Here is a 72,089-nt window from a genome sequence, read left to right on the forward strand (position 1 = left end):
TGCAGGCTGAAGGGTCTGTTTCTGTGTTCTATAACTACTATTGATAGTTTGAATTGTCGTGGGCTACAGGATGATATTGATTAGTTGGAAAGATGTGTGTGTAGTGCAATGAATACTGGAATTTGATCCCAATGAGTGTGAGGTGACACCTGTTGGGAGGATTAATAAACGTAGGACGTGCACAGCGATTGCTAGGGTCTTGGGGAATCAAAGGGATATCAAAGTCCATGAATCCCTGAAAATGGTAGCTCAGGTAGAAAGATGGTAAGAAGGAAAATACAAGACGCACCTTCAGTGAAATATAACAACAGGGAGATTCTGGTACAAAGTCCGATTAGGCCACAGCTGAAGAAGGGTTACCACACTATAGGAAGGGCATGATTATACTGGAGAAGATGCAGAGCAGATTCATTTATTTGTTTCCTGGGATGGAATGCCTCAGTTATGAGGAAAGACTAGAGAGGCTGGGTTTGTTTTCCTTGGAGCAGAAGCTGTTGAGGAAGATTGAAGGTCACAATTAGGTAGAAAGCAGGATAGCAACACGCACAAAAATGCTGGAGGAACTCAGCAGATCTGGCAGCATCTATGGAAATGATTAACAGTCGATATTTTGGGCCGAGACCAGAACGGCCTGACAGTTTGTTTCCGTGCAAAATTTCTCATGGTCTTGCATTTGGATCCCGAATATATTAGTTGATCTGCGAAATGGCAGCTCCAAGGAACAATTTAAAAATTGAGATTGGAGTAGAAGGGTTTGGCCCTGCATCCATTTTAACTTCCATGTTCAACTCATCTCTTGCTAATCAGAAGCTACTAGTAAGACTCTCTGCTGTGCACTTATTGACAATCAATAGCAGAGAAGTACATATTAATTCACTTTAAAGAGTGGATGAGGTTTCCTTTGGTCCCATGCTTGAGACTCTGAACAAAGCTAACCCCTTCTACTATATCTAAGCTGATTGCGAAGCCAGCCAGTGGTATAGCAGCATCCCCACTGGACTTCGAGCTGAATGATCCTGGGTTTGAATCCAGCCGCCTCCTTTCACGCTTTCCATCCATGCCACATTGACTGTCAAGCTAGCAACTTGGCCTCGTTAAAAAAAAAGACAAAAACACTGAAGAAACAGCAAAGTTGCCACCTGATATGCCACAAGGCACGGAAAGGAATAACAAATAAGCTTATTGCAAATGGCTTTTACTTTACCAGCTCAAACCAGGCTCTGCTATACCGTGGAATTACATCAAGGCAATACACATAAAATGCTGGAGGAACTCAGCAGGCCAGGAAGTATCTATGGAAAATAGTACAGTCAACGTTCAAGCTGAGACTCCTTGGCAGGACTGGAGAAAAAAAGTTGAGTAGCTTTAAAAGGTGGGGGAGGGGAGAGAGAAACACAAGGCGATAGGCGAAACCTGGAGGGAGAGGGATGAAGTAAAGAGCTGGGAAGTTGATTGGTGAAAGAGACACAGGGATAGAGAAGGGGGAGTCTGTTAGAAGAGGACAGAAAGCCATGGAAGAAATAAAAGGAGCACCAGAGGGAGGTGATTGGCGGGCAAGGAGATAAGGTGAGAAAGGGAAAAGGGTATGGGGAATGGTGAAGGGGGTGGGGGCATAAGTTCGAGAAATCGATGTCCATGCCATCAGGTTGGAGGCTACTCAGATGGAATACTGTATAAGGTGTTGTTCCTCCAACCTGAGTGTGGTCTCATCATGACAGTAGAGGAGGCCATGAATAGACATTGGAATGGGAATGGGAAGTGGAATTAAAATGGGTGGCCACTGGGAGATAACGCTTTTTCTGGCGGAGGTGCTCGACCAAGCGGTCTCCCAATCCATGTCGGGTCTCACTGATATACAGGAGGCCACACCACGAGTACTGGATGCAATATATGACACCAACAGACTCACAGGTGAAGTGTCACCTCACTTGGAAGGACTGTTTGAGGGCCTGAGTGGTAGTGAGGAAGAAGGGACAGGTGTAGCCCTTGTTCCACCTGCAAGGATAAGTGCCAGGAGGGAGATCAGTGGGGAGTGGGAAAGAGGGAAAGATGTGCTTGGTGGTGGGCTCTTATTGGAGATGGTGGAAGTATTATCTATTCCCGATTATCTATTTCACTAATCAACTTCCCAGCTCTTTATTTCATTCCCGTGCCACACACTTCCAGGTTTCACCTATCACCTTGTGTTTGTTTCTCTCTCTGCTCCCCCCACCTTTTAAACCTACGCCTCAGCTTTTTATCTCCAGTCCTGCTGAAGTGTCTCAGCCCAAAACGTCAACTCTACTCTTTTTCAATAGATGCTGCCTGGCCTGCTGAGTCCCTCCAGCAGTTTGTGTGTGTTGCTTGGATTTCCAGCATCTGAAGATTTTCTCTTGTTTGCAATGGAATTATATGACAGGTTGAAGGAAAAATATAAGGTTTGTTTGTTTATTTATTTATTGAATATAGCACAATATTTGTTTATTTACATTGAGATACAGCGCAAAATAGGCCCTTCTGGCCCTTTCAGTCATGCTGCCAAGCAACCACCGATTTGACCCTTGCCTAATCATGGGACAATTTACAATGACCAATTAACCTACCAACTGGTATGTCTTTGGACTGTGGGAGGAAACCGGAGCACTCGGAGGAAACCCACTCATTCCAAGAGAAGAATGTACAGATTCCTGACAGGTGACCCAGATTTGAACTCAAATGCCCTAACTGCTATGTTATTGTGGTGCGTAGATAGTAATTTCTTTAGTTACTAAGGTAGTTATTCCCATTTCCTATAAACATCTATGGTTCTGAGTAAATTCAGGTCAGCTTTCAGCCCATGGGTTTATCTGGAAAATTATAAGGATGTTGCATTTTCTAATGTTCTAAATGGAATTAAAACTTTCCTATCTGTTTCAGTAAAAAAAAATATTGAAGCAAAAATAGGGAGTTGTGGGCCATGGGGTGGCAAAGACACATAAACATAAGGAAGATTGTGAAAGAGAGGGGAGACATGACTCAAAGGGTAGCAAGTAGGTGTAAAGTTGGAAACTCTTTGCAAAGCTTTACATTAAAAATGGTAGTAAAATAGAAATTGATAGCCAATTTTTAATTTGATGATTAAGACTGGATATCCAAGTAATAGGTAAGATGCCACTGTCTCTGAAGCCTTGGCTGGTTTGATAGTTCTACAGGGAATAATTTTGTGTTTTGAGATTGTATTTGGTCTGCCTGTCAATTCTTACCCTGTATTTGTCCAATTGGGCAGGTGGGGCTCGTCAGCCTGCTTAGGAAAAGGAAAACTGATTTTAAACCTCTGCTGCCTTGCGGCCATACCCACCCATGGGAAAGGCTTCAGGAACAAACCCCCGAGGAAGAAATCCGGAGCCGGGGTCCCTAAGGCAGTTTGATGTTGTTTACAACTTCACTCTGACAACCTCTGCAACGACACTGGTGCCAACCTGTATCAGCGCTTGCCCTTCCCTTGGACTACACCAGTGACGTGAAGAGAGGGATCCCGCTGCATGGGCAACAGCCGGTTCTCCAAGTCCTCCCGCCCAGGCTTGCGCCCTGGAGAGGACACAGTCCACCAGAGTGCAAACCCATGATCCCCTGGGATCGATGGCTGCCTGCTACTATTGCCCAATTATTAATGCAACTGATCAGATCTTCAGTTCCTCTGCAATGTGGAATTTGACCTCAATCTTCAAGCTGTGATATTGCAGGTACTGCCCTGCCTCCTACTGGGGCAAAGGTGAAAGGCTGTACTGTACTTTACTGATTAACCTGTAAATGACCCCTGATTCCTTCCCAGCCAACACACAGAAACACTACCACTCACCAATATCTGAGTTAAGGCTGATTTATACTTGTGCGTATTAGCTTACGCCATAGCCTAAGCAAGTGGGCTACGCCGTTGTGAGCACTTATACTTGTGTGTTGGTGTGTCTGCGTTGCTCTGCAATTCACCGCCAAAACGCTAATTGGCAGTGGGGTTTCTATGCAACTGTGTTGAGTTTCTCCGTGTTGAAACTCATTCTAATGGCTTAACTTTCCCAACACCTGCAAATGCAGTCCATCTCTCAATGTACATATTAAACACAGATTGTCTAACTTTAAATATATGTCCTTCCCTCAGTCCCTTTTGCTCCCATCTTAGCTCTACTTTGCTCATCTTATTTCCCCCAGCTTTCCCTCTTATCCCATTTCCTCCCTATTACACACCCCGGCCTTCTCTTCTCCTAATTTCCTGCTTGTACCCCTCCTCCCACATACTAATCCCCATCAGCTCTCAATTCTCCCCGCAAAGGTTTGGATGCAGGGTTTCGACCACAAAACTCCAGCAATTTCTTTTCACCCCACAGATCTGCGTAACCAGCTGAGTTCTTCCACCAGATTTTTCACTCCAGGTTCCAGCAGCTGTAGTCTCTCGTGCCTCTCATTTCTCCCCTTTTATACCACCCCTAATCCCATTATTTCCTTTCCCTCTATCCAACCCTCCACCTTCTACAGTTGACAAATGCCTATAGATGTACAACGGAAAGCACTGACTGGCACAGGAAGGCAAGAGGCCACAGCGAGTAGTAGACTCATTCCATCACAGGTACATTCCAAAAAAAGATGTGCTGGCCCTGGAGAGAGTCCGAGGTGCTTAACAAGGATGATCCTGGACTGAAAGACTTAATGTATGAGGAATATTTGATGATCAGGGTCTGTACTTGGTATTCAGAAGGATAAGAGGTACCTCATTTAAACCTACCCAACACTGAAAAGCCTGGGTAGGAGAAGAGAGTTCAGAGTACACTGGCACAACCATCTGAGGGACATCCCTTTAGAACTGATATGAGGGGAAATTTCTTCAGCCAGACAGCGGTGAATCCATGGAATTTGTTACTTAGGGCAAGTTTCAGAGTGTATTTAAGGCAGATGTGATGGGTTCTTAATTGATAAGAGGGTTAGAAGGTGGGAAATTGGGGTGGTAAAAAAAAATCAGCCACAATTGAATGGCTGACTGGACTCAGTGGTCTAAATCTGCTCCATATATTAGGATTTTATGAGAACAGATCATCCCAGCATTAGCGACATTTAGAAGAAGTGATGTCTCAAGAGGTCATTGTCAGAGACGTTGGGGCTCTTGTCAAAGCTGTCATCAGGCAGCAGCTACCTCAAGGTTTAGAACAATTTCTTTCCCACATGAACCAACCTGAGATACCTAACACTACCTCAGACTATATTTCATTTTCACATCCTCAATCTTGCACTAGTGTTATTTATTTTTCACACGTAAAGTATAATTTGTTGATTTAAATTTACATTTAACTGGCATTTGTAATGCACTGTGCTACACAGCAGAAAGCTAATTTTCATGGCTTTATATTGTGTATGTATGTTTATAGACAATAAACTAACCTCCACAAATTACCTCTCCATTTGCCACTTTTTTCCCTCCCCCTCTAGCCTCTACTGCTAATCATTCCATTAACCTGTTTAATGTTTATCCCTACAACCCCCTCTGTCCCATCCAATTCAAAATCCTCTGTCCTCACCCTCATCGACATCCTTCACCAAATTACACCTCTACCTTCTATTCCCGCCCCTTTACTCGACGCGGCGTCATGATTGGACGATGGGAAACAGAAGCTGACATATGATCAGCCAATCAGCGTCGAGATCTGAGTTGTGGTGGAATATTCCAGAAACGGCGGGGCTGCGCCAGAGCAACGGCACAAAGGTTTAAACCGGAGCTGGGAGCGGCCGAACATCGTCTCCAGCAGCTTCAATCCGGCGGCCTTTCACAGGACACCAAGCCAATTTGAAGCCGAGGGCAGCAACCGACGGTCGGAGCAGGAGCTCCATCCCACGCGGTGTCGAACTGTGACTAGCGGAGATGGAGGCGAACACCTATCAAGTGGTGTCGCCGGCGGTGGTGAATCTGCGGATTGGCAGCTCCCTAACTTCGTTTATCTCGGAGAAAAGGTTCAACCGTGGTATTACCGTGTCCGAATTCAAGGTGAGAAAGTGGTCTGGCCGCGCTCTTACATTAAAGGCCTGGCCCGGCCCGGCCCGGCGCGGCCCGGCGAGTGGGCGTGGTTTGGGGAAGCGGTGAAACCGGTGGCGGGAGGTGCCGTGATTGTCTGTGGGCGGTGCCCAGAGTCACGTGATTGTCTGTGGGCGGGGTCAAATGTTCACGTGAGACTGACCGAGAGGTCAATCATATCAGGCGGAATTGGAGCAATACACATTAAAGTTGCTGGTGAACGCAGCAGGCCAGGTCGCATCTCTAGGAAGAGGTACAGTCGACGTTTCGGGCCGAGACCCTTCGTCGGGACTAACTGAAAGAAGAGATAGAGATTTGAGAGGTGGAGGGGAGATCCAAAATGATAGGAGGAGGGGGGGAGATGGAGCCGAGAGCTGGACAGGTGATTGGCAAAAGGGATATGAGAGGATCATGGGACAGGAGGCCCGGGGAGAAAGAAAATGGGGGGGGGGGACGAAGAGGATAGGCAAGGGGTAGAGTCAGAGGGACAAAGGGAGAAAAAGAGAAAGAATGTGTGTATTTAAATAAGTAACGGATGGGGTACGAGGGGGAGGTGGGGCATTAGCGGAAGTTTGAGAAGTCAGTGTTCATGCCATGAGGTTAGAAATACTTAGTGTTGCGTCGAGTTTTAGAAACATAGAAAATAGGTGCAGGAGTAGGCCATTCGGCCCTTTGAGCCTGCACTGCCATTCAGTATGATCATGGCTGATCATCCAACTCAGAACCCTGTATCTGCCTTCTCTCCATACCCTCTGATCCCTTTAGCTACAAGGGCCATATCTAACTCCCTCTTAAATATAGCCAATGAACTGGCCTCAACTGTTTCCTGTGGCAGAGAATTCCACAGATTCAGCACTCTCTGTGTGAAGAAGTTTTTCCTCATCTCATTCCTAAAAGGCTTCCCCTTTATCCTCAAACTGTGACCCCTCCTTCTGGACTTCCCCAGCATCGGAAACAATCTTCCTGCATCTAGCCTGTCCAATCCCTTTAGGATTTTATACGTTTCAATAAGATCCTCCCTCAATTTTCTAAATTCCAATGAGTATAAGCCTAGCCGATCCAGTCTTTCATCATATGAAAGTCCTGCCATCCCAGGAATCAATCTGGTGAACCTTCTTTGTACTCCCTCTATGGCAAGAATGTCTTTCTTCAGATTAGGGGACCAAAACTGCACACAATACGCCAGGTGTGGTCTCACCAAGGCCTTGTACAACTGTAATAGTACCTCCCTGCTCCTGTACTCAAATCCTCTTGCTATGAATGCCAGGTTGGAGGCTACCCAGATGGAATACAAGGTGTTGTTCCTCCAACCTGAGTGTGGCTTCATCTTTACAGTAGAGGAGGCTGCGGATAGACATATCAGAATGGGAATGGGACGTGGAATTAAAATGTGTGGCCGCTGGCTTTCTCTGGCAGACAGAGCGTAGGTGTTCAGCGAAACGATCTCCCAGTCTGCCTCGGGTCTTGCCAATATATAGGAGGCCACAACAGGAGCACCGGATGCAGTTTATCACCCCAGCCGACTCACAGGTGAAGTGTCACCTCACCTGGAAGGACTGTCTGGGGCCCTGAATGGTGGTAAGGGAGGAAGTGTAAGGGCATGTGTAGCACTTGTTCCGCTTACAAAGATAAGTGCCAGGAGGGAGATCGGTAGGGAGGGATGGGGGGGCAAAACAAATGGACAAGGGAGTCGTGTAGGGATGGCATGAACATTGACTTCTCAAACTTCCGCTAATGCCCCACCTCCCCCCCCGTACCCCATCCGTTACTTATTTGTATACACACATTCTTTTTCTTTTTCTCCCTTTGTCCCTCTCACTATACCCCTTGCCCATCTGCTTGTTCCCCCCCCCACCTTTTCTTTCTCCCTAGGCCTCCTGTCCCATGATCCTCTCATATCCCTTTTGCCAATCAACTGTCCAGCTCTTGGCTCCATCCCTTCTCTTCCTGTCTTCTTCTATCATTTCGGATCTCCCCCTCCACCTCCCACTTTCAAACCTCTTACTAGCTCTTTCAGTTAGTCCTGACAAAGGGTCTTGGCCCGAAACGTCGACTGTACCTCTTCCTAGAGATGCTGCGTTCACCAGCAATTTTGATGTGTGTTGCTTGAATTTCCAGCATCTGCAGATTTCCTCGTGTAGGCGGAATTGGAATTATCTTATTATTGTCACATGTACCAGGGTACAATGAAAAGTTTCTTTAATGTTCATAAGATCCATTTGATATTGAGGTAATATGAAGTAAAATAATAGCAGAATGCAGAATCAAGTGGAACAACTACAGATGCAAACACGAGGAAATATGCTTGAACAGCTACAGATAAAGTGCAGTGCAGCTATAAAATAAGGTGCAAGATCATAATGTGAGGTCAAGAGTCCATTTTATACTAGGAACCATTCAGTACTCTTGTAAAGGCAGAGAAGAAAGTACCTCTGAGCCTAGAGGACATCAACCTATCATATCAACCTTTCCTTTAAATATAACAATTAACTTGTCTCCACAGCTGTCTGTGGCAATGAATTCCACAGATTCACCACCTTCTGGCTAAATTTCATCTCTATTCCAAAGGGATGTCCATCTATTCTGAAGCTGTGCCCTCTGATTCTAGACTCCTCTGTTTGTCAGCCTTTCAATATTTTTTAGGTTTTAATTAAATTTCCCCTCCCCCGTACTGCTAAACTCCAGCGAGTTCAGGCCCAGAGCCATCAAATGCTCCTCATGTAAACCCTTTCATTCCTGAGATAATTCTCGTGAATCTCCTCGGGGCCCTCTCCAATGCCAGCACATCCTCTCTTACAGCGGGAGTCCAAAACTGCTCGCAGTACTCCAAGTGAGGTGTCAACAGTGCTTTCTAAAGCCTCAACATTAAGTCCTTGTTTTTATATTCTAGTCCTCTCAAAGTGAGTGCTAACATTGCATTTGCCTTCCTCACCATCGACAGAACCAGCAAGTTAACATTTAGAGAATTCTGCCTGAGGACTCTCCAATCCGTTGGCACCTTCAATTTCTGAATTTGCTCTCCATTAAGAAAATAGTCTAAACCACAAATCCCTCGGTTAATGGTAGGAGTCCATGACATAGAAAGATTGGGAACCCCTGGTGGAGACCCTTATTCCTTCTACCAAAGTGCATGATCTTGCACTTCCCGACACTATTGCTTCTGCCACTTCTTTGCCTATTCTCTTAATCTGTCCTTCTGCAGACTTGCTTCTTCCTCAGCACTATGTGTCCCTCCAGCTACCTTTGTATCATCTGCAAACTTGGCCACAAAGCCATCAATTCCATCATCAAAATCATTGATATATAATGTGAAAAGAAACCGTCTCAACATAGAAAGCTGTGGAACACCACTAGTCACCAGAAACCAACCAGAAAGGGCTCCCTTTTTCACACCCTTTGCCTCCTGCCAATCTGAATTGACTGGTCTACAACTGAAGAAATCCAGGGTCAAATGGCACATGGAAGTATTGAGGCCAAGGTCTTGGAGTTTATTGATGATGGCATTGAATGCTGAACTGTAGTCAATAAAGAACATCCTGATATATTCATCTTTGCTGTCCAGATGTTTCTGGGTTGAGTGAAGAGCCAGTGAGATGGCATCTGCTCTGGACCTGTTGCTCCTGTAGGAAAGATGGAGCCTGCTTGAAGCAGGTGGTTACAACACACTGCTGAAGCAAGAGGTTAAAGATCTCAGTGAACACACCAGCCAGTTGATCTGCACAGGTATTTAGTACGTGGTCTGATACCCCCTCCGAGCCAGATGCTTTTCATGGGTTCACCTCCTGAAGCACATCAGCTTCAGGGACTGAAATCATAGGATCATCAGGATCTGTGGGAGTTCTTGATGTTCCTCCATGTTTTGATGGTCAAAGCGAGCATAGAAAGCATTGAGCTTACCTGTCTTCTGCTGTCTGCTATGTCATTTGATTTAACTTTTTAAGAGGTAATAGTATTCAAGCCCTGGCACAACTGTCGAGCATCCTTCATTGATTCAAGTTTGGTCCAGAATTTTCACTTTGCATGTGAGAAGGCTTTCAGGAGGTTGTCCCTGGACCTCTTGTAATTTTCTTTGTTACCAGATTTGAACGCTTCTGATCTGAGTCTTGCTAGATTTCGGATCTCATGGTTCATCCAGGGCCTCTGATTGGTTAAGACTATTATTTAGTGGGGACACATTTGTCTACAGCAGTTTTAATAAAGTCTGTTACAACCATGGTGTATTAACCATATAACAATTACAGCACGGAAACAGACCATCTCGGCCCTTCTAGTCCGTGCCGAATTCTTACTCCCACCTAGTCCCACCGACCTGCACTCAGCCCATAACCCTCCATTCCTTTCCTGTCCATATAGCTGTCCAATTTAACTTTAAACAACAACATCGAACCTGCCTCAACCATTTCTGCTGGAAGCTCGTTCCACACAGCTACCACTCTCTGAGTAAAGAAGTTCCCCTTCAAGTTACCCCTAAACTTTTGCCCTTTAACTCTCAACTCATGTCCTCTTGTTTGAATCTCCCCCACTGTCAATGGAAAAAGCCTATCCACGTCAACTCTATTTATCCCCCTCATAATTTTAAATATCTCTGTTAAGTCCCAAAGTAACACTCACAACACGCTGGAGGAACTCAGCAGGTCAGGCAGCATCCGTGGAAAAGATCAGTCGACGTTTCAGGCCGGAACCCTTCGTCAGGACTGTAGAGGAAAGGGGCAGAGGCCCTATAAAGAAGATGGGGGCAGGGTGGGAAGGAGAAGGCTGGTAGGTTCCAGGTGAAAAACCAGTAAGGGGAAAGATAAAGGGGTGGGGGAGGGGAAACAGGGAGGTGATAGGCAGGAAAGGTGAAGAAGGAATAGGGGAAAACACAATGGGAAGTAGAAGGAGGCAGAACCTTGAGGGAGGTGATAGGCAGCTGGGCGAGGGGGCAGAGTGACTTAGGGATAGAGGAAGGCAGGGGGAGGGAATTACCGGAAGTTGGAGAATTCTATGTTCATACCAAGGGGCTGGAGACTACCTAGACAGTACATGAGGTGTTGCTCCTCCAACCTGAGTTTAGCCTCATCATGGCAGTAAAGGAGGCCATGTATGGACATATCTGAATGGGAGTGGGAAGCAGAGTTGAAGTGGGTGGCTACTGGGAGATCCTATCTGTTGTGGCGGACAGAGTGGAGGTGCTCGACGAAGGGTCCCCCAATCTGCATCGGTTTCACCCTTGAAGATCTTTGGCTTGTATGGGAGAGTAAGGAGATCATCAATCAAAGTTACAGGGAAGTAGTCACCCCTAAGTTGCAGGAGGCAAGTAGCTGGGTGACTGTCAGGAGAAATGGAAATGTGGTTACGCAGTTAGCGCCATTAGTTCCCCTCAGTAATAAGTATACCGTTTTGGATACTGTTGAGGGGAATGACATGGAGACCGGGTTACTGGCGCTGAGCGTGGGTCCATGGTGCAGAAGAGAATGAAAGAGATAAGGCGAGCGGTTGTGATAGGGGACTCAATAGTCAGGGAACAAACAGGAAATACTGTGGATGTGAATGGGACACCCGAATGGTATGTTGCCTCCTAGGTGCCAGGGTCAGGGACATCTCAGATTATGTTCACAGCATTTTGGAGGGGAAGGGAGAGCAGCCAGATTGATACATATTGGTACCAATAGGCAGGAAAAGCAAAGAGGTCCTGAAAAGATTGCTGCCTGTGCCACACGCCATTGAGGGTAAAAACAGGATGATTTGGCAGATTAATGCATGGCTGAGAAGCTGGGGCAGGGCTTCAGGTTCTTAGATCATTGGGATCTCTTTTGGGGGAGATATCTGTACAAAAGTGACAGGTTGCAGCTGAACCGGAGGGGGACCTTGTTTATCACCCTTGTTCAATCCCTTCCGACCTATGTTCGTGACACTTCTCACGCTCTTAAACTTTTCGATGATTTTAAATTCCCTGGCCCCCACCGCTTTATTTTCACCGTGGATGTCCAGTCCTTATATACTTCCATCCCCCATCAGGAAGGTCTCAAAGCTCTACGCTTTTTGGATTCCAGACCTAATCAGTTCCCCTCTACCACCACTCTGCTCCGTCTAGCGGAATTGGTCCTTACTCTTAATAATTTCTCCTTTGGCTCCTCCCACTTCCTCCAAACTAAAGGTGTAGCTATGGGCACCTGTTTGGGTCCTAGCTATGCCTGCCTTTTTGTTGGGTTTGTGGAACAATCTATGTTCCGTGCCTATTCTGGTATCTGTCCCCCACTTTTCCTTCGCTACATCGACAACTGCATTGGCGCTGCTTCCTGCACGCATGCAGAACTCGTTGACTTTATTAACTTTGCCTCCAACTTTCACCCTGCCCTCAAGTTTACCTGGTCCATTTCCGACACCTCCCTCCCCCTTTCTAGATCTTTCTGTCTCTGGAGACAGCTTATCCACTGATGTCTACTATAAGCCTACTGACTCTCACAGCTACCTGGACTATTCCTCTTCTCACCCTGTCTCTTGCAAAACCGCCATCCCCTTCTCGCAATTCCTCCGTCTCCGCTGCATCTGCTCTCAGGATGAGGCTTTTCATTCTAGGATGAGGGAGATGTCTTCCTTTTTTTAAAGAAAGGGGCTTCCCTTCCTCCACTATCAACTCTGCTCTTAAACACATCTCTCCCATTTCACGTACATCTGCTCTCACTCCATCCTCCCGCCACCCCACTAGGAATAGGGTTCCCCTGGTCCTCACCTACCACCCCACCAGCCTCCGGGTCCAACATATTATTCTCCGTAACTTCCGCCACCTCCAACGGGATCCCACCACTAAGCACATCTTTCCCTCCCCGCCTCTCTCTGCATTCCGCAGGGATCGCTCCTTACACAACTCCCTTGTCCATTTGTCCCCCCCATCCCTCCCCACTGATCTCCCTCCTGGCACTTATCCGTGTAAGCGGAACAAGTGCTACACGTGCCTTTACACTTCCTCCCTTACCACCATTCAGGGCCCCAAACAGTCCTTCCAGGGGAGGCAACACTTCACCTGTGAGTCGACTGGGGTGATATACTGCGTCCGGTGCTCCCGATGTGGCCTTTTATATATTGGCGAGACCCGACGCAGACTGGGAGACTGCTTTGCTGAACATCTACGCTCTGTCGCCAGAGAAAGCAGGATCTCCCAGTGGCCACACATTTTAATTCCACATCCCATTCCCATTCTGACATGTCTATCCATGGCCTCCTGTACTGTAAAGATGAAGCCACACTCAGGTTGGAGGAACAACACCTTATATTCCGTCTGGGTAGCCTCCAACCTGATGGCATGAACATCGACTTCTCTAACTTCTGCTAAGGCCCCACCTCCCCCTCGTACCCCATCTGTTACTCATTTTTATGCACACATTCTTTCTCTCACTCTCCTTTTTCTCCCTCTGTCCCTCTGAATATACCTCTTGCCCATCCTCTGGGTCCCCCCCCCCCATGTCTTTCTTCCCGGACCTCCTGTCCCATGATCCTCTCATATCCCCTTTTGCCTATCACCTGTCCCGCTCTTGGCTATATCCCTCCCCCTCCTGTCTTCTCCTATCATTTTGGATCTCCCCCTCTCCTTCCAACTTTCAAATCCCTTACTCACTCTTCCTTCAGTTAGTCCTGACGAAGGGTCTCTGCCTGAAACGTTGACTGCACCTCTTCCTAGAGATGCTGCCTGGCCTGCTGCGTCCACCAGCAACTTTGATGTGTGTTCCTTGTTAGAGCTGTTGGGGTGGTTTTAAACTAACTTGGCAAGGGAGTGGGAATTGGAGTGAAGGGATTCAGGGTAGGACGGATGGTAAAAAAGCAAAGATAGCATGCAGTCAGACAGTCAGGATGGCAGGCAGATGATAGGACAAAATTGCAGCCAGCAGGGTGTGTATCAGTGCATTAGGAATGCAGAATCAAAAAGGGTATATCTGAGCACGGAGTATAAGAAATAAGGTGGATGATCTTGTTACAATATTACAGATTGTCAGGTATGATGTGAATCGTGGCTGAAGGATGGATGTAGTTGGAAGCTGAATGTCCAAAGTTACACTTTGTAACAGAGGGATAGGGAGGTTGGGGGAGGGGGGAGGTAGTGTGGCTCTGCTGGTAAAGAATGGCATCAAATTAGTGGAAGGATGTGACATAGGATCAGAAGATGTTGAATCCTTGTGGACTGAGTTAAGAAACCGCAAGGGTAAAAGGACCCTAATGGCAGTTAGAGACAGGGCTCTCAACAGTAGCTGGGATGTGGACCACAGATTACAATAGGAAATGGAAAAGGCACATCAAAAGGGCAATGTTATGATAGTCATGAGGGATTTAAACATGCAGGTCGATTGGAAAATCAGGTTGGTAATGGATCTCAAGAGAGTGAGTTTTTTGAATGCCTATAAGGTGGCTTTTTAGAACAGTTTGTCATTGGGCCTACTAGGGAATCAGCTATACTGGATTGGGTGATATATTAATGAACTGGAGTTTGATTAGGGAGCTTAAGGTAAAAGAACCCTTAGGAGACAGTAATCACAATATGACTGAGTTCAATTTGAAAAGGAGAAAGTAAAGTCTGACGTAGCAATATCTTAGTGGAGTAAAGGAAACTACAATGGTATGAGAGAGGGGTTGGCCAAATTAAATTGGAAGTAGAGTAGCAATGATGCGAGCTTCTGGGCGAAATGAGGAAGGTGCAGGATAGATGTCTTCCAAAAAAACAGAAAAATACTCAAATGGCAAAATAGTACAACAAGAGAAGTCAAAGCTAATGTAAAAGCAAAACAGAGGGACTACATTAAAGCAAAAATTAGCAGGAAGATAGAGGATTGGGAAGCTTTTTAAAAACCTACAGCGAACAACTAAAGGAATCATTAGAAGGGAAAGGTGAAATATGAAAGCAAGCTGGCAAACAATATCAAAGTGGATAGTAAAAGTTTTTTTCAAGTATGTAAAAACAAAAATAAGAGAGATGAGAGTAGATATAAGACCGCTAGAAAATGAGGCCAGAGAAATAATAATGGGGGACAAGGAGGTGGCAGATGAACTAAATGAGTATTTTGCATCATTCTTCACTATGGCAGACACTAGCAGTGTGCCAAATGTTGAAATATGGGAGGGAAGAGAAGTGAGTGCTGTTAATATTACAAGGGACAAGGTGATCATAAAGCTGAAAGACGTAAAGGTACATAAGTCATCTGGGCTAGAAGAGCTGCATCCTAGGGTTCTGAAAGAGGTAGCAGAGGAGATTGTGGAGGCATTGGTAATGATCTTTCAAAAATCATTGGATTCTGGCATGGTCCCAGAGGACTGCAAAATTGCAAATGTCACTCCACTCTTTAAGAAAGGAGAAAGGCACAGAAAGAAAATTGTAGGCCATTTAGCCTGACCTTGGTCGTTGGGAAGATGTTGGAATCAATTGTTAAGGATGAGGTTATGGAGTACTTGGTGACACAGGACAAGATAGGACAAAGTTGATGTGGTTTCCTTAGGGGAAAGTCTTGCCTGACGAACCTGTTGGAATTCTTTGAGGAGATTACAAGTAAGGTAGATAAAGGAGATGCAGTGGATGTTGTTTATTTGGACTTTCAGAAGGCCTTTGACAAACTGCCACACAGGAGGCTGCTTACCAAGTTAAGAGCCCATGGAATTACAGGAAAGTTACTGGCATGGTTGGAGCATTGGCTGATTGGTAGGAGACAGCGAGTGGGAATAAAAAGATCTCTTAGTGGTGTTCTGCAGGGGTCAGTGTTGGAATCACTTCTTTTTATGCTGTGTATCAATGATTTAGATGGTGGAATAGATGGCTTTGTTGCCAGGTTTGCAGATGATACAAAGATTAGTGGAGGGTCAAGTAGTGTTGAGGAAACAGGCTACCAAAGGATTTAGATTAGGAGAATGGGCAAGAGAGTGGCAAATAAAATGCAGTGTTGGAAAATGCATGTTCATGTACTTTGGTAGAAGAAATAAATGTGCAGGTGATTTTCTAAATGGGGAGAAAATCCAAAAATCTGAGATGGAAAGGGAAGCAACACACACAAGATGATGGTGGAACGCAGCAGGCCAGACAGCATCCATAGGAAGAAGCACAGTTGACGTTTCAGGCCGAGACCCTTTGTCAGGAGATATAAAGGGATTTGGGAGTCCTTGTTAAGAATACCCTAAAGGTTAACTTTAACTTGCAGGTAGAGTCTGTGGCGAGGAAGGCAAATGCAATGTTCGCATTCGTTTCAAGAGTCCTAGAATAGAAAAGCAGGGATGTGATGCTAGGGCTTTATAAGGCACTTTGAGTATTGTGAACAGTTTTGGGCTCCTCATCAAAGAAAAGATGTGCTGCCATTGGCGAGGGTTCAGAGGAGGTTCACAAGGATGATTCTAGGAATGAAAGGGTGATTGTATGAGGAATGTTTGATAGCTCTGCGTCTGTACTCGCTGGAATTTAAAACGATGAGAGGGGAATCTCATTGAATCCTTTCGAATGTTGAAAGGCCTAGACAGAGTAGATGTGGAGAGGATGTTTCCCACGGTGGGGGAGTCTAAGACAAGAAGTCACAGCCTCAGGGTAGAGGGGTGTCAATTTAAAACTGAGATGTGGAGAAATTTCTTTAGTCAGAGGGTGGTGAATTTCTGGAATTTGTTACCACAGGCAGCTGTGGAGGCCAGGTCGTTGATGTACTAAGACAGAGCTTGATAGATTATTGATTGGACACGACATCAAAGGTTACGGGGAGAAGGCTGGAGAGCGGTTGAGGAGAGGAAAAAAAGATCAGCCATGATTGAATGGCAGAGCAGACTTGCTGGGCCAAATAACCTAATTCTGGTCTTATGTACAGCTCCCGAGATAAATAGAACAGATGGCATTTGACCATTAGGTGTTCATGGTTGGGGAACATGAGTCCGATAAGACCACCACATTGGAGTGCCAGTGAGTGTTTGTCACGCCTTTTGCGAACTGAATCAGCAGTTCGGTCCATTTTGTAAATTAAGAGGCCTTTGAATTTTGATGGCTATATTTGGCGTGCCCAGGGAAAGCCACGTTTCAGTCAAACGTACAATGGAACAGACCCTCAGTTTTCTTCATTACAGCAGTCTTGTCCTTGGGTCCTCATTCTTTTTCTCCCGCAACTGCACAGTTGTGTAGAGGAGGCCTCAACTCTGCATTTCAGCCCGACTTAGAGTGTTATCTCTTCCCCACCTCGCTTTCAGCCATGGCGATGAGCCTTCAACCTCCTAAATATGCTGCCTGGTCTGCCAGGTCCTCTCATTCGTGAGATCTGAAGATCATTCAGTTGATTTAAAAATGCATTGCTTACAGGGAAGTTGCATGTGGAAGATTGCAGTGAGAGTAGATCAAAAAAGGTATATTTAAAAGAATTTTTGGAACAATTTTCTTTAGCCCACAGAATGTCGCACCATTTTGTAACTGGGTGATGATGCATTTTGTAGACAAATTTTCAAATAGATCGGTATTTAGAGTTGGATACTCAACCAGCCACAGTATGGTAGAATCCATAAGGGAGTGGATGTGTTATGTTTGGAATTTTGTCAATGAAGGCCTTTTGGTAAACTCCCACAGGAATTACCAAAAGAGGATAATGTGTAAAATTATGTCACATTAGATGGTGATATTTTGTACATGGTTTCTGGTTTGGTTGACAGATAAGAAATAGAAATTGTTTTTGGAGTGACAGGCAGTGGCTAATTGGTGATCATACAGATTATTGTTTGGGGCTGCAGCTCTTCACAATATATATCAATGATTTGGTTTGCTGATCACAAGAAATTGTGTGTTTGTGCGGAAGATACAAAGAAGCTTCAAATTGACTTGCCCAAGTTGAACAAGTAAGAAGTACTTGGCATATGCAGTATAGTATGTACAAAATGTGAAGTTATCCATTCTAGCAAAAAAACAAAAGGCAGATTATTATTTAGTGATTAAATTAGGAAGTATTCTGGCACCAAATGGACCCACATGTCACTTAAAGCAAAAATGTACTGTGGGTTTGTAAAGGCAAAAGATATCTTGACATCCATTACAAGATCTTTTGAGTACAAGAATCAGAATGTCTTGTCAACACTTTAAAGCCTTGGTGAGACCACGCGTGGAGCATTGTACTGTTTTGCTCTCAGTAGCTAAAATCGCTATTGTGCATAGAAGGAGTGTATTGAAGACTGATCCTGGGATGCCAAGAATGCCATTTGAGAAGAGATTAATTAACTAGGGCTACATTTACTACAATTTAGGAGAATAAGGAAGATTTCATATAAACACAAAAAAGATTGTAACATTGTACATATGTGTGGAGGCATTAGTAATGATCTTTCAAGAATCAATTGAATCTGGCATGGTTCTGGAGGATTGGAAAATTGCAAATGCCACTCCACTCTTCAAGGGAGAGAAGCAGAAGATGGGCCAGTGGTTGGGAAGATGTTGGAGTTGATTGTGAAGGATGTGATTTCAGGGTACTTGGAGGCTCAAGATAAAATAGGCCAAACTCAGCATGATGTCCTGAAGGGAAAATCTTTCCTGACAAATCTGTTGGAATTCTTTGTGGAAATGACAAGCAGAATAGACAAAGGTGAATCGGTGGATGTTGTGCACATGGATCAGAGACACAGCCTCAGAATAGAGTGACATCCATTTAGAATGGAGATGAGGAATTTCTTTCCCCAAAAAGTAGTGTATCTGTGGATTTCGTTGCCGCAGGTGGATGTGGAGGCCAAATCATTGCGTATATTTAAGGCAGAGGTTGATAAATTAGTCAGGGCATGAGGGAATACGGTGAGAAGGTAGGAGATTAAGGCTGTGGGAAATGGATCAGCCATGATGAAATAGCAGAGCATACTCAATGGGCCAAATGGCGGGAGGAGAGAAAGTTGTGCGCAGCCCTCCTGTGAAAAATGATATCGTATCCATTAAATAGGGGCCGTGGACAATTCTAATTTGATGGAGACAGACGTGAAAGCACAGTGGAACATCTGGAGAAATTTCTGAAACACCAGTTCGCTGCTGTTGTTATTGCGCGGTCGGAATCTTCCGGAGGGAAGGCCTCAAAATCCCTGGCTTTGCCTGCTGTTTGCAACCGAGATTGAGGCCGAATCACTCAGACAGAGATGGTGCTCATTACTCAGTGTCAGAGAGCTGATCGGAGGCTCGAAGTTTTCGGATGACTCAAAGTTGGACTGTGGTCAGGCATGGCAGGGAGAGTTTTTCTTCCTTCTCCCATCCGTGTGAGATGTGGGACATTTGAGAGACTTTGAAGTTTTCACTGTGCTCATGGACTTCTTCGTCAAGTTATGGTATTGTTGCACTGTTGTAACTATATGTTATAATTATGTGGTTTTGTTGGTTTTTTCAGTCTTGGTCTGTCCAGTGTTTTTGTGATATCTCACCGGAGGAAATATTGTATCATTTCCTAATACATGCATTACTAAATGACAATGAAAGGGGACTGTGTGTCTTCATAATCTAAGAAAAAAAAATTGTGCTCCTATATCTTATAGTTCAATAGACTAGGTTTAGAACAAAGAAATATCAGGTCATGTCATAAAATACTTGAGAATGAAGTGAAGAGAGATATCAGTAGCCAGGATGGTAAAAGTGAAGCAGACTCATGATGAAATGGCCTGAAAATGTACTCCTAATTTTGAGTTTCTTTCGCTAGGAAGGCTCAAGCTAAATGACCATTTCTGTTCCCATCATGCAAAGTGAGAGACACGAATAAAACGGGTATTTTTCCAATCAGTATCAATATTGAGTTAAGATGCTTTTTTTTTAACTGATATCTCAGGAGAAATTTGGATATTTCCTTCTTAACAGCTTCATTCAATCATTGAAGCACCAATATGGGGAACAAAGCACTGTCCTAGGCCGCCTTAAATAACATATACCTGGCACTACTATAAAGGAGGAACAAAAGATGTTTCTGGTGACGTGATTGAGCTGTTGTGCTCTGAAAGTGTTAATGGACAATTTGGAGTGATGTATCACTTTAGAAAATCATTTATAGTTGGTATGATTTGGTGTTAATTTTAAACCTCTCTAGCCATAGTGATTGGGAACTCAAAAAAAAACAAGACATGGGTATGCTGGTGTCTGACAGGGATCTGCATTGGGGCATAGATTTCATTTTCTCTATAATGTTGCTTGGATTTTTGAATAGACCTTTAATGGATGTTACAGAGGGATTTTTTATGTCAACAAAAGTTCCTCAATTTTTGAAAAGTGGTTAATGGTTTTTGACTTTAAGATATTTATGTTTTTTATTGAGAAAAAATTGAGTTGTTAAGTGAAAGGACAGAATTGGAAAATGAATTTTAATAAAGGCAAATAAGAGTTCCTCCCATGTGAACAAAATGGATTGAATTCCTTCTATCAGATTCCTTCTTCACTAGCTATTTACATCGAAAACCTACAGCACAATACAGGCCCTTTGGCTCACAAAATTACCCATAGCCCTCTGTTTTTCTGTGCTCCATGTACCTGTCAAGGAGTCTCTTAAAAGACTCTATCGTATCTGCCTTCACCACCATTTCCAGCAGCCCATTCCACACACTCACCATACTTTGCGTACAAAAAAAAAACAACAACAAACAAACTTGCCCCTGACATCTCGGTACCTACTTCCAAGCACCTTAAAACTGTGCTAGCCATTCCAGCCCTGGGAAAAAGCCTCTGACTATCCACAGGATCAATGCCTCTCATCATCTTATTCACCTCTATCAGGTCACCTCTCATCCTCCATTGCTCCAAGGAAAAAAGGCCGAGTTCATTCAACCTGTTCTCATAAGGCATGCTCCCCAATCCAGGCAACATCCTTGTAAATCTCTTCTGCACCCTTTCGATGTTTTCCAGATCCTACCTGTAGTGAGGCAACCAGAACTGAGCACAGTACTCCAAGTGGGGTCCGACCAGGAATATTACCTCTCGGCACCTAAATTCAATCTCATGATTGATAAAAGCCAATGCACCGTATGCTTTCTTAACCGCAGAGTCAACCTGCGCAGCAGATTTGAGTGTCCTGTGCTCTAATCCTCCACACTGCCAAAAGTCTTACCATTAATACTATACTGTATTCTGCCATCATATTTGACCTACCAAAATGAACCACCTCACACTCATCTGCCAGTTCTTAGCCCAGTTGCATCCTGTTAGTCTCCTGTTGTAACCTCTGACAGCCCTCCACTTACCTTTCTCACTATCTCCCAGCTTCTTACTTGTTCCCCCTCTCCTACCCACCTCGTTCAACCTATCAGTTAGCTTATATTCCTTCCCCCGCCTTCTTATCTGGCATCTTTCCTCTTCCTTTTCAGTCCTGATAAAGGGTCTCGGCCCAAAATGTTAACTGTTTATTCATTTCCATTGGAGCTGTCTGACCTGTTAAGTTTCACCATCATTTGAGTGTGGTGCTTTGAATAAGAAATGATTGTCTAGATTTGTTGCCCTAAACTCTATAATTTGCCTTGTAAGTTGTAAAATACAGGTTTCCCCTGCCATCCAAAGGTAGAGCATTCCTATGAAACGGTTCGTAAGCCGAAATGTTGTAAAGTGAATAAGCAATTACCATTTATTAATATGGGAAAAAATTTTGAGCATTTCCAGACCCAAAAAATAACCTACAAAATCATGCCAAGTAACACATAAAACCTAAAATAACAGTAGCATATAGTAAAAGCAGGAATGATATGATAAATACACAGCCTATATAAAGTAGAAATACTTTTCTGCAACCATTGAAGCACTGTCTAGCGCAGCAAAAATCTCACACATGCGCTCTCGGCAGAAGCACTCTCGGCGGAAGCACTGTGGGCGCAGGTGCTCTTGGCAGAAACACTCTCTCCGGTAACCTTTAAGCTATGAGGCTGCCAAATCATACCAAATAACAAATCATACTAAATAACAGAAAATTACACAGCCTATTTAAAGTAGAATTAATGTATGTACAGTGTAGTTTCACTTATGGGAATCGAGATGGTGTGTTAGGCTGAGTCGTCGGAGATTGGGGTGGTGGGAGGTAGAGGAGACTGGGGTGTCATCTCATTGTTGTCTGTTTCCATTAGGGCAGGCAGGTCATCTTCTTCTATGCCTGCCTGCCTCGATGTCGAAAGTCAAGGTTTGTCGTCTGCTGTGGCTGATTGGCAAGGCTTGAAAAAAGACAGTATGCTTGACTGCTTAGCCGCGCGCATTTTTCTATCATACAGTTCTTTGTAAGCACTCAAAACATCCTGCAAACCTGCCCTAAACCTACATACGCCTTCAAAATTAAAGTCATACTTTTCTGCAATCATTGCAGCGTTGTCAATCGCAGCGAAAATCTCACGCAATTGCTTCACGTTCAGTTCCTGGATGACTTTGCTACTGCGTTTGGTTTGGATTGTTATCACAAAATAATCTGCAGATGCTGGGGTCAAAGCAACACTAACAACACGCTGGAGGAACTCAGCAGGTCGGGCAACATCTGTGGAAAAGATCGGTCGACGTTTCGGGCCAGAACCCTTCGTCAGGACTGTAGGGGGAAGGGGCAGAGGCCCTATAAAGAAGGTGGGGGGAGGATGGGAAGAAGAAGGCTGGTAGGTTCCAGGTGAAGAGCCAGTAAGGGGAAAGATAAAGGGGTGGGGGAGGGGAGGCAGGGAGGTGATAGGCAGGAAAGGTGAAGAAGGAATAGGGGAAAACACAGTGGGTAGTAGAAGGAGGCGGAACCAAGAGAGAGGAGGTAGGCAGCTGGGGGAGGGAGCAGAGTGACATAGGGATAGGGGAAGGGAGGGGGAGGGAATTACTGGAAGTTGGAGGATTCTATGTTTATACCAAGGGGCTGGAGACTACCTAGACGGTATATGAGGTGTTGCTCCTCCAACCTGAGTTTAGCCTCATGGCAGTAGAGGAGGCCATGTATGGACATATCTGGGAGTTTAGTGGCTGAGGATGGAAGGTCACCAGAGTTGATAAGGGCGGTGATGGTACGGGAGACAATTCCCCTCCATTACCTCCATTTCCCATGAAGAAGGCCTCAAAGCCCTCCGCTACTTTCTGGATAATAGACCTCACCAGTTCCCCACCACCACTACCCTCCTCCGGTTGGCGGAACTGGTTCTCGCACTCAATAACTTCTCTTTTGGCTCTTACCACTTTCTTCAGACCAAGGGTATAGCTATGGGAACTCGCATGGGCCCTAGCTATGCCTGCCTCTTCGTTGGTTATGTGGAACAGTCTGTGCTCCAAACCTATTCTGGTACTGCTGCACAACTTTTCCTTTGATACGTTGACGACTACATTGGTGCTGCTTCCTGCACCCATGCTGAGCTCGTCAATTTCATCAACTTTATTTCAAACTTCCACCCAGCCCTCAAATTCACTTGGTCTATCTCGGACACTTCTCTCCCCTTTCTCGATCTCTCGGTCTCCATCTCTGGAGACAGACTGTCCACTGACATCTTCTACAAGCCCAGTGACTCTCATAACTACCTCAACCATACCTCTTCCCACCCCGCCACATGCAAAAATGCCACTCCCTATTCCCAGTTCCTCTGTCTCCGCCGCATCTGAGGATGAGGTTTTCCGTTCCAGGACATGTCAAATGTCCTCTTTCTTTAAGGATTGTGGTTTCCCTTCTGCTGTCATCAATGATGCCCTCACCCGCATCTCCTCCATTTCCCGCACTTCGGCTGTCACCCCATCCTCCAGCCACTACAACAGGGACAGAGTTCCCCTTGTCCTCACCTACCACCCCACTAGCCTCCAGATCCAACACATTATCCTCGGCAACTTCCGCCACCTTTAACAGGACCCCACCACTAAGCACATCTTTCTCTCTCCACCTTCCGCAGGGATCGGTCCCTCCTCGACTCCCTTGTCTACACGTCCATCCCCACGGATCTCCCACCTGGCACTTATCCCGGTAAGCGCAAGTGCTACACCTGTCCCTACACCTCCTCTCTTGCCACCATTCAGGGCCCCAAACAGTACTTCCAAGTGAGGCAACACTTCACTTGTGAGTCTCTGGGGGTCATCTATTGCATCCAGTGCTCCCGGTGCGGCCTCCTCTATATCAGTGAAACCCGACACAGATTGGGGAACCGCTTCGTCGAGCACCTCCACTCTGTCCGCCAAAACAGAAAGGGTCTCCCTGCAGCCACCCACTTCAACTCTGCTTCCCACTCCCATTCAGGTATGTCCATATATGGCCTCCTCTACTGCCATGATGAGGCTAAACTCAGGTTGGAGGAGCAACACCTCATATACCGTCTAGGTAGTCTCCAGCCCCTTGGTATGAACATAGAATTCTCCAACTTCCGGTAATTCCCTCCCCCTCCCTTCCCTTATCCCTATGTCACTCTGCCCCCTCCCCCAGCTGCCTACCTCCTCCCTTTTGGTTCTGCCTCCTACTACCCATTGTGTTTTCCTCTATTCTTTCTTCACCTTTCCTGCCTATCACCTCCCTGCTTCCCCTCCCCCACCCCTTTATCTTTCCCCTTACTGGCTGTTCACCTGGGATCTACCAGCTGCCTTCTTCCCACCCTCCCCCACCTTCTTTATAGGGCTTCTGCCCCATCCCCCTACAGTCCCGACGAAGGGTTCCGGCCCAAAACGTCGACCGATCTTTTCCACGGATGCTGCCCAACCTGCTGAGTTCCTCCAGCGTGTTGTGAGTGTTGCTTCGATTGTTATCCTTTCTTCTTGCAATTGCATCAGCTCTTCATCTGTCAGTTCTTGGTCATGGGATGCCAAAACCTCTTCAACATCATCTTTGTCAACTTCCACAAACCCAGCCTCCTTAGCCAAGCTCACTATTGCCGTATTTATTGTTGCTGATTCAAAGCCTTTTAACTCGTTCACTGCTTCGGGACATAGTTTCCTCCAAACGCCATTTCTCATCGAGACTTGTTAGCCTATCAAGAGCATCTCCAATGTTGGCGATTGCCAATTTTATATTGTAGTCTTTCCAGATCTCTCACAAAGATGCTTCGGAGTTGCCCTCTCTGTCAATAGCACTTACAATGAAACGCATCACATTTTGTGTATAGTAAGCCTTAATTGTGGCTATTAGGCCTTGGTCGCATGGCTGCAGCAACGATGTCGTATTCGGCAGTAAGAACACAACACGAATGTTACTGCCATACTCGGTAACACCAGGTGGATGAGCAGCACAATTATCGACAATCACAAGACACCTATTATTGAGGTTATTTTCTCTACAGTATTTTTCAAAAAAGGGACTAACATATCCACTCGTACTCAGAAAAAGGCACTTGGGTATTCCAACCACTTGGATGTGAACGGAACACAACGGGAAGTGTTTTCTTATCAATGCCTTTAAGTGCCCTCGGATTTTCTGAATGGTACACTAGTAGAGGCTTAAGGACAGCATCACCAGTTAATAATAGGCATTAGGGTAAACCTGTCCTTTGATGCCTTGTGTTCCTTAGCCTGCCTCTTTCAAAATAAATGTCTTACTCGGCAATTTTTTCCAATAAATTGCAGGTTCGTCACAGTTAAACACTTATACGAATAACCACCTTCTGTAACTATGTTCTTCAGTTCTGCTGGGAACTTTTCGGCAGCTTCAGTATCAGCCGAAGCACTCTCTCCAGTAAACATTAAACTATGAAGCTGCCCTTGCCTCAGAAACTGATCAAGCCACCCATGACTACCTTTAAATTCCACTTTCGCAACACTTTCATCACCATCGGCCAGTGCTTTCTGTTTCAGCTTATTAAAAAGGCTGACTGATTTCTCCTTAAGTATAAGATAACTTAACGGAACACCACGCTTTGTACACCCATCAATCCACTCAGGCAATAGACTTTCCATTTTATCTATTACTGGATGCCGACTAAGAGAGACCACTTTGCTACGAGCAGAACCAACAGTAACATCGGCAGCTTTCAAGATCCTTTCTGTCTGCATATAAATAGTGCAAATGGTGGACACAGGCAAGTTCAATGCGTGGACAATGTCCTTACTTCGTTCACCACGATCAAAACGCTTAATTATGTCCAGTTTTATGCTAATCGTAACACCCTTATGAGCTCTTTTAGGCTTTTCCAATACTTTCGAACTCATCTTGCTAACAGATGCACAAAATAAATCGAGATAAAGCACATGTTTAAGCAGTGGCGGTGAAAACTTTGACAGGTGAAAACTTATTGCTATTATTCTACAAGAAGAAAATATACCAATTTTAAATTTAAAAATTGAAGACTGTAGCTTTGCCCACACTGTTTAAATTCTAGGTAAAGATTGATGTGCTTACTTTCTATTATTTTTGATCACTTTTATAATAGTGTAAACTAGAACTGATTGTGGGCTCGCCTGCCTCGTCCATGGAGCTGGAGTTATTCAATGCAGATGGCAAATTCATTGGCCTGATGGACAAAGATGATGCATTGCTTGGATCATATCCTGTAGATGATCGCTGCCGGATACATGTGAGTACAATGAAATTATTTCATAAAGTTCCATGAATGTAGCTCATCCAACTGTTTAGATTGTAATTTGAATTTACTTTTTTTCTAAGTGTCTTCATCATTTTACGCCATGTTTTATTACATGGGCGATCATGGTCTATGATCATGATTGTTCTTGGCAAATTTTTCTACAGAGGTGGTTTGCCATTGCCTTCTTCTGAGTAGTGTCTTTATACGATGAGTGACCCCAGCCAATATCAATAATCTTCAGAGATTGTCTGCCTGGTGTCAGTTCATCACATAACCAGGACTTGTGATGTGCACCACAAGTGCTTCTCGTGACCCTGATCGGGGACCTAAGCAGGTGCTACACCTTGCCCAAGGGTGACCTGCAGGCTAGCTGAGGAAGGGAGCACCTTGCACATCCTTAAATAGATACATATCTTCACCTTGCCACCCACATTTCTAACAAAATTATTAACCTCAGTGCTTATTAATATTATACTTGTTTTTATATTTTAAAATGACCTTAGATACATTCTAATGTAGCTGTAACTCTCAGGTTCTGTCGGCTGCATAAGTGTAGGGAAGGCTATCTCTGGGTGAGATTGAGATGCGATGCGAGTTCACCCCGACCCCCCCCCCCCCCCAGCCATTTGTATGGATGCTGTGTGATGTGTGACCCTGTTATAAATCAGTACCATGAAATAACAGACAGTACACTACACATAATTAAACAACTTAGCTTTGTAATTCTTAATTTGACTGCAGGGTTAGTGAAGAAAAAGCAAAAAATTAAAGAAAAGGGAACGGTTTAATGTGCACAAGTTGGAGCTCACCATTACCCCTTTACCGATCTTCCATCAATCTCCCGGCCTTCATTGGATCATGGTTCCACTCTGGCGTCTTCTCTCTTCATCTCCCGCCGAACAAAAGACCCAGATCATCCTGGTGTCAGGCACACGGCACAAAAACATCCTCCCATCATTGGATGGCTCACATTACAAAGCACCGGTTATCTCTAACCATAACCCAAACACAGCTTCTACAGAAAAACCATTACATTAGCAGTGAAACCTTTCCCAGGCTGCCCCCCCCCCCACCAAATTTAGTCATGCCTCATGACATTGAGATAATTTGCCAATCCTTCATACAAAGCACCAAGTCCAACCCAGGTGTAAAAGGTAATGACATAGCTCCCTAAGGCAATAGGTCCCCCCCTTCATCCCTTACAGGGTCCTGCTGAAACCCAGTCTGTCCACAGATAGCCCTCCTTGATTTCACCTGACTCGGTATGAGGAGGGTTGGGAATCTCTTCCTCAATCAGTGGGGAGTTAGCAAAAGGCAGCATATACCACACCCCAATTTCCTCATCCTCTGAGAGAGTATCCCATTCAGGGGCGGGGGCCTATCTAATCTTTCCTGCCATTGGTCCGCCAATCGCACCGCGTCGCAGCGGAGTCCTCTTACTAAGTATAGGCTCCAGGTTGGGCTCTGGGTCAACCCACACCCCTTGTCCCAGAGGGAGAAGGTGGTTCCGATGGAGGTTCTTGACAGGCCCATTCCCATCCTCTGGCTTCACCCAGAAACCTGGTATGTTTGACATCTGACTCTCCACTACATGGGGCATAGCCGCCCAGCGGTCAGCCAACTTATGCTTCCCAGGTAGCCCGAAATTCCTTGTGAGGACTCGGTCTTCCGGCACGAGTTGGGAAAAATCTAAACTTTTCATCATACCTCCTCTTATTTCCTTGATTCTACTTGGCAGCCACTACTTCCGCTAATTTATAAGCCTTTTTCAGCTCCCTTCTCATATCAGACACATACTTTGGATACCTGTAAGTCTTCCTCGCCAGTCCCAAAACAAAGGTTGATGGGCAACCTCACCTTGCGCCCAAACATCAGGTATTATGGCGAGTACCCGGTAGCTTCATTTTGTGTACAGTTGTAGCAGTGGACCAAATGTCCAATATGTTGGTTCCACTTCTTGTTCTTGCTGATTTCCAGGGTTCCAAGCATGTCTAGCAAGGTCCAATTAAACCTCTCGGACTGGGGATCCCCTTGCGGATGATAAGGCATAGTCCTCGACTTTTCGACTCCAAGCATGCCCGGTAACTGATGTATGAGCCTACTCTCAAAATCCCGTCCCTGATCACTATGTATCCATCCACCTGGGGAGGCCATCACATGACAGTGATGGTAAGAATTGGAGGAGATGGCAGTGCAATGCATGGCTGAGGAGTTGGTGCAGGGAGCAGGGTTTTAGATTTTTGGTTCATTGGGATCTCTTCTAGGGAAGGTGGGACCTGTACAGATTGGATGGGTTGCACCTGAACTCAAGGGGGAACAATATCCTTGCAGGTAGGTTTGCTAGCATGGTTCGGGAGGGTTTAAACTAATTTGCAAGGGGGATGGGACCCGGAGCGATAGGGCAGTGAAAGAAGTGCATGGAGTAAAGCCAGATCTAACATATAGAGAGGCTTTGAGGAAAGAGGAGCAGAATAAACGGTGCTAAGGTAGAAGGGCTGAAATGTGTGTACCTCAATGCAAGAAGCATCAGGAACAAAAGTGATGAACTGAGAGCTTGGATACATACATGGAATTATGATGTAGTGGCCATTACAGAGACCTGGCTGGCACCAGGGCAGGAATGGATTCTCAATATTCCTGGATTTCAGTGCTTTAGAAGGGATAGAGGAGGAAAAAGGGGAGGAGGGGTGGCATTACTGGTCAGAGATACTATTACAGCTACAGAAAGGGTGGGTAATGTAGCAGGATCCTCTTTTGAGTCAGTGTGGGTGGAAGTGAGGAACAGGAAGGGAGCAGTTACTCTTTTGGGGGTATTCTATAGGCCCCCTGGTAGCAGCAGAGATACAGAGGAGCAGATTGGGAGGCAGATTTTGGAAAAGTGCAAAAATAACAGGGTTGTTATCATGGGTGACTTTAACTTCCCTAATATTGATTGACACCTGATTAGTTCCAAGGGTTTAGATGGGGCAGAGTTGTTAAGTGTGTCCAGGATGGATTCCTGTCACAGTATGTGGACAGGCCGACTAGGGGGAATGCCATACTAGATCTAGTACTAGGTAATGAACCGGGTCAGCTCACAGACCTCTCAGTGGGTGAGCATCTGGGGGACAGTGACCACCGCTCCCTGGCCTTTAGCATTATCACGGAAAAGGATAGAATCAGAGGGGACAGGAAAATTTTTAATTGGGGAAGGGCAAATTATGAGGCTATAAGGCTAGAGCTTGCGGGTGTGAATTGGGATGATGTTGTTGCAGGGAAATGTATGGACATGTGATCGATGTTTAGAGATCTTTTGCAGGATGTTGGGGATAAATTTGTTCCGATGAGGAAGATAAAGAATGGTATGGTGAAGGAACCATGGGTGGCAAGTGAGGTGGAAAATCTAGTCAGGTGAAAGAAGGCGGCATACATGAGGTTTAGGAAGTAAGGATCAGATGGGTCTATTGAGGAATATAGGGAAGCAAGAAAGGAGCTTAAGAAGGGTCTGAGAAGAGCAAGAAGGGGGCATGAGAAGGCCTTGGCGAGTAGGGTAAAGGAAAACCCCAAGGCATTCTTCACAGTTCTTCAATGTGAAGAACAAAAGGATGACAGGAGTGAAGGTAGGACCGATTAGAGATAAAGGTGGGAAGATGTGTCTGGAGGCTGTGGAAGTGAGCGAGGTCCTCAGTGAATACTTTGGTATTCACCAATGAGAGGGAACTTGATGGTGAGGACAATATGAGTGAGGTTGATGTTCTGGAGCATGTTGATATTAAGGGAGAGGAAGGGTTGGAGTTGTTAAAGTACATTACGATGGATGAGTCCCCAGGGCCTGACGGAATATTCCCCAGGCTGCTCCACGAGGCGAGGGAAGAGATTGCGGAGCCTCTGGCTAGGATCTTTATGTCCTCGTTGTCCAGGGGAATGGTACCGGAGGATTGGAGGGAGGCGAATGTTGTCCCCTGTTCAAAAAAGGTAGTAGGGATAGTCCGGGTATAGCCTTACGTCTGTGGTGGGAAAGCTGTTGGAAAAGATTCTTGGATATAGGATCTATGGACATTTAGAGAATCATGGTCTGATCAGGGATGGTCAGCATGGCTTTGTGAAGAGCAGATTGTGTCTAACAAGCCTGATAGCGTTCTTTGAGGAGGTGACCAGGCATATAGATGAGGGTAGTACAGTGGATGTGATCTATATGGATTTTAGTAAGGCATTTGACAAGGTTCCACATGGTAGGCTTATTCAGAAAGTCAGAAGGCATGGGATCCAGGGAAGTTTGGCCAGGTGGATTCAGAATTGGCTTGCCTGCAGAAGGCAGAGGGTCGTGGTGGAGGGAATACATTCAGATTGGGGAATTGTGACTAGTGGTGTCCCACAAGGATCTGTTCTGGGACCTCTACTTTTCATGATTTTTATTAACGACCTGGATGTCGGGGTAGAAGGGTGGGTTGGCAAGTTTGCAGACAACACAAAGGTTGGTGGTGCTGTAAATAGTGTATAAGATTGTCGAAGATTGCGGAGAGACATTGATAGGATGCAGAAGTGGGCTGAGAAGTGGCAGATGGAGTTCAACCCGGAGAAGTGTGAGGTGCACTTTGGAAGGACAAACTCCAAGGCAGAGTACAAAGTAAATGTCAGGATACTTGGTAGTGTGGCGGAGCAGAGGGATCTGGGGCTACATGTCCACAGATCCCTGAAAGTTGCCTCACAGATGGATAGGGTAGTTAGAAAGCTTATGGGGTGTTAGCTTTCATAAGTCGAGGGATAGAGTTTAAGAGTCGCGATGTAATGATGCAGCTCTATAAAACTCTGGTTAGGCCACACTTGGAGTACTGTGTCCAGTTCTGGTTACCTCACTATAGGAAGGATGTGGAAGCATTGGAAAGGGTACAGAGGAGATTTACCAGGATGCTGCCTGGTTTGGAGAGTATGCATTATGATCAGAGATTAAGGGAGCTAGGGCTTTACTCTTTGGAGAGAAGGAGGATGAGAGGAGACATGATAGAGGTGTACAAGATAATAAGAGGAATAGCCAGCACTTCTTCCCCAGGGTACCACTGCTCAATACAAGAGGACATGGCTTTAAGGTAAGGGGTGGGAAGTTTAAAGGGGATATGAAAGGAAGGTTTTTTTTTCTCAGAGAGTGGTTGGTGCGTGGAATACACTGCCTGAGTCAGTGGTGGAGGCAGATACACTAGTGAAGTTTAAGAGATTACTAGACAGGTATATGGAGGAATTTAAGGTGGGGGGGGTTATATGGGAGGCAGGGTTTGAGGGTTGGCACAACATTGTGGGCCAAAGGGCTTGTACTGTGCTGCACTATTCTATATTCTATGTCATAATAAATGAAATACTTCTCCCATAACACTTTGGCCATCGTGGACGCCCTCTGATCCTTGGTAGGGAAAGCTTGCGCATATCTGGTGTGATCCGTGATGACTAAGACATTCACCATGTTGCAGGCATCTGCCTTTATTGACGGGAAATCCATACACACCAGGTCAAGGGGCCCCGCACTCTGCAAGTGGGACAATGGAGCGGCCCTCATAGGCAGCATCTTCCTCTGTATGCATCGAATGCACAAAATTACAGTGTTCTTCAACCTCGGGCTTCATTTGGTGCCAGTAAAACCGACCTCTGAGCAATCCATAGGTCTTTTCAACCCCCAAATGTCCAGAATCATCATAAAGTGACTTCAACACAATCCTCTGATATTTCTCAGGCTGAGAATGCCGAGGCTGGTTTGGAGGCGACGTGACCCGATATAGCATCTGGTTCCTCAATCTGGGCCATCTCTCAGTAATGGAGGCACCGCAGTGTGTTTCATCTTCTCTGCTTGGGCCACGTCTCCCTTTTCGACCACTGCCCAAACGGGTCATCTCGCTGAGCAGCTGCCACTTCCCCAGGACTCAACTCCAGCAACTGGTTTGTTTTCAGAGTAGTGTGGTTACAGTAAACTTGTGGAATGGCATCATCAGAAGCTTCCAATTGATCTACTTGATCCTGCCCTTGCCTTCCCTCTGCCTTCACCGTGATGGCAAACTGGCACATGGCTTTCACTCCCGGGGCAGGAACGCTCTCCCACTCTTCGCCCTTCATGCACACATCAGGACAAAGCATCAGTATTCCTACTTCCTGGCCGGTACTTCAGGCTGAGATCATAGGCAGACAATGGCCTGTGGCATCCAATTTTGCTGAGGTCAGCATATAAGCTAGAGGATTGTTGTCCGTCCTCACCTCAGTTATAACAGTACATAAAAGTCGAATTAACAGTTCATCAAGAATACGAATATGTTGGGCTGCGTAAGTCTGGGGAAGACAATCTCAGGTCCTGCCAAACGGGTGAGATTGAGATGCAAGTCCACCCTGAAAACCCCGTTTGTATGGATGCTGCGTGATGTGTTACCCTGTTACAAATCAGTACCATGAAATAACTACATACAATTAAATGATTTGGCTTTATAATTCTTAATTTGACTAAAGGATTCGAGAAGAAAAAGCAAAAAATAAGAAAAGGGCCCATTTTAATGTAACATCTAATGTGCACAAATTGGAGCTCATGGTTTCCCCTTTACCAATCCTCCTTCGATCTCCCCGGCCTTCTTCGGATCATGGTTCCGCTCCGGCGTCTTCTCTCCAGCTCCCAGTGAACAAAAGACCCAGATCATCCTGGTGTCAAGCACACGGCACGAAAACACCTCCCATCATTGGACGGCTCACATTACAAAGCACCGGTTATCTCTAACCATAACCCAAACACAGCTTCTACAGCAAAACCATTACATTAGCAGTGAAACCTTTCCCAGGGTGTTACATAGCCTATATGCAACGCATCAGTGGTTCATCTTTTTGGATCTGGCCTATGTTTGTTTGCATTCTCAGTACTACTTGATCGGGAAGCTGTCTGAAAACAAGTCAAACAACAGGGATTCTGCAGATGCTGGAAATTCAAGCAACACACATCAAAGTTGCTGGTGAACGCAGCAGGCCAGGCAGCATCTCTAGGAAGAGGTACAGTCGACATTTCAGGCTGAGACCCTAGTCCTGACGAAGGGTCTCAGCCTGAAACGTCAACTGTACCTCTTCCTAGAGATGCTGCCTGGCCTGCTGCGTTCACCAGCAACTTTGTGTGTTGCTTGAAAACAACTCAACTGTTTTCTGCAAGAGATTACTGAATAGTACTTGTTGCAGTTTGCAAAATTTAGAAAGCTTTGTAAATCTTGAGTAACACAAGACTTTCAATGCGTCAATGTATAGTTTTTTTTACTACCTGTGACTATGTGGATTTGTACTTGGTGATCTGGTTTCCTCCCACATCCCAAAAATGTATGACTGGAAAAAAGTTACAAAAGGATTGAAGGGAAGTTTCTGGTTGGCAGTCGGTGACTAGTGGTGTTCCATGGGGGTCGGTGTTGGGACCACTTCTTTTCACGTTATGTATCAATGAAGGAATTGATGGCTTTGTAGCCACATTTGCAGATGAGACAAAGATAGGTGGAGGGGTAGGTAGTGTTGAGGAAGCAGGGTGTTTGCAGAGGAATGAATGCAAGTACTATTTTCTAAATGGAGAAAAAAATTCGTGCAGTATTTCCAAAAGGTTAGCTTGCAGGTTGAGTCAGTGGTAAGGAAGGTAAATGCAATGCTAGCATTCATTTTGAGAGGACTAGAATACAAAAGCAGGGATGTAATGCTTTGGTCAGATTGCACCTGGAGTATTATGAGCAGTTTTGGGTTCCTTATCTTAAAAAAAAATGTCCTGGCATTGGACAGGGTTCAAAGGAGATTCACATAAATTATTTCAGGATTGAAAGGCTTATCATATGAGGACCATTTGATGGCTCTGGACCTTTAATCACTGGGATTCAGAAGAATTGGCGGGGGGCCTCATTGAAACCTATTGAGAGGCCTAGATAAAGTGGATATGGACAGGATGTTTCCTATAATGGGGGAGTCTAGGTCCAGAGGGCACAGCCTCCAAATAGAGGAACATCCATTTGAGGAAACATCCAGAGATGAGGAAATGTTTCTTTAGCCAAAGCGTGGTGAATCTGTGGAATACATTGCCATAGACAGCTGTGGAGGCCAAGTTATTGAGTATATTTAAAGCAGAGTTTGACAGGTTCTTGGTTAATCAGGGCATCGAAGGTTACAGGGAGAATGGGCAGGGGCCACGAACCCTTTAGTTAATGGTAGGGGTCCATGGCAAAATGAAAGATCGGGAACCCTGGGATATTTACTTGTTGACACTGACAAATAGATTCTGCTATTTGTCTGTAAATTGATCTCATTCTGTCTCAATTACTATACCCTGTTCCTTTATTTCTGCTTCATTGTAATTATCTGAGATAGATGTTAACAATTACTTATCAGCTGCTAACAGTATGTGATTCCCTCTTGAGTTGGGACCTGATGCCTTAAGAAATGATTGGTATCCTTTGGGATATTAAGGGAAACAATGATTATTGTATCAAATCAGGAGAATGCCATCGAGGTGACAACTTTTGCTATGAACTTACTGAATACTTCCTTGTGCCTCTTGTTCCTATTAATTTATTTTGGGTAGTTTTACTTCCACAGTCTCCTGCTCTGACATACAAAAAGAAAAAATAGAAACAGTTATCCCATTTAGCCCAGCAAACAGTCTGCTGGGTCAACACACAATACTAGGGCAAGTCAGCAAAGTCAAGATGTGAAAGGTTAACGATCCAGGCAGCACTTATGGAGAGAAAGGGACAGTTGAACGTTTCAGGTCTTGACTTTGCTGAGTTACTCCAGCATTTTATATGCTGCTCCAGAGTCCAGTATCCAATCTAATGGTAGCATAGTGGGTAGTGTGACGCTATTACAGTCGAGGCATCGGAGTTCAGTTCCAGTATCCTCTGTCAGAAAGTTTGTACATCCTTCCTGTGAGTACGTGGGCTTCCTCGGTGGGTAGCCGGCAGAGCTGTGTGTTGGGCTGGAAGGACCTGTTCTGCACTCTGTATCTAAATAAAACTGTATCATCTGTGTGAGGAAAACATCTGTCTACACTCTGAAGTTCTTCTGATGGTGCTACTTACCGGCACTGACCCCATGTCCTGTGATTCTCATAATATTTAAAAATGTAGTAATAGTTCTGGTGATTTAGCCAGCTTGGGTAGAGAATTCTTAACAGTTAAATGTCCTCTGAGTAAAGAAAGTTCTAATTTTTAATGGTTGGTAAATTAGTTTATTATTTTACAGATCAATTAATTTACAACAGTGCAATGGGGTAGTACAAAGGAAAGCAACAGACTTCAGAATAAAGAATTACAGTACAATATGCAGTGCATTTAGACAATTGTGGGTCACAATGTGCATTCGTTTCATTTTCACTTCCAGCCTTTTAAGACCATAAGACATAGGAGCAGAATTAGGCTATTCAGCCCATCGATTCTGCTCCACCATTCCATCATGGCTGATCCCAGATCCCACGCAACTCCATACACTTGCCTTCTCGCCATATCAAACTATCAACTTCTGCTGTAAATATACCCACGGACTTGGCCTCCACCTCAGTCTGTGGCAGAGCATTCCACAGCTTCGCTATTCTCTAGCTGAAAAAAATTCCTCCTTACCTCTGTTCTAAAAGGTCGCCACTCAATTTTGAGGCTGTGCCCTCCAGTTCTGGATACCTCCCCCCCCCCCCCCCCACACCATAGCATATATCCTTTCCATATCCACCTGATCTAGTCCTTTCAACATTTAGTAAGTTTCAATGAAATCACCTGCCCCCCCCCCCCCCCCCCCGGGCATTCTTCTAAATTCCAGGGAATACAGGCCCAAAGCTGCCAAATCCTCCTTATATGTTAACCCTTTCATTCCCAGAATTATCCTCGTGACCCTCCTCTGGACTCTCTCCAATCCTTTCTGAGATGTAGGGCCCAAAACTGATGACAAAACTCCAAGTGTGGCCTGATTAGTGTCTTGTAAAGCCTCAGCATTATCTCCTTGCCTTTATATTCTATTCCCCTTGAAATAAATGCCAACATTGCATTTGCCTTCTTTACCACAGACTCAACCTGTAAATTAACCTTCTGGGAGTCTTGCACAAGGAATCCTCAGTCCCTCTGCACCTCTGATGTTTGAACCTTCTCCCCATTTAGATAATAGTCTGCACTATTGTTCCTTTTACCAAAATGTATTATTGTACATTTCCCAACACTATTCCATCTGTCACTTTTTTGCCCATCCTCCCAATTTGTTAAGTCCTACTACAATCACGTTGCTTCCTCAGCACTACCTACCCCTCCACCTATCTATCCGCAAACTTTGCCACAAAGCCATCAATTCCATTATCCAAATCATTAATAAACAATATTGAAAAGTAGTGGACCCAATACTGACCCCTGAGGAACACCACTGGTCCCTGGCAGCCATCTAGAAAAGGCCCCATTTATTCCCACCAGCTGCTTTCTTTCTCTCAGAGGTAGATTAAGGTTAAGTCCATGTTATCATACTAAGGAAACATTCAATAGTCTTAGTAGGGTAGAGGCTGTGTCAGCCTGTTGGTGGGTGCTTTCAGACTTTTGTATCTGCCCAATAGAGAGGGTAGAAGAGAGGATGCCTGTCCTGCTTCTTTTGAGGCTGCGATCCCTGCCTTTAGACAACTTGTCTAAACATCAATTGCACTTGTACCTGGTCAACCCTATTTTTTAAAAGGAGGTTCCTTTCATCTCTTGCTTTGCTAACTAATTTCTGGTGTAGACCTGTCTGTTTAATCTCTCCTTGTAAACAAACCTTGCAAACCAGACTCCCTCTATCATAATTAATAGTCTCTCTAGTTTAAAAAAAGGTTGAGATTTTCAAAGACTTGTGTAACAGGAGATACAGTAAATCTTGTAGGTTATGCTGGAGTATTTATTTCTGGGAATAGTAAGGAACTAAATCAGAAGTTAATTCTTCTACTCCTCATAAAGATTGAGTACATCAATCACAAGCTGTGCTTGTTTTGACAGACTTCAGCAAGCTAAAACTTAAAAGTCATTCCACCATTGGCCATTGTTTCCAGATGCAGCAACATGGATGCCCAAGCGACTTGTTTTCCTGTTTTTAAATAGCTTGTTTATTTCATACTTATTCCCAAATGTGTGTGCTAAATGCTACTAGTTTTCATTGACCCATATTTGAAAGAGTTCTCATGTGTTCACTCCATGTTGTTGCAACAAATGAAATATTTACTCTGTGACAAATTAAATAAAATTCTTGTAGCAGAGGTTCCTTTATGAGACCTGCAAAATCCTTCCTTGGCCAGGGAAATCAGACATGTTTCCAATGTTCAAGATGTGATCTCAGCAGAATGTTTTTTTTTGCATTTAAATTGCTTTTTTTAATATCACAACTTTTGGAGTTGGATAAAATTATTATGCTGAAGTGGATTCTTTTGGGCTGTCAAAAGCAGGAATTCACTGAGGTTAAATGTTAATTCTATTTTTAAATCCATTAAAAGAATTGGGGATTTATCAGATTCAGCGTGAACAGGAAGTATGTTTTGGGACAAAACTGAAGCAGTGTAGTTGATAAAATTTTGTTTGGGTACTGGGACAGGTTGCCACAATGCAGGATAGTTATTGCTACTTTCCTTAAAGTTAACTGGGATGATTGTTTCAAATCTGTGTTTTCTAGGTAATAGACAAAAGTGGAGTAAAGATGGGAGAATATGAGGATGTTTCTAAAGTTATTAAATATGAAATGTCCAATGAAGCATATGAAAAGAGAACAGGTAAGACACTTGGAGTAAAATCACGTTCTAGTTAATTTTGACAAGTTTCTTTCCCATTTAAAATAATGAATTTGTAGGTATTTTGCATGTTAAATAAACTGAATATTTTGCTATCATCTTTGATTTTATTTCTGTAACTATTACTTGGTTAGATAGCCAACGTTCTACTACATTGGTCTTGAACAATACACTGAAATTCACAGAAGATACTGAGACGTAACGAGAGAGAATTTGGATGTAACATTCATTCTTTTTGACCATGTTGTTGACACTCCTGTTGTCCTTAAGTTAAGATTTGCTGCAAACTAAACATGATGCCCTGTTGTATGGGATGGGATTTATGTCAGTCCTTTTAACCTTTTCACTATCTTTTTCTTACATGGGCATCACTCTGAAAGAAAATTTGTATACTTCATTAAATGGGATATTATTCTCAATGTGCAAAAGTCTTAAGGGCGTACATAGCTAGGGTGTCCAAGATTTTTGCACAGTACTGTATTTATCAACATGAAGCAGAGAGTCAGTTTGTAAATCTGGTGGATCAAAGGGTGTTGGGAATGGCAAGAGTGTGGGACAGGTGACAGAGGAGTGTCAGGTGCGAGGGTTGGTGTGGGTGCAGACACACCGAGCCCTGAGACATCAGGCAAGGTGCTTTGATTCCAAACAATTGGTTTATTGATCATTACAGAATGTCTCTTGTGTTTTCTGCTTCCTTCCCCTTCTCCCAACTATGATTCCCCTCTCCCTACCCCCTTCCCATTCTCAATCCACAATAGACCCATATCTGAATTAGATTTATCATCACTCACGGATGTCATGAAGTTTGTTTTATTTGTTGCAGCAGTACAGTGCAATACATAAAATTACTACAGTACTGTACAAAAGTCTTAGGCATCCGAGCTATGTATATGCACCTAAGACTTTTGCACATGTAGATGTAGCTTAACATGCCAACTAATTGAGTAGCTAGAATCAATAAAGAAAATATAAACCACTCCTAGGCAAAACAAAAGAAAATCTCACAAAGTCACAAAGCCCTTTTGCTTAACTTGTATATGAGTCTGAAATTGCTTCTGCGACTTTGATTATTATTTTTTTGCCTGCAAGTGGTTTACATGTTATTTATTGATTCTAGCCATTCAGATAATTAACATGTTAAGTTACATCTGCAGTTGAAGTGGTTTTAACTGAAAGTACTTCTGGCTGCCTAGTAACAATGACTGATTTTTATTTCAGATTCAGCTCGTTTATTTCTGAAACGCAACAAGCTGGGCTTGCATAATGAGGAGCAGAGAGCAAAAGAAGAGTTGGAGATGGAGCAGAAACGACAAGAGGAGAAGGCTTTGGCAGATGGCATCCTAGTAGGTTCAAGGTGTGAGGTTATAATATCAGGACAGCCAACCAAACGAGGCACAGTGATGTATGTTGGTAAGTTGGCTGTAAAAAGGTTATGCAGTGGATAATACAGCCCAAGAACATATTGGGTGAGCATAATGCAATGTTAATTGAACCAGATCAGTTGAATCAGGACTGAAAATATTGTCATCACTTGGGCGGTCTGGCCTCTCACCATCAGAGGAATTCTCTTTGTCCTGTCCAGCAGTCCCTAGCCTCTCAGCAACTTAAAATTATTTTTTTTCATTTCCGAGTTTCTGATTTGAAACATTAAAATTCTTCTTTTCGTGGAAACTGCAACCTGCTGAGTGTTTCCTGCATTTTCTGTCTTTTTCAGACCAGCACATCTGCAGTTTTTTTTTCAGTCACTCTTCATGCAGGACAATTGTTAAGTCTGTGATTTGAGCTAAGTATAAATTACTTGATGTAAATTAGGAAGTTAGACACTAATTAAATACATCTGTAGCAAGTCTAAAGTAGATCAGACTCCTTGCACCCATGCAGTTTTGTTTCCACCTTGAATTTAAAATTTTAGCCAACCATTACATCAAGTTCAAACACAGAGTGGTAAGATTTGAGCTAGCATCAGGAGGTAATAAGAGTTATGCTGGCTGTTTATTGTACTTTCAGCAGATTTATTCTTCATAGGCCTTAGTAGTTATGTTATACTTCTGATAAATACTGCATATTTCTACAGATCATTCATTTAAGTGGGCTAAAAAATATACCTCACATAAAATAGTGAATTAGATCTGCTTGTTGGTTCCAGTGGAACTTTTTTTCTAATAATATATCAAGAATCCACAGGCCTGTTAAATCAGTTACTGTCAATTAGAAACCTAGTGGGAGTGATTTTGGATCTTGGCTGAACATTCCGCTTCCATCTAATTCTAGTCTTGCTGTTTCAGGTGAAACAGAATTTAAACCTGGATACTGGATTGGACTGAAATATGATGAACCTTTAGGAAAGCATGATGGCAGGTAAAGTCTTTCCTGTGAATCCCAAGCCCTCAGCACTTGGTGATTTTGAATGAAAGAAAAATAGAATTGCAAATGTTCATTCACTGTTCCTCATCAATAATTTTGTTCCTTCTGCAGTGTAAATGGAAAAAGATACTTTGAATGTCAGTCCAAGTATGGAGCATTTGTGAAGCCACAGTCTGTAACAGTGGGTGATTATCCAGAGGAAGACTATGGCCTGAATGATGAAATATGATCGCTAATCATTCTATATGTTGGAAGCATTGCACAGTGGACTTGTATCTTGATAATCCTGAATTCAATAATTCCTTGTTACAGTTGCATTCAAGTTGCTGGAGTTCCTGAACAGGTTGGGACTATGCACTTATTTGGCTAACATGCTCTGCGGGTTGTTTGCCTCATGATGAAATAGAGATGTCCATTACTTTTTACATTTGCACATTTGAAACACTTCTAGTTAGCAACTGACACTAGATATTGAAAATCCAGACAGAATTTACAAAACACATTAGCTTGACAAAAGGCTAATTGACACTTAATAAAGGCTAATCGACACTTAGACTCTTTGTAAAATTGCAGTGTAAAATTATTGGTCCAGATGTAAGCAATAACACACTTGACCATAATCAGGGCTGAACAATGCCCATCATTACTGTGGATCAAGGGTTCCCAACATGGGGTCCATGGACCCCTTGGATAATGGTATAGGATTCCACGGCATAAAAAGGGTTGGGAACCCCTGATATAGATACTTCTGTGAAGCAAAGAGTTATCTTCTTTCGGGTTCTATCTTTTTATACTTGTGTATTTTGTGATTCTGTTTACTATGGTAGATACCAGCTGAAGAAAATGATCTATTGATTGCCAAAGTAACTTTAGATAATACTGCCATATACTGTGGTAATTATCACAAAGTTGACAAATTAGTTCCCTTGTTACTCAATTTTACTTTAATTTATTGTTGGGAGACATAGGTACAAACTCTAAGTATTTGCAATCTTTCATCAGTCCTGCTTCCATACTGAGCTAAGGTGTTTATGCAGAGAACAGTGTGCATCAGCTATGTAAAACGTGCTTCATTTTTACTTCCTAGGAGTTTATAACCTAGATCTTTAAAGTTTGTTCTCTTGCCAAACATTCTTTTTCTACCGTTTAAAAGATGAGCTAGTGACTTCTTCCACATTGCTCAAATGTTATTTCAGCCAGGGTGTGCAAGTAAGATTTCTGTTTCTTGATATTGAAAGGAAAGTTTGCTTTTTTTTTGCCTTAACATGTACTACTGGTTATTATTGCTGTTAATTAAAAGGTTAATCTCTATTGCACAGCCTCACTCCATAATTTTCATGCATAATTTTTTTTAAAGTTTCTTACTGATTTGTTACCTTAGCACGTTTTGAACACACTTGACAGTTGGCTGCACTACCGAGATATTTCTTGCAACAAGGTTTCAACACATGTACATCGATGTTTTCTGCTCTGTAAAACAAAGTGGCGTAATAAAGCATCTTTACCCACGGTGGTGTTTCATTGCAGTTGGGTCTTGGTTATTGATTTGATCATGTATTTCAATTTCATTTCCAAAGATAGTGGTTTATACAGCTGCAAAATGGGTAATAAATCTGAGCCAATGATTCTAGTGCATCCAAATGGTTCTTATCATGTACAGTAATATAGTTCTTTCTCTGAGGTGGAGAATAACCATAGCAACAGTATGATGGGATGTAGATATAGTAGTAACATTAGTATTTACTGGGTAGAGAATCAGTCTTTATTAACCCTCTTGTGTCTCTGTGCAGGCCTTTCTGCTTTAATTGTTTTTTTTTTGTTGATTCAAAAATCTATCTTCATCATCTTCTCTAGCTACCTCTGCCAGAGGGAGAACAGGGGAAATATCATCCCAATCTTTACTCTGTGCTCCTTTTTTCAAAAAAAAAAAAAAAAAAAAAAATAATCAGTTTCATTACAATTATTTATCATTCTTGTTAAATAGAGTACAAGTTCAAGTTTAATTGTCATTTAACCACACAGGGAGTACTAGCCAAATGAAACAGCATTTCTCTGGGGCCATGGTACCAACAGTCACACACAGCACATATAATTATGATATGAGAAAAACATAATTACATTAAATATATATTTAAAAATATATAATATCTACATGGCTTGTAGATTGATGATGCATAGATGTTGTCCTGCAGCCATGTTTCTGCAAGAACAAGCCACAGCAGTTCCTCATTTCATGCATGTGCAGCCACAGTGGAACACAACCCAGCTTGTCTTCCACTGAGTGAACACTGGAGTTAGGGTTAGGCAGGGGCCAGCTTCCAGCCCAGCCTAGAATCCAGCAGTACATAGTTGGCTCCAACATCTTCGGTGACTGCAGCAGGAGATCCCAAGGCATAAGGGCCTTGTCCATGCAACAACCAAGGCAACATAGCTCCCCCACTATCAGTCTTGTAAATGAATTGGACTTGCAGTAGTCTACATCACCAAAGTCCAACAGGGTATTATAATCACAAGAAAAACATCCAAGCCAATCAGTTCCACCATTTGTTGGATTGCACTCTGATTGGGTGGCTGCAGCAGACTGCAACACTGTATGTAACAAGTCCAGCTCCATTGCTATTCAGCAATTTGCTAGTGAGGTGGACTTGCCATACTTGATGATCTTAATATCCAGCATGTCTTGTGTTCATAAAAAATATGTGGGGGGATCAAACAATTACACCTTAGTTTGGACCCATAGACCTGCATCCAAGCTCACCACTTTTTTTGTGGAATGGACTAAACTGCTTAATCTTTTAAACTAAGCCGAATCCTCATCCCAGGAATCAATCTGATGAAGCTCCCAAATTGCAAATTTATGTAAATTCAAGTTTAATTCAATCATACCTGAATACAGCCAAATGAAATAGCGTTACTCCAGGGCCAAGGTGCAAAATACAGTACCAACAGCCAATCACAGCACAAGGCACATGTAATATAGCAGTAAAATACAGACACACAAAAAGATACGAGTCCATGGATGTGGCAGCAGTCTACAGTCGAACACAATACAGCTTGTCTTCTCTCAAGCGAAAACGGGGGGGCGGGGGGGGGCAACACTGACTCCAGCATGTATACCACATACAGTGCCTCCGGCACTCCCGACTCTGACACCTCCCTGTGGGTAGCTTAAAATGTGACTGCAGTTTGATGCCTAGTATTAGCTATGGCCGAGACCATGCAGCTCCACTGCCATTCGCCAATAAATCAATGAATTGGATTTGCAACATTCCACACCACCAATGTTCAAGAAAAGCTGGACTGCACACCTCCCTTACGCACTGACGCCTCTGCGTCGTCGTGGCTATCCCTCGAGGTCGAGGATGATGGTCTTCGTTCTGAAGAAGTGGCCCACGGAGCGAAGATGCCTGTACGTGTATTTGTTTAACGTGTACTTGACGTTCCACCGTTGAGGTTTTGGTTGGATTGTTCTTTGTCAGGGTCCTCACCCTACCAGGAGCATAGCTCCAGACGGCATTGCTGTCAGGATCATAGGACCACACAAGCTTCTCCACCACGACAAGGTGACAATCCACGGAGAAGTGCACGCAGCATCACGGTCCGCATCAAGTTCAGCTTCTTCAGTTTCTCCATCAACGAGCAACGCACTGATGGGGTAGATCTGCAATACTTTTAAGTTCTTAATATCCAACAGGGTCTTGCTATCGTAAAAAAAATGCTTGAAAAAGACAATAATACCTTTGGTTGACCCCATGAAAGCCGCTACGCCCGAGCACGCCACCATCTTAACAGAAGGTTTCATCAGGTTGCGATCGGTTCATCTCTATTCTTGAACTAAAAGACAACCTGCCGTTTACCTTCCAATCAATGCCGCACATCACCCACAGTACATTTTCCTAACGAAATAATGTTTATTTGACATAGGTGGCTGTGTATATTTATAAACCATTTCTTCTACAGGCTGAGGGCGCTGTATTCCGTAGTTGTCTCGGCACGCTGAGCTGCCGTGATGGAGGGTCTCCCAGAATGCCTACCCTTTATTCCTCTCCATAAATGCTGTCTGACCAGCTGGGAGGGCCGCTTGGTGGTCCGAGAGTGCTGTCGGGGCGCACAGATTTCGAAGCATCGGAAATGATGCACTTGGAGGACTGGGAGTGGTCAGAGGGCTCGGAGTAGGTAGCTGCTTTTGGAGAACAGGGAGTGTTCTCGCGGCGCGTTGAGTTCTAAGGACTGGGAGTGAATAGACGCTGCGCTCGGAGGACCGGGCGTGGCTGGAGGGCGCTGCATTCGGAGGACTGGGAGTGGTTGGAGGGCGCTGCTCTCGGAGGACTGGAGTGGTTGGAGGGCGCTGCTGTTGGAGGACCGGAGTGGTTGGAGGGTACAGCGCTTGGAGGACTGGGAGTGGTTGGAGGGCGCTGCTCTCGGAGGACTGGAGTGGTTGGAGGGCGCTGCTGTTGGAGGACCGGAGTGGTTGGAGGGCGCTGCTCTCGGAGGACCGGGAGTGGTTGGAGGGCGCTGCTGTTGGAGGACCGGAGTGGTTGGAGGGCGCTGCTCTCGGAGGACCGGGAGTGGTTGGAGGGCGCTGCTCTCGGAGGACCGGGAGTGGTTGGAGGGTACAGCGCTTGGAGGACTGGGAGTGGTTGGAGGGCGCTGCTGTTGGAGGACCGGAGTGGTTGGAGGGCGCTGCTCTCGGAGGACCGGGAGTGGTTGGAGGGCGCTGCTCTCGGAGGACTGGAGTGGTTGGAGGGCGCTGCTGTTGGAGGACCGGAGTGGTTGGAGGGCGCTGCTCTCGGAGGACCGGGAGTGGTTGGAGGGCGCTGCTCTCGGAGGACTGGAGTGGTTGGAGGGCGCTGCATTCGGAGGACCGGAGTGGTTGGCGGGTACAGCGCTTGGAGGACTGGGAGTGGTTGGAGGGCGCTGCTGTTGGAGGACCGGTGTGGTTGGAGGGCGCTGCTCTCGGAGGACCGGGAGTGGTTGGAGGGCGCTGCTCTCGGAGGACTGGAGTGGTTGGAGGGCGCTGCTGTTGGAGGACCGGAGTGGTTGGAGGGCGCTGCTCTCGGAGGACCGGGAGTGGTTGGAGGGCGCTGCTCTCGGAGGACTGGAGTGGTTGGAGGGCGCTGCTCTCGGAGGACTGGAGTGGTTGGAGGGCGCTGCTGTTGGAGGACCGGGAGTGGTTGGAGGGTACAGCGCTTGGAGGACTGGGAGTGGTTGGAGGGCGCTGCTGTTGGAGGACCGGAGTGGTTGGAGGGCGCTGCTCTCGGAGGACCGGAGTGGTTGGAGGGCGCTGCTCTCGGAGGACTGGAGTGGTTGGAGGGCGCTGCTGTTGGAGGACCGGGAGTGGTTGGCGGGTGCAGCGCTCGGAGGACTGGGAGTGGTTGGAGGGCGCTGCTCTCGGAGGACCGGAAGTGGTTGGAGGGTGCTGCTCTCGGAGGACTGGAGTGGTTGGAGGGCGCTGCTGTTGGAGGACCGGAGTGGTTGGAGGGCGCTGCTCTCGGAGGACCGGGAGTGGTTGGAGGGCGCTGCTCTCGGAGGACTGGAGTGGTTGGAGGGCGCTGCTGTTGGAGGACCGGAGTGGTTGGAGGGCGCTGCTCTCGGAGGACCGGAGTGGTTGGAGGGCGCTGCTCTCGGAGGACTGGAGTGGTTGGAGGGCGCTGCTGTTGGAGGACCGGAGTGGTTGGAGGGCGCTGCTCTCGGAGGACCGGAGTGGTTGGAGGGCGCTGCTCTCGGAGGACTGGAGTGGTTGGAGGGCGCTGCTGTTGGAGGACCGGAGTGGTTGGAGGGCGCTGCTCTCGGAGGACCGGAGTGGTTGGAGGGCGCTGCTCTCGGAGGACTGGAGTGGTTGGAGGGCGCTGCTGTTGGAGGACCGGAGTGGTTGGCGGGTACAGCGCTTGGAGGACTGGGGGAGCCGGCGTTGACGCGGCGCTGATAGAAGGCCGGTGAGTGTTGGAGGGTGTTTGCGCAGTTAATTTACGTAATTACTGGAAGTATACGTCGTTGCGGTTCGTTTTCTCTTTGTTGGCCGATAGCTGGAGCACGAACAGCTGCTGAGGGGAGAGAGGAAGGCCGGGCAGCCGGGTTCAAAGTAAATTTATCATCAAATCATGTATATGCTACCGTGAGTTTCATTTATTTGCAGACATTTAAAAGAAAAATACAAAAGTAACTTTATAAATGAAGACTGACAACAACCAATGTGTAAAAGAAGTCAAATGAAAATATCACTGAGGACGTGAGTTGTTGAGACTGCAGGTTGTAGAATCAGGTCAGAGTTCTTAGTGAAATTATCCACGCTGGTTCAAGAACCTGATGCTTGAAGTGTAATAATTTCCTGAAGCTGGTGGTGTGGGTCCTGAGTTCCTGCCCGATGGCAGTGGCAGAAAGAGAGTATATAGTGGATAGTGGGAGCCTTCGATGATGGATGCTGCTCTCTTGTGTTAGTGGCCCATGTAAATGTGCGCAATGGTGGGGAGGGTTTTTACCTGTGATGGACTGGGCTGATTTTACCTCTTTTGATCACAGAACAGAACAGGACTTGACTTCGATATAGGATGTAGTGCTGACTTTTTAACGTACTGCAAGTTCACTTTAAATCTTCCCTTCCTCATAACCCTCCATTTTTCTTTCATCCATGTGTTTCTTAAATATCTCTAATGCCTCTACCACTGTCCCCTGACAGTATGTTCCATGCACCCAGCATTCTCTGTGTAGAATACCCACCTCTGACATCCCACCTATACCTTCCACCAATTATTAAAATTATGACCCACTTATACTAGCCCCTTGAGAAAAGGCACTGACTGTCCAACTTGATAAGATGATAATGCATCTTATCTTATTCACCTCCTTCACTCCAAAGAGAAAGCCCATGCTGTCCTTATAAAACATGTCTCTAATCCAGGCACTATCCTGGTAAATCTCCTCTGCACTTTCTACATCCCATACTGAGGCAACCAGAACTGCAGACAATAGATAAGTGTGCTCTAACCAGAGTTTGATAGATTTGCAGCATTGCCTCGTGGCTGTTGAATTTAATCCTCTGACTGATGAAGGCCAACACATTATATGACTTTTAACCACCCTATCAACTTGCATGGCAACTTTGTGGACTCTGGTTGTAGACCCCAAGATAGCTCTGTACCTCCATATTGCTAAAAATCCTGCCGTTGACCCTGTAATCTGCCTTCCTGTTTGACTTTCCAAAATGAATCACTTCACACTTTTCAAGATTGAACTCTATCTGCAATTTCTTAGCCCAGCTCTGCATCCTGTCAATGTCCTATTGTAACCTTCAACAACCTTTTGCACTATCTACACCACCACCATCTGCAAATATACCAGCCCACTCCTCCACTCCGCCATCCAAGTCATTACTAAAACTCTCAAAGAACACAGCTCCTAGAATAGATCCCTGCGAAACACAACTGGTCAGGGACCTACACTCCCATTTACAACCACTCTACTTTCTGTGGGCAAGCCAGTTCTGAATCCACACAGCCAATTTTCCCTGGATCCCATGCATCCTAACTTTCTGGGTGTGCTTACCTTGGGGAACCGTTGTCATCTGCCTTACTAAAATTTATATACACCATATGGACTGCAGCACCTTCATCAATGTGTTTTGTCACTTCCTGGCCATTGGTGTTGCAGCCACTGCAATGGAACGCAGTGCAACCAGATAGGGTACTCTCACAACTATGTGTTGCTTTGGATTTCCAGCATCTACACATTTCCTCATGTTTAGGATACTCTCCACAGTGTATCTATAGGAGTTTGTCAAAGTTTTTGGTGACATGCCAAATCTATGCAAACCTCTAAGAAAGTAGAGGAGCTGTTGTACCTCCTTTATGATGGCCCTTAGACTCAGTGGCCACTTTATTAGATACACCTGCTTATTGGTACAACTAATCAGCCAATCGTGTGGCAGCAACTCAATGCCAAAAAGCCTGCAGATATGGTCAAGAGATTCAGCATTTATTCAACCATCAGAATGGGGAGGAAATGTGATCTAAGTGACTTTGACCACGGAATGGTCAAAGGTGCCAGACAGAGAGGTTTGAGTATCTCAGAAACTGACCATCTCCTGGGATGTTTACAGAGATTGGTGTGGTAAAACATCCAGAGGCATACAATTCTTCATTGACCGCTCCTCTTTATGGAACCTCTTTAAACTTGTGTTATCTTCTTTATCATTGACGTCTCCTATCACCGTAGTACTTCACTTCTTTCCTCTCCTTACTCCTTTTCCTCCACCAAACAACTTAATTGGCAGCTCTCATTTAAGCTCACCAACCTGAAACATTTATTCTTTTCCCCTCTCTTTATGGACCTGACCAGCTGCTTACTCAGTGTTTTCATTTCAGAGGATCTGTCATTTCCATTATGAAGAAAGCACAGCAGCGCCTGTATTTCCTTAGAAGTTTGCAAAGATTCAGCATGAGATCTAAAACTTTGATAAACTTCAATAGATGTGTGGTGGAGGGTATATTGTCCAGTTGTGTCATGGCGTGGTATGGAAACACCAAAGCCTTTGAATGGCAAATCCTACAAGAAGGAGTGGATACGACACAGCCCAGTCTGTCACGGGTAGAGCTCTCAGTTCTGGGGTACTAAATTCAGGGCGAACTTGAAGTGACAGCTCAATGAATACCATGAGCACATTTACATAGAGCGCTGTCACAGGAAAGCAGCATCCTACCACCCAGGCCGCGCTCTCTTCTTGTTGCTGCCATCACGAAGAAGGTACAGGAGATTCAGGACCCACACCAGCAGGTTCAGGAGCAGTTATTACCCCTCAGCCATCAGGCTCTTGAACCAGAGGGGACAACCACTCACCCCATCACTGAACTGATCCCACAGCCTGTGAGCTCACTTTCAAGGACGCTTCATGTCATGTTCTCAATATTACTTGCTAATTATTATTTATGTTTGTATTTGCATAGTTTGTTGTCTTTTGCACACTGGTTGTTTGTCTGTTCTGTTGAGTGTGGCCTTTCATTGATTCTATTGTGTTCTTTACTGAGTATGCACAAGAAAATGAATCTCGGGGTTGTATATGGTGAGGTATGTGTGGTTGGTTGGTAAATGTCTGTCTCAAAGGATAATGGGTGATGATGATCATCACAAGCCTAGGCGGAAGGTATGGAGATCCTGAGATGCCCAGTCATCAAGATCCCCCTCTCGGCCTCAGCAGTGCAGTCCAAAGGAAAGCTTATGGAGTGATACATTTGGCACCGGCTTGGCTACAGGAGCTGCCGGAAGAATGTTCAGTGACGTCCAGCCACCGTAGGGGCTCCACTGCAGATTTGCTGTCTGGGTTTACTCCTGTATCCTTCATCTCTCCCGAGGCTGCCCACAAGGCAGTGGAGCCAGGGATCTGATTTACGAGCACCAGGGTGTGTCCACATGCCAATGGGCCTGCGTGCTACGTGCAGGGTCCAGATATCCTCCCCGTCCTCGGTAGTTCAGCCTGAGTCCAAAAGGAGTGCAGTTTCCGTGTGTCACCAGCGAGGAGGCACTACATGAGGCTTGCTGTTGGAGAGGCTATGTACTGGCAGGGAGAGACTTACACACTCAGCTCTCCTTTTCGCAAAACTGCTGGCCAGTGGTGGAAGCTGAAAATGAGAGCAACAAGCACTACCACACAACAATCATTTTGACACCGACATATGTATTTTGATAATAAATTTACTTTATATCCAGCATTTTCTGTGTTAATTCTTGTTAATGGTCAGCCATTAAAAAGAATGAAGTATTCTGATGATGATTTCATTGACCCAATTTATTTTTTTCCATCTGAACTCTAATTATTTGGAATTAAATCAATGTGATTTGAGTATATTAATTTGGCATTTGGATCCACTTTGTTGAACAAGAATAATTTTTAAAACTGTAATTGGTGAACATTTTATTTTGATTGTAAATGACTGACAGAAGGCTTCATAACCTAATTTCTGTGTTTCTCATAGATCCAGATTAACCCAGACTGATTTGACATCATGGTTAGACACAGCAAATTACAGAAACAGGTGTTAAAACTTTACAAACAATTCCTCCGAGCTGCTAAAGATAAACCTGGCTCTTTGCCTCTGATTCAGGATGAATTTCATAAGAACTCCCAAATATCCAGAATGGATGTGATGCACATCGAGTACCTGCTGAGGAGAGGACAGAGACAGCTGGAACTTTTAAGGGAGTCAAATACCAAACAAGTTGCGGCTTTTATTAGATTCAATCCATCAAACAACCACGTGGCGCAAAAGAGTTGACATCTTAGTCTTAAAGACTGACTGAAGTTGGTTAATACTATCTTTATGAAGTACGCCTGCAGTGATTGTAACTTGGTTAAGAGTTAAGCTGCAAGATATGCACTTAATTCAAGAGCCAGATGTTATGGTCTTTGGTATATATACTTTTATATACCATCTTTCATGACCACACCCCACCCTATGAAGCAATTTTGACTGTAATTATGACTGTACTGTAGTAAACTGTAGGTGCATATTTTAAAATAAGTTGAAACAAATACACCTACAGTCTACTACAGTGCAACTATCATTGCAGTTAAATGGATGGGGTGTGGTCATGAAAGCTGGTTATAAACAGGTACTCAAATGTATTCCGTCTGCACTATCAGACCTAATGCAGGATCTTGACCTGAAATGTCGACTATCCCTGTGCTTCTTCAAATGCTACTTGACCCACTGGATTCTTCAGTTTGAACTGTTGTGTTTTTGTAGTTTAAATGTAAATCTTAGACTTTCATTCACAAAACCATGAGTAGTGAAGATTTTACACGACATTATTTCCTTCAGTAAGAAATTTCTTCAAAATAAAGGTTATTCTTGGAAGAGATTTCAGAGACTTCCATATGATCTGTCCTCATTTTAAGATGTGTGGTTAAAATCTGGTTTTGGTTCTTAACCTTAATGTTCTGCACTGAATCATGAAGTTTGCTGTTTTACAGCAGTATGCAAACAGGACAGGTGTTGACAGGTAAAGCAGAACAAGACAGGTAACCAAAATGAATGGAACAGTGGTGAGGAGAAGCTGAGCAGGATTGGCCAATGTTCTTAAGCATACGTCGTAAAATGTGTTGTTTTGTGGTAGTGGTATATTGCAAAATATAATAAAAACTATAAGTTACAATAAAAAGCATTTTAAAAAATTAAATAAGTAGTGCAAAAAGAGAGGAAAAATAGTGAGGTAGTGTCCATGGATTGATTATTCATTCGGAGATCTGATGGTGGAGAGGAAGAAGCTGTTCCTAAAATGTTGAGCGTATGCCTTCGGACTTCTGTACCTCTTCCTTGATGGTAGCAATGAGAAGAAGGCAAGCCCTGGGTGATGGGGGTTTTTAATGATGGATGCTGCCTTCTTGAGGCATCTCGTTTTGAAGGTGTCCAGGATATCTTACCAACAGAGCCACACCACTGTCTATGCTTTCCTACCTGTTCTTCGGATACAAAATATGTCCTTTGATGTTAAGCTCCCAGCTATGACCTTTCAGCTACAACTCAGTGATGCCCACAACTTCATACGGACCAATCTAATTGTGCCAGGAGTTCATCCATATTATTTCAAATACTATGTCCAGTCCTGCATTCTTCGCCTTTTTGAATTTTGTGTCTGTGGTACAATTTAACTATTTTCTCTGTCTGTATTTGTATCCAATCATTGGCTTGTCCTTCCTTACATTCATGTTACACCCATCACCTACTTGTAAACCTGCTGGCTCATCCTCAGCTCTATCACACTGGTTCCCATCCCCCTGCCATATTAGTTTAAACCACCCCCAACAGCTCTAGCAAACCTGCCTGCAAGGATATTGATCCTCCTCTGATTCAAGTGCAGCCCATCCCTTTTGTACGGGTCACACTGACCCAGAAGATGTCCCAATTTCCAGAAATCTAAATCCCTGCCCCCTGTTCCAATGTCTGCAAAGGCCTTGCTTGTGATAGATCAATGCAGTTTACAATGATGTGATTTCTAAGAGTCAAGATTGCTTAATGTCATTTCCAGGAGACAAGTGTAAAGGAAAATGAAATAATTGTTATTCCAGACCTGATGCAACTCAAAAAAAAACACTAAGATAAACAGTGCAATAATTTAACAAAAGCACAATAAATATAAATACATAAGATTGCTTATATATGTAGATTAATTGTAGATCCACAAAGTGATGCTAGGCAAAGGAGTGTCTGTACATAAGGTGACTGACAGGAACTGATAAAGTACTGGTGGTGGGGTGGGATAATAGGTGGAGCTGTTGATCAGCCTTACTGTTTGGCGGAAATAACTGTTTTTGAGTCTGGTGGTCCTAGTGTGGATGTTATGTAGCCTCCTCCCTGATGAGAATGGGACACCAGTCCATGAGCGAGATAGCCCTTTTCTGGCACCTTTCTGTATATACGTCCTTGATGGTGGGTAGGCTGCTGCCAATGATGTGTTGGGCAGATTTGACTACCTGTTGTAGGGCCTTCCTGTCTGCCGCAGTGCAGTTTCTGTACCGTGCAGTGATACAACGTTAGGATACTCTGTACTGCCCTCTGTAGAATGACGTGATGTGTATAGTCCACCTCTCTTGAGCCTCCTCAGTAAGTAGAGACATTGCAACACACATCAAAGTTGCTGGTGAACGCAGCAGGCCAGGCAGCATCTCTAGGAAGAGGTACAGTCGATGTTTCGGGCTGAGACCCTTCGTCAGGACTAACTAGTAAGAGCTAGTAAGAGATTTGAAAGTGAGAGGGGGGAGGGGGAGATCCGAAATGATAGGAGAAGACAGGAGGAGGAGGGATGGAGCCAAGAGCTGGGCAGGTGATTGGCAAAAGGGATATGAGAGGATCATGGGACAGGAGGCCTAGGGAGAAAGAAAAGCGGGGGGGGGGGAACCCAGACGATGGGCAAGGGGTATAGTCAGAGGGACAGAGGGAGAAAAAGAATGTGTATATAAATAAATAACGGATGGGGTACGAGGGGGAGGTGGGCCCTTGGCCGAAGTTTGAGAAGTCGATGTTCATGCCATCAGGTTGGAGGCTACCTGTACGGAATATAAGGTGTTGTTCCTCCAACCTGAGTGTGGCTTCATCTTTACAGTAGAGGAGGCCGTGGATAGACATATCAGAACGGGAATGGGATGTGGAATTAAAATGTGTGGCCACTGGGAGATCCTGCTTTCTCTGGCAGACAGAGCGTAGCTGTTCAGCGAAACGATCTCCCAGTCTACGTCGGGTCTCGCCAATATATAGAAGGCCACATCGGGAGCACCGGACACAGTATATCACCCCAGCCGACTCACAGGTGAAGTGTCGCCTCACCTGGAAGGACTGTCTGGGGCCCTGAATGGTGGTAAGGGAGGAAGTGTAAGGGCATGTGTAGCACTTGTTTCGCTTACAAGGATAAGTGCCAGGAGGGAGATCGGTGGGGAGGGATGGGGGGGGACGAATGGACAAGGGAGTCGCGTAGGGAGCGATCCCTGCGGAAAGCAAGACATTGATAAGCTTTCCTGATTGTAGGATCAGAGCATGTGTCTTCATTTATGAATTATGGTGGCATGCATGTGAGGCGATAAGTAAATGATGGCATAAACGGTGGTAGAAAGGGGGAAAAATTACCCACCAGAGTGTCCCTGATAGCTCGATATTTATTTTCCTTCACCTAAAGATTAGCTTTATTTTTCATACATGAAGCATAGAGTAAAATGCATCACTCTTGTGTAAACGACTAACACAACCTGGAGGTATGCTGGAGGCAGTCCGTAAGTCTCGCCATGCTTCCAGCATCAACTTAGTACGCCCACAACTTACTGAACCTAACGCATATGTCTTTTTGGAAAACGTGAATGGAAACCAGAGCACACAGATGAAACCTGTGTAGTCACGGAGAGAACATACAGACAAGAGGGAATTGAACCCCAATCTTTTGACCATTGATGGTTCAAATATTGCTTGCCATTTCAGCCATGACTGAATATTGACTAATAATTTATGGCAATATGACAGAATGTTGATTTTGGAGAAGGTGCAATGGAAGTGTAAAGGAACTTGGTAGGTTACCCAAAGCCCTCTATTTTTTAAGCTCCATGTACCTATCCAGGAGTCTCTTAAAAGACCCTATTGTATCTGCCTCCACCACCGTTGCCGGCAGCCCTGTGTGTTGCTTGGTAGTACTGGTTCAAGATTGCTGTAAGTATAATTTGAAAGTTGAGTCAAAAGTGAAAAGGCAAGTGCAATGTTAGCATTCATTTCAAGAACACTAACAGGAGGGTGGGAACCAGTGTGACAGAGCTGAGGATGAGCCAGCAGGTTTACAAGTAGGTGATGGGCGTAACATGAATGTAAGGAAGGACAAGCCAATGATTGGATACAAATGCAGACAGAGCAAAGAGGTAGATTGTATATAGAAAACCTACAGCACAATACAGGCTCTTCGGCCCACAAAGCTGTGCCGAACATGTCTCTACCTTAGAAATTACCTAGGGGTTACCCATAGCCTTCTATTTTTTTAAGCTCCATGTACCTATCCAGGAGTCTCTTAAAAGACCCTATTGTATCTGCCTCCACCACCATTGCCGGCAGCCCATTCCACACACTCACCACTCTCTGCATAAAAAAACTTACCCCTGACATCTCCTCTGTGCCTACTTCCAAGTATCTTAAAACTCTCTCCTCTCATGCTAGCCATCTCAGCCCTGGGAAAGAGCCTCTGACTATCCACACGATCAATGCCTCTCATCATCTTGTATACCTCAGAGGCAAAATTCTAAAGGGCAAAGATTGCAGGACTGAAGATGTAGCATTCAGAATAAGGTGGACGAACTCATGGTGCAAATAGAGACGTTATGGGCATCACTGAGTCGTGGCTGAAAGAAACTCAAAGTTGGGAGCTTAACATCAAAGGATATACTTTATTGAAAAGACAGGCAACAAGGCACAAGCGGTGGTGTGGTTCTGTTGGTAAGAGATGGAATTACATCTTCAGAAAGAGGTGACATAGGGTCAGAGAATGTTGAATCTTTGTGGGTGGAGTTAACAAACTGCAAGGGTAAAAATAACCATTATGGGAATATATGGGAACCAGTCTTGGCCTCCAAATAGTGGCCAACTTCTGGGGTTGAGATTGCAAACGGAGCTGGAAAAGGCATGTAATAAGGGTAATGTCACAATTGAAATGGGGGACTTCAATATGCAAGGGGATTGGGAAAATCAGGTAGATGTTGGATTGCAAGAGAGGGAATGTGTTCAATGCCTATGAGACGGCTTTTTAGAGCGGCTTGTGCTTGAGCCTACTCGGGAAAAGGCCGTCTTGAGATTGGGTGTTGTGTAATAACCCAGGTCTTATTAGGGAGCTTAATGTAAAGGAACCCTTCGGAGTCAGTGATCATAATATGATAGAATTCATACTGCAATTGGAGAGGGAAGTATAATTCACGTGTATCAGAATCACAATGGAATAAAGGGAATAACAGAAGCATGAGAGAGGAGCCTTCCCAGGTGGATTGGAGGAGGATACTGGCAGGGACTACAGCAGAGCAGAGGTGTCTGAAGTTTCTGGGAATAGTTCAGAAGGCGCAGGGTAGACATGTCCCACAGAAGAAGTTGTTCTCAAATGGCAGGGGTAGGTAACCGTGGCTGATAAGGGAAATTAAGGACTGTATAAAGCCAAGGAAAGAGCATATAAGGTAGCAAAAGTGAGTGGGACATTGGATGATCGGGAAGCTTTTAAAATCCAATAAAAGGCAACTAAAAAAAGCTATAAGAAGGGAACGATTGAAATGCAAACTCACATTTATTAAGCAGGATACCAAAAGTTTTTTTCAGTTATATAAGAGTAAAAGGGAAGTGAGAGTTGATATTGGATCACTGGAAAATGATGCTGGAGAGGTAGTAATGGGGGCAAAGAAATAGCCAATGAACTTTATGGGTACTTTGCATCAGACTTCACTGTGGAAGAAACTAGCAGTGTGCCAGAGGTCCATGAGTGTCTGGGAGCAGGAGTGAATGCCATTGATATTTCAAAGGAAAATGTGCTAGGCAAACTCAAAGGTCTTAAGGTGGATAAGTTCCCTGGATCAGATGGACTACATCCCAGAGTCGTGACAGAGGTTGCTGAAAAGATAACAGATGCATTGGTAATGATCTTTCAAGAATAACTTGGTTTTGGCATGGTCGCAGAGGACTGGAAAATTGCAAATGTCACACTACTCTTTAAGAAGGGAGGAAGGCAAAAGGAAGGAAATTATAGGCCAGTTAGCCTAACCTCAGAGGTTGGGAAAGTGTTGGAGTCTATTATCAAAGATGAGGTTTCAGGGTACTTGGAGACTAATGATAAAATAAGTTAAAGTCTGTTAGAGTTCTTTGAGGAAGTAACAAGCAGGGTGGACAAAGGAGAGGCAGTGGATGTCAGTTACTTGAATATTCAGAAGGCATTTGATGAGGTGCCACATATGAGGCTGCTTAATAAGATAAAATCCCATGGCGTTACAGGAAAGATTCCAGCATGAATAGAGGAATGGCTGACAGGCAGGAGGCAGCCAGTGAGAATAAAGGGAGCCTTTTCTGGTTGGCTGCCAGTGACAAGTGGTATTCATCAGGGGTCAGTATTGGGACCGCTATATTTCACTCTGTTTGTCAATGATTTAAATAGTGGAACTTAAGACTTATGGTAAAGTTTGCAGATAATATGAAGATAGGTTGAGGGGTAGGTAGTACTGAGGAAGCAATGCGATTGCAGAAGGACTTAGACAAATTGGAAGAATAATCAAAAAATGACAGAGGGAATGCAATATTGGGAAATGTACAATGATGCATTTTAGTAAAAGGAACAATAGTGCAGACTATTATCTAATTGGGGAGAAAATTCAAACATTAGAGGTGCAGAGGGACTTAGGAGTTCTTGTGCAAGACTCCCAGAAGGTTAATTTATAGGTTAGGTCTGTGGTAAAGAAGGCAAATGCAACGTTGGCATTTGTTTCAAGGGGAATACAATATAAAAGCAGGGATATAATGCTAAGCCTTTATAAAACACTAGTCAGGCCACATTTAGAGTATTGTCAAAAGTTTTGGGCTCCATATCTCAGAAAGGACGTTGTCATTGGAGAGAGTTCAGAAGATGTTCACGAGGATGATTCTGGGAATGAAGGGGTTACCATATGAGGAGCGTTTGGCAACTTTGGACCTGTACTCACTGGAATTTAGAAGAATGCATGGGGATCTCATTGAAACCTACTGAATGTTGAAAGGACTAGATAAGGTGGATGTGGAGGAGATGTTTCCTCTGATGGGGGTATCCAGAACTAGAGGGCACAGCCTCAAACCTGAGGGGTGACCTTTTGGACAGAGGTAAGGAGGAGTTTTTTATCCAGAGAGTAGTGAATCTGTGGAGTGCTCTGTCATGGACTGTGGTGGAGGCCGAGTCCGTGGGTATAGTTAGAGCAGGAGTTTCCTGATCGGTCAGGGCATCAAAGGATATGGCGAGAAGGCAGGTGTATGGGGTTGAGTGGGATCTGGGATCAGCCATGATGGAATGGCGGAGCAGACTCGATGGGTTGAATAGCCTAATTCTGCTCTTAAGTCTTATGGTCTAAAAGTAAAGATGTAACCTGAGGCATAATATGGTGTTGGTCAGACCACATTTGGAATATTGTGAGAAATGTTGCACCCATGTCTGAGGATGGATGTACTGCCCTTGGAAAGGATTGAAAGGAGGTTTGCAAGAACGATCCCAGGAATGGAAAGCTTAGCGTATGCAGAGTGTTTGGTGTCTCTGAATCTGTACTTGATGGAATTCAGAAGGATGGGAGTGGATCTCATTGAAACCTAACCAATACTGAAAGGCCAGGATGACGTGGATGTGGAGAGGATGTTCCCATCAGGAGCACAGTCCAAGATTGAAAGGCACAACCTCAGAATAGAGGGGTGTTCCTTTAAAACTGAGATGACAAGGAATTTCTTGAGCCAGATGGTAATGAATCTGTGAAATTCGTTACCACAGTGGGCTGTGGGCATCAAGTCATTGGGTATATTTAAAACGGAGATCGATTGGTTAAGGGGTTCAATGATTAAGAGGAGAAGGTGTGAGAATGGGGGTGAAAAAATATCAACCATTTTTGAATGATGGAGCAGGCTCAGTGGGCCAAATGGCCTAATTATGCTCCTATTCATTAAGATCTTAATGAAGGCAAATGATTTATATTTCATGGTATTGACATTGTTACTTGATTGAATGCTTGGGGTTTTATGAATAGGGGCAGTAAAAAGGACACAGGGCAGAGCGAGTCCATGGGCACTGTAAGAAATAGAACCACTTTCAAGAATTTCACCTAGCCCATAATAGACCTAGTGAAGGGCCGAGAGGAAGTCGTCTCATCATTTCCCTCTCCTCTCTGTACTGAATTTCTCCCCTCTCCACTCAGTCCTGATGCAGGATTGAAACGCTGATAATCCCTTCCCCCCACAGATGCTGCTCAACCCACTGAGTTTGTTTGTTGTTGCAGATTCCAGCATCTGCAGTCTCCTGTGTCCTGTTCTTTTATTTATCTGACTCAATCCCATGTGATGCCTGGAATTAGCTCAGCAGGTTTGGGCTGAATCCAACATTGCGTCACATTCCACATCTGCAACCACTGAGGAATGTGTCCAGGGGTTGACTGTGCCTGAACACATACTATAGAAGGCAAACTCAGCAAGCTGCAAATAAGCCCATGGTATTTCATCCGTTTCATCGAAGACTTAGCAAAGTAGTAATTCCAAAACCTCCAAACACCAAGTAGCTTTCCAGAATTCAGTAATTGGAGAGAGTGACACATAGTTACTTTTTATTAACCAGAGTGTGCATTGGCCACAATTGATGAAGGCTGTGAATTATTCACTATTAATCCAAGTGTGCTTTGCTCACCATTAGTGAGTACACATTGTTCACCATTAGAGCGTATTAATGAGGGGGAGCAACACATACAAAATGCTGGAGGAACTCATCAGGCCAGGCAGCACCAATGGAGAAGAATCAACAGTCAATGTTTCAGGCTGACATCCTTCATCAAGACTTTAATGAGAGGTGTGCATTATTCACCATGAGAGTGCATTCTCACTGTCAGTCAGGGTGAGCTGGTTGAGTAACACACATGATAAACAGTGAATAGGAAAACTGCACTAACTAATTGTGAGTAACAGGTGCTTGATTAATGGAGCCTAAAGCAATGCTGAGTGATGCACACTCTGATAAATGGTAATCCGTGACCACTGCCCCACTTCACCAAACCCTTCCATCCCACCCCAGGAACGTTTTCAGGGGTTGAACCTAGAAGGTAAATTCTGCAAAGTTCTACTCTCAGCCCATTACTATCTCTTCTTTTTATTGCAGACTCCACTAACCTACAGCCCCCACATGTCCAAACACAGACAGAGTTCTGAATGCATTCAACACCATATCTGCTCACAGTGAATCAACGATCAATTGCTTAACATTCATCACAGCTAATAACTGATTTATTAATCAGGAAGTATTCATTGTTTACCATTACTCTGTTAGTTATTGATCTATTAATCAGGGCAGATGTCATTAATCACTGCTGTTCATCGTTTGACATTCGTCAGATCTGTCGTTTGGTAACCATTATTTATTTTTTCGATATCTGGAATCAGTGTCAGAATTAGGTTTAGTATCACTGGCGTATGTCGTGAAATTTGTTGTTATGCGGCAGCAGTACATTGCAATATATAGTAATGAAAACTATAAATTACAATAAGAAGTGTGTAAAAATAAAGTTAAATAAGTAGTGTATAAATAGATGAAAAAAATATTGAAGTAGCGTTCACAGGTTCATTGTTCTTTCAGAAATCCGATGATGGAGGGGAAGAAGCTGTTCCTGAAACATTTGAGTATGTGTCTTCAAGCTGCTGTACCTCCTTGATGGTAGCAATGAGAAGAGGGCAAGTCCTGGGTGATGGAGGTCTGTAATGATGGATACCACCTTTTTGAGACATTACCTTTTGAAGATGTTCTGGATGTTGGGGAGGCTAGTACCCATGATGGAGCTGGTTGAGTTTACAACTTTCTGCTGATTTTCCGATCTTGCGCAGTGGCCCCTCTGTACCGAACAGTGATGCAATCAGTTAGAATGCTCAGATTTATATAGATGTACATCTGTAGGAATTTGAGAGTGACTTTGGTTATATACCAATTCTCTTCAAACAGCTGCTGCCTCTTTGTAATTATATTAATATGTTGGGAGCAGCATAGTTCCTCAGAGCCGTTGACACCAAGAAACTAGAAACTGCTCACCCTTTCCACTTCTGATCCCTTGATGAGGATTGGTGTGTGTTCCCTCGACTTCCCCTTCCTGAAGTCCACAATCTATTTTGGTCTTACCGACGTTGAGTGCAAGGTTGTTCCTGTGACGCCACTTAGCCAGCTGATCTATTGCTCCTCGTCACCATCTGACATTCTGTCAGCAATAGTTGTCATTGGCAAATTTATAGATGGTGTTTGAGCTGTGCCTAGCCACACAAACATGGATGTAGAGAGAGCAGAGCAGTGGGCTAAACATGCACCACTGTTGATTATCAGAAAGAAGGAGGTGGTATTTCTAATCCACACAGATTGTGGTCTCCCTGTGAGGAAGTAAAGGATCCAGTTGCAGAAGGAGGTACAGAGGCCCAGGTTTTGGAGCTTGTTGGTCAGAATGGAGGGTTACGTTGTGTAGAACACTGAGATGTAATCAATAAACATCAGCCTAATGTAGGTGTTACTATTGTCCAGGTGGTCTAAGGTCTAGTGGGGAGCCAGTGAGGTTGCTTCTGCTGTAGACCTATTATGGTGATAGGCAAATTGCGGTGGGCTCAGGCAGGAGCTGATTCTAACTTTGACCTACCTCTCAAAGCACTTCATCACAGCAGATGTGAGTGCCACTGGGCAAACGATGTTGAGGTGGCTCACCCTGGTCTTCTTGGGCACTGGTATGATTGTCTCCCTTTGAAGCAGGTAGGAACCTCCGACGGCAACAGTGAGAGATTGACGATGCCCTTGAACACTCCTGCCAGGTGGTTGGCACAGGTTTTCAGAGCCCTACCAGCTATACCATCAGGGCCTGACGCCTTGCAAGGGTTTACCCTCTTGAAAGATGTTCTGATGTCGACCTCCAAGACAGAGATCACAGGGTCAGACAGGTATAGCTTTTTCTCCCCTTCAAAGCATGCATAAAACGCGCTGAGCTCATCTGATAGTGAAGCATCATTGCCGTTCATGATGTTGGGTTTCACTTTGTAGGAAGTAATGGCCTGCAAACCCTGCCAGAGCTGATGTGCATCTGATTCAGACTCTAACCTACATTGGAATTGCTTTCTCACCCTTAAAATAGTCTTCTACTGGTTGTACCTGAACTTCTTGTATAATTCTAGATCACCAATCTTGAATGTCACAGATCTAGTCCTCAGCAGACTATAAATCTCCTGGTTCATCCATGACTTTTGGTTTGGGTATGTCCAGAATGTTCCTGAAGACTCACATTCATCCACTCGGTCTTGACGTAGTCAGTGACAACTGTGGCATTTTCATTCAGGCTTGAAGGTGAATCCTTGAATATTGTTCTGTCCACTGTGAGTGCTCCTCTACCTCCCTTGGCCATGCTTTCTTGGTCCTCACCACTGGTGCTATAGTCTCTAGTCTCTGCCTATACTCTGGCAGTAGAAGTTCAGCCAGATGATCGGACTTTCCAAAGTGTGGAATGGCAAAGCTGGTAGAACCACTTCCTCTCTTCTCCAGAGACCCGAGTTGAATCCCAGCCTCTGGTTCTGTCTGTGTAGAATTTATATGACTGTGTGGGTTTTATCCTGGTGCTCCAGTTCCCTCCCATGAATCAAAGACGTGCAGGTTAGTGTGTAGGTGAGGAGAATAAATAAACAGGGTGCATGTCAGATTAGGTAAGCATTCTTCATGGTGGTATAACAGTGGGCAAGAGTGTTGATTCTTCTGGTTCCACAGGTGGTAATTGTTCAGGGACTTTTACAATCTGGCCTGGTTGAAAGGCAAGGCATCTGGGTGCACAGTTTTATGCCTGCTGATTACATTGCTCAGTTTCCGATGCCTGACTGATGTGGAATGTACACCAGAACTAGGATGATGGCAGAAAACTCCCTCGGCAGATAAAAAGGATGAAATATGATCACTAGATGTTCCAGGTTGGATGAGCAGGACTGTGACAGGACCACTATGAGTTAATTAGAAAGCATACTCCACTTTCTCTAACTTTAATAGACTGCTTTGTCTTTGCAGAGAATAGTGAATCCATCTGAAATGGCAGGGGATAACCATGTTTCCTTGAAGTAAAGTACACAGCAGTCAGAGATGTCTGTCTGGAACAGCAATCTCGTTCTGAGATCTTCAGTTTTATTTCTGAGAGACTGTACATTCACTAGCAGGACAGTCAGGAGTAGAATTCTAAGGCTTCTGCATTTCAAACGTACCAGAAGTGTAGCATCCCAGCTTCTGTATTGTTAAAGAGGAAATGCACGAGACAGGAGTCTGCCATCTAAGGTTCATTAATTTTGAGTACAGATAGATGTTTTAAACATCTTAAAATGTTGTTGCTTACTGAAGTACCCATGGCTGTGCCTGGATTTCAGCTGTAGTGGTTCTAAATGTGAATTTTTAATTATTCCAATCGGAGCTGCACGTATATAGTCACCAATCAATGGTGCCGTCATAAGTTTTTTTTTCAATAGCTGGACACCTCTGGCAAGGCCACTACTTGTTGCCCTCCATAATTGCCCCTGAGGAGTTGGAGTGAACAGCTTTCTTGAGCCACCACAATCCTTCTGTTGAAGTGAATTCCGGAAATGTTGAGCAGGGAGTACTAGGACCCAGACTGGTGATATATTTGCAAGTCAAGGAACCTGCAGTACTTAATAGTGAAATCTACAGCTTCAGGGAATTCTCCATCCATTTGTGATATTGGTTCAGCTTGTTTGTTTCATTTCCCCCCTGATGGAGGACATGCCCAGCCCTACCTGCTCTGCATTTCACAACTCACACATTGTTTTGTATAGTTTATATTGTCATGCTCTAACTGCTTTTTTTCACTCGCTGACATGATAATCTTGTTTACAACTTACCTTAGGCTCACCCCAGTTTTACTCTATCACCCCTCAACCACCAACCTCCCTGCAGTTTAGTAATCTCCCAATTCTGACAAAGGATCTTTGACACAAAATATTAACTCTGTTTCTCTTCCCACACATCAAAGTACAAAGTAAATTTATCATCAATGTACATAAATGTCACCATATACAACCCAGAGATTCATTTCCTTGTGAGTATTTACAGTAAACACAAGAAGTACAGTGGAATCAGTGAAAGGCTGCACCCAGCAAGATGGACAACAAGCAGTGTGCAAAAGACATCAAACCGTGTAGCTACAAAGTGAAAAAATATAATAATAATAAATAAATAAGCAAGAAATATCAAGAACATAAATGAAGAGTCCTTGAAGGCTGTGGAACAAGTGAAGTTGAGTAAATTTATCCCCTTTGGTTGAGGGGTAATAACTGTTTCTGAACCTGGTGGTGTGGGTCCTGAGGCTCCTGTACCTTCTTCCTGATGGCAGCAGTGAGAAGAGAGCATGACCTGGGAGGTGAGGGTCCCGGATGATGGATGTTGCTTTCCTGTGACAATGCTCTGTGTAGATGTGCTTAGTGATGAGGAGGGCTTTACTTTTGATAGACTGGTCTCTATCCATTGCCTTTTGTAGGGTTTTCTATTCAAGGGCATTGGTGTTTCCATACCAGGCTGTGATGCAACCAGTCAATATACTCTCCACCACACATCTACAGAAGTTTGCCAAAATTTTAGATGTCATGCCAAATCTTCACAAACTCCTAAGGAAATAGAAGTTCTGCCTTGCTTTCTTTGTAATTGAACTTGCCTGCAGGGCCCAGGACAGGTCCTCTGAAATAATAACACCAAGGAATTTAAAGTTGCTGTCCCTCTCCACCTCTAATCCTTTGAGGACTTTGATGAGGACTGGATCATGATATTGAGGATAGGTGGTCTGACTCTCTCGTTGGAAGTTGTCATTTCCTGGCACTCCTGTGGCACACATTGGCAGCATGGACTGCATAATGCTCTTCTAGAGCTGGCAATCCGGGTTCAATTCCACCCCACTTTGTGTGTTCTCCCCACGAACATATGGGTTTCCTCAGGGTGTTCCAGCTTCCACCCACATTCCAAAGAGGGTTAGTAGGTTAATTGGTCACATTGGTTCATGTGGGCTCATTGGGCCGGAATATCCTGTAACTCAGCTGTATCTTTAAATAAGTAAATATTGCTTGCAACTTTTAACCTGGGTTTTCTTGCAAACTGACACAGAGTTTGGTGAGAGGTTATGAATGGAGTTAAACATTGTGCAGTCATCAGCAATTGTCCATCTCTGACCTTACGATGGAAAAAAAGATATTGATGAAGATGGTTGGGATAAGGACACTGGACTGAGAAAGTCCTGCACTAATGCTTTGGGACAGGGATGATTGAGCTCTAATGACCACAGCCATCATCCTTTGCATATTATCAGCCTCTGAATGTTGAACATCTGAAGCCCCTTCACAAATTCCACAATGTTACATTCATTGCTTGCTATCAAACAGTGGAGGCCCATCTAACTGTTAATCAGGAGTCCACTGATTACCATTAATGATGCTTACAGGACCCAGATTAACAAAGAGGCTCTCTATTGCTCACAGGGAAAATGCAGGGGATGATGTTTACCCTGGTGAGTTGGTGTATCAGCAGCTGGAGTGGCAAAGCTGGTAGAACCACTTCCTCTCTTCTCCAGAGACCCAGGTTGAATCCCAGCCTCTGGTTCTGTCTGTGTAGAATTTATATGACTGTGTGGGTTTTATCCTGGTGCTCCAGTTCCCTCCCATGAATCAAAGACATGCAGGTTGGTGTGTAGGTGAGGAGAATAAATAAAAAGGGTGCATGTCAGATTAGGTGATTGATAGTATGTATTCTGTGGGCTGACTTGACTATTAATCAGAGGTGGTCATCAACTTCATCAGTTCTATTAATTGTTCACGTTAATTCCTCAACATCCAGACAAATGTTGATCCATGAGTTACTGGGATGTTGAGTGTGCTTGAACGCAGTTTGTAGATGGCAGAGTCTCCTTTAGTTTCTCATGCTCTTTTAAAACAACCAAGTCCTGGTTGCCCACTACATTCCCTAGAAAATTTATTATTTGTTATACTCGATAATAAAACTTATTATGCATCTAAAAATTGAATAGGAAGTGTATTGGAGTACAAACAACAGTTACCTCCTATAATCTGAAAAATCTACCAGTCCAACACCAGCAAAGTCCTGAAGGTGCTGGATTATCAGAGGTTACTTGTCGCATATGGTACACAGCAGATTCAGGATCAGCTCTATTATCTCCGACTTATGTTGTGAAATTTGTTGATTTATGACAGCCGTACAGTTCAAGACAAAAAACTACTATGAGTTATGAGAAATAAATAAATAATGCAAAAGAGGAATGGCAGGGTAGGGTTCATGGGTTCATCAACTGTTCAGAAATCTGATGATGGCAGGAAGAAACTGCTCCTAAAATGTTAAATGTGGGTCTTCACGCTCCTGTAGCTCCTGCCTGGTGGTGGTACTGAGAAGAGGGCATGTCTCGGGTGGCGAATGTCTCTTCCTCAAGTCTCCCACCCTAGAAGTTGCTGTCAGTGGTGGGGATGGAGCTGGTTGAGCCTCTTTCGAGTGCATTGGAACCTCCATACCAGGCAGTGAATACCCTCCACAGTACATCTGTAGAAATGTGCTAATACCTGTAGCAACATACCAAATCTTCTCAAGTCCTAGTGAAATATAGCATCCGGCCTGCCTTTTTCATAATTGTATCAATGGGCCCAGGCTAGATCTCTGAGGTGTTGAAGACCAGAACTTGAAGTTTATATATACGATTGTTCAGAACATTCACCCAGGTACTCGTGAACAAGTTATGCCTTTGGTTTAGTATTGTGTGATGAAAGGGTGAATTATTAATCATGTACTTCAGGGGAATGATCTAATAGAGTTTAAGATGAATTGATTTAGTTAAGTCAGAAACTGAGGCTGTAAATCCAAGCTGTCATCTTCTCTCTTTACCTTCTTAGAGTGATAGAACAATGTCTAACATTCTTTCTGCAAAATGTTTATTTTCCAGCCTCTGTCACTCTGCAAGTACGTCTTACCACTGTTACATTGCATTCCTCTTGTCCCTGGTCTGCCTTCCTGTGAATACTGTGTACATTCATAAGAAGGGCCTTTACTCTTGGTGACAGATATCGATACCCATTTCTGTACCCTGTGTTAATCACTTTGCTCTTTCTCTTTAAAACCCCTATCTTACTCTCATCTTTTTACTTCAAAACTACATTAGCAGGCTCACTCCAAACCCAAGAGTTCACTCTCAGCTCAGTGATGCCTTCCAAGTTCAGCTGTCTGCTTTCAGGAATATTAGAATCCTTGGATGTACTGAGAAGACCACACTGAGAAAAAGTTAAGATGAGGTCTTGGGAGACTGAGAACACTTCACATTTCTTTCTCTGCTTGGAAACTGTCATAACGAATTCCATTCTGTGAGTCAGGAAGATGCCCAAACATGCAATAAGATATTTCTTTCTCCAGTGGTTGGGGGTGGGGGAGGTGCGTGGGAGTGAGGAGGAATGATGAAGGCTGGTGAATCTATGAAATTCATTGCCACAGGCAGTTGCAGAGGCCAGGTCATTGGGTATATTTAAGGTTGATAGATTATTGATTGGTCAAGACATCAAAGGATATAGGGAGTTATAATCATATAACAATTACAGCACGGAAACAGGCCATCTCGGCCCTTCTAGTCCGTGCCAAACTCTTACTCCCACCTAGTCCCATCGACCTGCACTCAGCCCATAACCCTCCATTCATTTCCTGACCATATATCCATTTAACTTTAAACGACAACATCGAACCTGCCTCAACCACTTCTGCTGGAAGCTCATTCCACACAGCTACCACTCTCTGAGTAAAGAAGTTCCCCCTCAAGTTACCCTTAAACTTTTGCCCTTTAACTCTCAACTCATGTCCTCGTTTGAATCTCCCCCATTCTCAATGGAAAAAGCCTATCCACGTCAACTCTATCTGTCCCGCTCATAATTTTAAATCAAGTCCCCCCTCAATGTTCTACGCTCCAAAGAATAAAGACCCAACTTGTTGATCCTTTCTCTGTAACTTAGGAGATGAAACCCAGGTAACAATCTAGTAAATCTTCACTCAATTTTGTTGACATCTTTCCTATAATTCGGTGACCAGAACTGTACACAATACTCCAAATTTGGCCTCACCAATGCCTTGTACAATTTCAACATTACATCCCAACTCCTATACTCGATGCTCTGATTTATAAAGGCCAGCATACCAAAAGCTTTCTTCACCACCCTATCCACATGAGATTCCACCTTCAGGGAACTATGCACCATTATTCCTAGATCCCTCTGTTCTGCAGCATTCTTCAATGCCCTACCATTTACCATGTATGTTCTATTTTAATTAGTCCTACCAAAATGTAGCACCTCACATTTATCAGCATTAAACTCCATCTGCCATCTTTCAGCCCACTCTTCTAACTGGCCTAAATCTCTTTGCAAGCTTTGAAAACCTACTTCATTATGCACAACTCCACCTATCTTAGTATCATCTGCATACTTACTTATCCAATTTACCACCCCATCATCCAGATCATTAATATATATGACAAACAACATTGGACCCAGTACAGATCCCTGAGGCACACCACTAGTCACCAGCCTCCAATCTGACAAATAGTTATCCACCACTCCTCTCTGGTGTCTCCCATCCAGCCACTGCTGAATCCATTTTACTACTTCAATATTAATACCTAACGATTGAATCTTCCTAACTAACCTTCCATGTGGAACCTTGTCAAAGTTCATATAGACAACATCCACCACTTTACCCTCATCAACGTTCCTAGTAACCTCTTCAAAAAATTCAATAAGGTTTGTCAACATGACTTTCCACGCACAAATCCATATTGACTGTTCCTAATCAGACACTGTCTATCCAGATAATTATATATGCCATCTCTAAGAATACTTTCCATCAATTTACCCACCACTGATGTCAAATTAACAGACCGATAATTGCCAGATTTACTCTTAGAACCCTTTTTAAACAATGGAACCACATGAGCAATACGCCAATCCTCTGGCACCATTCCTGTTTCTAATGACATTTGAAATATTTCTGTTAGAGCTCCTGCTATTTCCACACTAACTTCCCTCAATGTCCTAAATTCTCTCAATATCCTGTCAGGACCCAGAGACTTATCCACTTTTATATTCTTTAAAAGTGCCAGTACTTCCTTTTCTTTAATCATCATAGTTTCCATAACTACCCTACTTGCTTCCCTTACCTTACACAATTCAATATCCTTCTCCTTAGTGAATACAGAAAAAAAAAACCTCCCCCATCTCTTTTGGCTCCGCACATAGCTGTCCACTCTGATTCTCTAAGGGACCAATTTTATCCCTCATTATCCTTTTGCTATTAATATAATGGCAGAAACCCTTTGGATTTATTTTCACCTTACTTGCCAAAGCAACCTCAAATCTTCTAGCTTTTCTAATTTCTTTCTTAAGATTCTTTTTACATTCTTTATATTCCTTGAGCACCTGATTTACTCTAAGCTGTCTATATTTATTGTAGATCTCTCTCTTTTTCGGAACGAAGTTTCCAATATCCCTTGAAAACCATGGCTCTCTCAAACTTTTAACCTTTCCTTTCAACCTAACAGGAACATAAAGATCCTGTAACCTCAAAATTTCACCTTTAAATGACCTCCATTTCTCTATTACATCCTTCCCATAAAACAAATTCTCCCAATCCACTCCTTTTAAATCCTTTCGCATCTCCTCAAAGTTAGCCTTTCTCCAATCAAAAATCTCAACCCTGGGTCCAGTCCTACTCCATAATTATATTGAAACTAATGGCAATGTGATCACTGGACCCGAAGTGCTCCCCAACACATACCTCTGTCACCTGACCTATCTCATTCCCTAACAGGAGATCCAACACTGCCCCTTCTCTAGTTGGTACCTCTATGTATTGCCACAAAAAACTATCTTGCACACATTTTACAAACTCCAAACCACCCAGCCCTTTTACAGAATGGGCTTCCCGGTCTATGTGTGGAAAATTAAAATCTCCCACAATCACAACCTTGTGTTTACTACAAATATCTACTATCTCCTTACAAATTTGCTCCTCCAATTCTCGCTCCCCATTAGGTGGTCCCTATAAGCGTTACTACACCTTTCCCATTCCTCAACACCCCTATAAGCGTTACTACACCTTTCCCATTCCTCAATTCCACCCAAATAGCCTCCCTAGACTAGCCCTCTAATCTATCCGGCCAAAGCACCGCTGTAATATTTTCTCTGACAAACAATGCAACACCTCCCCCTCTTGCCGCTACAATTCTATCACACCTGAAGCAACGAAATCCAGGAATATTTAGTTGCCAATCACACCCCTCCTGCAACCATGTTTCACTAATAGCTACATCATATTTCCAGGTATCAATCCATGCTCTAAGCTCATCCACCCTTCTTACAATGCTTCTAGCATTAAAATAGATGCATTTAAGAAACTCTCCACCTCTTACTCTCTGCTTATCCCGAATGGTGCAAACAACTTTATCTTTTTCTTCCTCCTCCCCTACATCTTTGGTCTGTGTTCCTGTTCTCTGTCCTCTGCCTATCCTCCCTCACACACTGTCTACTAGCTTTCTCTATTTGTGAATTAACCTCCTCTCTCCTAGTCTCTTCAATTTGATTCCCACCTCCCAACCATTCTAGTTTAAAGTCTCCCCAGTAGCCTTCGCAAATCTCCCTGCCAGAATATTGGTCCCCCTCGGGTTCAAGTGCAACCCATCCTTTTTGTACAGGTCACACCTGCGCCAAAAGAGGTTCCAATGATCCAGAAACTTGAATCCCTGTCCCCTGCTCCTTTCCCTCAGCTATGCATTTATCCTCCACCTCATTCCATTCCTACCCTCACTGTCGCGTGGCACAGGCAGTAATCCTGAGATTACTACCTTTGCAGTCCTTTTTCTCAACTCCCTCCCTAACACCCTATATTCTCCTTTCAGGATCTCTTCCCTCTTCCTACCTATGTCATTGGTACCAATATGTACCACAACCTCTGGCTCCCCACCCTCCCACTTCAGGATATCTTGGACACGATCAGAAACATCCTGGACCCTGGCACCAGGGAGGCAAATTACCATCCACAGAATCACCTATCTGACCCCCTAACTATTGAGTCCCCTATTACTACTGCCCTCCTCTTCCATTCCCGATCTTTCTGAGCTACAGGGCTGGACTCTGTGCCGGAGGCACAGCCACTTTTGCTTCCCCCAGGTATGCTGTCCCCCCCAACAGTACTCAAACGGGAGTACTTATTGTCAAGGGGTACAGCCACTGGGGTACTCTCTATTACCTGACTCTTCCCCTTCCCCCTCCTAACCGTGACCCACTTGTCTGCCTCCCGTGGCCCCGGTGTGACCACCTGCCTGTAACTCCTCTCTATCACCTCCTCACCCTCCCTGACCAGACAAAGGTCATCGAGCTGCAGCTCCAGTTTCCTAACACGTTTCCTTAGGAGCCTGCAGCTCGGCGCACCTGGCACAGATGTGGACGTCCAGGAGGCTGGGAGACAACAAGGTGCCCTCACACTCATACTTCCCCCTTTCCTCAAATAACAGGGAAAATTGAAAACCAAACCTACTTTGCCTCGCCCATTTCCGCCTAAGCCCTTAGGCCTTCCCTCTGCTCCCGGCTCACTCCGCAGCCTGCAAACGATGCTGCCCGCTGTATACAGCTGTGTTCCTTTTAAATCTTCCGCGCCTCACTGCCCGATGTCACACGCCTGCGCAGTCCTGCCTCTTAACTCCAATGAGAAAAAGAAAAAAATCAAAATGGCTTCCGCAGCACTTTTGCTCCGATTCTCAGACTTCCTTCTCCGAATTAAACCCAAATCAGGATTTCTGACCTTTTAAATCTTCCACGCTTCACTGCTCGATGTCACATGCCTGCGCAGTCCCGCCTCTCTTAATTCTGATAAGAAAAAGAAAACAATCATCGCAGGAGATAGCAGGATATTGGGGATGAGAGGAAAATGATCAGCCATGATGAAATGGCAGAGCAGACTCGATGGGCCAAATGGCCTGATTCTGCTCCTATATCTTACTGTGGAATAAATCAACAACTCGTCTTTGCTCTGGGAGAGTGTGATAGGACAAGGCAGAGGGAACGTAAAATAAGCTGCTGGAGGAACTCAAAGTCAAACAGCATCTTTGGAGGCAGAGAAATAGCCGATATTTTAAAGTGAGAATGTATTTGTGATACAAATATATTGTGCTATAGTGCTGTGTGACCCTATAAGAGTTGTTTTACTGTGTATAACCTGTGGCAAGAGCACCTATTGTTCAAGATAGCCGAAGGGAAGAGTCAATGATTTGAGAGAGAACTTGTGAGGCTC

At 44.3% G+C, this 72,089-nt stretch overlaps 2 protein-coding genes across 4 annotated transcripts; both read left to right on the forward strand.

Moving 5' to 3' along the window:
- Nucleotides 1-5,648: 5,648 nt before the first annotated feature.
- tbcb (tubulin folding cofactor B) lies at nucleotides 5,649-42,025 on the forward strand. Its single transcript, XM_072270105.1, has 6 exons — nucleotides 5,649-5,986; nucleotides 26,264-26,407; nucleotides 38,039-38,135; nucleotides 39,372-39,563; nucleotides 40,439-40,511; nucleotides 40,629-42,025. The coding sequence occupies exons 1-6, from the start codon at nucleotides 5,864-5,866 to the stop codon at nucleotides 40,744-40,746; spliced, it is 747 nt and encodes a 248-aa protein (XP_072126206.1). The 5' UTR covers nucleotides 5,649-5,863; the 3' UTR covers nucleotides 40,747-42,025.
- Nucleotides 42,026-46,354: 4,329 nt separating this feature from the next.
- Nucleotides 46,355-51,377, forward strand: sdhaf1 (succinate dehydrogenase complex assembly factor 1). Of its 3 annotated transcripts, none has more exons than XM_072270108.1 (2): nucleotides 46,355-46,453; nucleotides 50,483-51,377. In XM_072270108.1, the coding sequence occupies exon 2, from the start codon at nucleotides 50,513-50,515 to the stop codon at nucleotides 50,780-50,782; it is 270 nt and encodes an 89-aa protein (XP_072126209.1). In that variant the 5' UTR covers nucleotides 46,355-46,453; nucleotides 50,483-50,512; the 3' UTR covers nucleotides 50,783-51,377. The 3 variants fall into 3 exon arrangements, with proteins under 3 accessions (XP_072126209.1, XP_072126208.1, XP_072126210.1); XM_072270107.1 differs by lacking the exon at nucleotides 46,355-46,453 and adding an exon at nucleotides 46,502-46,632; XM_072270109.1 differs by lacking the exon at nucleotides 46,355-46,453 and adding an exon at nucleotides 46,503-46,599.
- The last annotated feature ends 20,712 nt before the right edge of the window (nucleotides 51,378-72,089 follow it).

Source organism: Mobula birostris, chromosome 10, assembly GCF_030028105.1.
Source record: "Mobula birostris isolate sMobBir1 chromosome 10, sMobBir1.hap1, whole genome shotgun sequence".
Classification (NCBI taxonomy): domain Eukaryota; kingdom Metazoa; phylum Chordata; class Chondrichthyes; order Myliobatiformes; family Myliobatidae; genus Mobula; species Mobula birostris.

Coding starts and splice junctions, on each gene's coding strand:
- tbcb (XM_072270105.1), top strand. CDS start 5,864: ATGGAGGCGAACACCTATCAAGTGGTGTCGCCGGCGGTGGTGAATCTG. Junction 38,136..39,371: donor AGCATATGAAAAGAGAACAG/GTAAGACACTTG, acceptor TTTTTATTTCAG/ATTCAGCTCGTTTATTTCTG. Junction 40,512..40,628: donor TTAGGAAAGCATGATGGCAG/GTAAAGTCTTTC, acceptor TTCCTTCTGCAG/TGTAAATGGAAAAAGATACT.
- sdhaf1 (XM_072270108.1), top strand. CDS start 50,513: ATGGTTAGACACAGCAAATTACAGAAACAGGTGTTAAAACTTTACAAA.